Below are 71,214 nucleotides of genomic sequence, written 5' to 3'. Positions count from 1 at the left end.
TGTGGGTCAAGAGCTGAAAGAGCTGAAATCACTGGGTCTGGTGCTGTCTTCATTGCAGGTGTGGGATGGGGGCTGAACATGGCATAAGAACCATAGGGCTGGCACGGAGACGGTAAAATAAAGCTTGTGGGTCAAGAGCTGAAAGAGCTGAAATCACTGGGTCTGGTGCTGTCTTCATTGCAGGTGGGGAATCAGGGCTGAACACAGCATAAGAACTATAGGTCCGGCACGGAGACCTTAGTGTTCTTGCGTCGAAATCCCTGTAGGCCTGTGACATGGCTGCAGGGGCTGGGGATTGTGACTGAAACTAGAACAGAACGTGTGGAGTGGGAAATGGGACTGCAGCCTTGCGCCTGAAAACCCCGTCGATGGTAGAATATTGTTTGCGCCTGGGATGGAACCTCTAGAGGTGGAACTGAAATCAATGTGGGGCTGGGAAGTGGACTGTACGGCTGTGATTTGAATGAAAACAGAAAAGGTCCTAGACCTGTGAATGGGACTGGGGGAATGAGATGAACTTATGCAGGAGCTGGCACAGTGACAAGGGATTGTTGGGCGGGAGGTAAAATCACTGCAGGGCTGGAATATTGCTGGTGGGGGGGTTGTGAGAGGCTCGTGTGGGAGCTGAATTGTTGCCGAGCTGGAGCCAAGATCAAGATGCTGCCCTTAGAAGCTGGAGAAACACAGAGCTGGAGCTGCAAGAAGAGAGCTGGCAGTAAAATAAAGCTTGTGGGTCAAGAGCTGAAAGAGATGAAATCACTGGGTCTGGTGCTGTCACCATTGCAGGTGTGGGATGGGGGCTGAACATGGCATAAGAACCATAGGGCTGGCACAGAGACGGTAAAATAAAGCTTGTGGGTCAAGAGCTGAAAGAGCTGAAATCACTGGGTCTGGTGCTGTCTTCATTGCAGGTGTGGGATGGGGGCTGAACATGGCATAAGGACCATAGGGCTGGCACGGAGACCTTAGTGTTCTTGCGTCAAAATCCCTGTAGGCCTGTGACATGGCTGCAGGGGCTGGGGATTGTGACTGAAACTAGAACAGAATGTGTGGAGCGGGAAAGGGGGCTGGAGCCTTGCGCCTGAAAACCCCGTCGATGGTAGAATATTGTTTGCGCCTGGGATGGAACCTCTAGAGGTGGAACTGAAATCAATGTGGGGCTGGGAAGTGGACTGTACGGCTGTGATTTGAATGAAAACAGAAAAGGTCCTAGACCTGTGAATGGGGCGGTGGGCAATGAGATGAACTTATGCAGGAGCTGGCACAGTGACAAGGGATTGTTGGGCGGGAGGTAAAATCACTGCAGGGCTGGAATATTGCAGGCGGGGGGGTTGTGAGAGGCTTGTGCCGGGGCTGAATTGTTGCCGAGCTGGAGCCAAGATCAAGATGCTGCCCTTAGAAGCTGGAGAAACACAGAGCTGGAGCTGCAAGAAGAGAGCTGGCAGTAAAATAAAGCTTGTGGGTCAAGAGCTGAAAGAGCTGAAATCACTGGGCCTGGTGCTGTCATGATTGCGGATCTGGGATGGGGGCTGAACATGGCATAAGAACCATAGGGCTGGCACGGAGACGGTAAAATAAAGCTTGTGGGTCAAGAGCTGAAAGAGCTGAAATCACTGGGTCTGGTGCTGTCTTCATTGCAGGTGGGGAATCAGGGCTGAACATGGCATAAGAACCATAGGGCTGGCACGGAGACGGTAAAATAAAGCTTGTGGGTCAAGAGCTGAAAGAGCTGAAATCACTGGGTCTGGTGCTGTCTTCATTGCAGGTGGGGAATCAGGGCTGAACACAGCATAAGAACTATAGGTCCGGCACGGAGACCTTAGTGTTCTTGCGTCGAAATCCCTGTAGGCCTGTGACATGGCTGCAGGGGCTGGGGATTGTGACTGAAACTAGAACAGAACGTGTGGAGTGGGAAAGGGGGCTGCAGCCTTGCGCCTGAAAACCCCGTCGATGGTAGAATATTGTTTGCGCCTGGGATGGAACCTCTAGAGGTGGAACTGAAATCAATGTGGGGCTGGGAAGTGGACTGTACGGCTGTGATTTGAATGAAAACAGAAAAGGTCCTAGACCTGTGAATGGGGCGGTGGGCAATGAGATGAACTTATGCAGGAGCTGGCACAGTGACAAGGGATTGTTGGGCGGGAGGTAAAATCACTGCAGGGCTGGAATATTGCTGGTGGGGGGGTTGTGAGAGGCTCGTGCAGGAGCTGAATTGTTGCCGAGTTGGAGCCAAGATCAAGATGCTGCCCTTAGAAGCTGGAGAAACACAGAGCTGGAGCTGCAAGAAGAGAGCTGGCAGTAAAATAAAGCTTGTGGGTCAAGAGCTGAAAGAGCTGAAATCACTGGGTCTGGTGCTGTCATCATTGCAGGTGTGGGATGGGGGCTGAACATGGCATAAGAACCATAGGGCTGGCACGGAGACTGTAAAATAAAGCTTGTGGGTCAAGAGCTGAAAGAGCTGAAATCACTGGGTCTGGTGCTGTCTTCATTGCAGGTGTGGGATGGGTAGCTGAACATGGCATAAGAACCAAAGGGCTGGCACGGAGACGATAAAATAAAGCTTGTGGGTCAAGAGCTGAACGAGCTGAAATCACTGGGCTGGTGCTGTCTTCATTGCAGGTGGGGAATCAGGGCTGAACACAGCATAAGAACTATAGGTCCGGCACGGAGACCTTAGTGTTCTTGCGTCGAAATCCCTGTAGGCCTGTGACATGGCTGCAGGGGCTGGGGATTGTGACTGAAACTAGAACAGAACGTGTGGAGTGGGAAAGGGGACTGCAGCCTTGCGCCTGAAAACCCCGTCGATGGTAGAATATTGTTTGCGCCTGGGATGGAACCTCTAGAGGTGGAACTGAAATCAATGTGGGGCTGGGAAGTGGACTGTACGGCTGTGATTTGAATGAAAACAGAAAAGGTCCTAGACCTGTGAATGGGGCGGTGGGCAATGAGATGAACTTATGCAGGAGCTGGCACAGTGACAAGGGATTGTTGGGCGGGAGGTAAAATCACTGCAGGGCTGGAATATTGCAGGCGGGGGGGTTGTGAGAGGCTCGTGCAGGAGCTGAATTGTTGCCGAGCTGGAGCCAAGATCAAGATGCTGCCCTTAGAAGCTGGAGAAACACAGAGCTGGAGCTGCAAGAAGAGAGCTGGCAGTAAAATAAAGCTTGTGGGTCAAGAGCTGAAAGAGCTGAAATCACTGGGCCTGGTGCTGTCACCATTGCAGGTGTGGGATGGGGGCTGAACATGGCATAAGAACCATAGGGCTGGCACGGAGACGGTAAAATAAAGCTTGTGGGTCAAGAGCTGAAAGAGCTGAAATCACTGGGTCTGGTGCTGTCTTCATTGCAGGTGTGGGATGGGGGCTGAACATGGCATAAGGACCATAGGGCTGGCACGGAGACGATAAAATAAAGCTTGTGGGTCAAGAGCTGAAAGAGCTGAAATCACTGGGCTGGTGCTGTTTTCATTGCAGGTGGGGAATCAGGGCTGAACACAGCATAAGAACTATAGGTCCGGCACGGAGACCTTAGTGTTCTTCGTCAAAATCCCTGTAGGCCTGTGACATGGCTGCAGGGGCTGGGGATTGTGACTGAAACTAGAACAGAACGTGTGGAGTGGGAAATGGGACTGCAGCCTTGCGCCTGAAAACCCCGTCGATGGTAGAATATTGTTTGCGCCTGGGATGGAACCTCTAGAGGTGGAACTGAAATCAATGTGGGGCTGGGAAGTGGACTGTACGGCTGTGATTTGAATGAAAACAGAAAAGGTCCTAGACCTGTGAATGGGACTGGGGGAATGAGATGAACTTATGCAGGAGCTGGCACAGTGACAAGGGATTGTTGGGCGGGAGGTAAAATCACTGCAGGGCTGGAATATTGCTGGCGGGGGGGTTGTGAGAGGCTCGTGCAGGAGCTGAATTGTTGCCGAGCTGGAGCCAAGATCAAGATGCTGCCCTTAGAAGCTGGAGAAACACAGAGCTGGAGCTGCAAGAAGAGAGCTGGCAGTAAAATAAAGCTTGTGGGTCAAGAGCTGAAAGAGCTGAAATCACTGGGTCTGGTGCTGTCATCATTGCAGGTGTGGGATGGGGGCTGAACATGGCATAAGAACCATAGGGCTGGCACGGAGACTGTAAAATAAAGCTTGTGGGTCAAGAGCTGAAAGAGCTGAAATCACTGGGTCTGGTGCTGTCTTCATTGCAGGTGTGGGATGGGGGCTGAACATGGCATAAGAACCATAGGGCTGGCACGGAGACGGTAAAATAAAGCTTGTGGGTCAAGAGCTGAAAGAGCTGAAATCACTGGGTCTGGTGCTGTCTTCATTGCAGGTGGGGAATCAGGGCTGAACACAGCATAAGAATTTTGGTCCGGCACGGAGACCTTAGTGTTCTTGCGTCGAAATCCCTGTAGGCCTGTGACATGGCTGCAGGGGCTGGGGATTGTGACTGAAACTAGAACAGAACGTGTGGAGTGGGAAATGGGACTGCAGCCTTGCGCCTGAAAACCCCGTCGATGGTAGAATATTGTTTGTGCCTGGGATGGAACCTCTAGAGGTGGAACTGAAATCAATGTGGGGCTGGGAAGTGGACTGTACGGCTGTGATTTGAATGAAAACAGAAAAGGTCCTAGACCTGTGAATGGGACTGGGGGAATGAGATGAACTTATGCAGGAGCTGGCACAGTGACAAGGGATTGTTGGGCGGGAGGTAAAATCACTGCAGGGCTGGAATATTGCTGGTGGGGGGGTTGTGAGAGGCTCGTGCGGGAGCTGAATTGTTGCCGAGCTGGAGCCAAGATCAAGATGCTGCCCTTAGAAGCTGGAGAAACACAGAGCTGGAGCTGCAAGAAGAGAGCTGGCAGTAAAATAAAGCTTGTGGGTCAAGAGCTGAAATCACTGGGCTTGGTGCTGTCATCATTGCAGGTGTGGGATGGGGGCTGAACATGGCATAGAAACCATAGGGCTGGCACAGAGACGGTAAAATAAAGCTTGTGGGTCAAGAGCTGAAAGAGCTGAAATCACTGGGCTGGTTCTGTCATCATTGCAGGTCAGGGATGGGGGCTGAACATGGCATAAGAACCATAGGGCTGGCACGGAGACTTTAGTGTTCTTGCGTCGAAATCCCTGTAGGCCTGTGACATGGCTGCAGGGGCTGGGGATTGTGACTGAAACTAGAACAGAATGTGTGGAGCGGGAAAGGGGGCTGGAGCCTTGCGCCTGAAAACCCCGTCGATGGTAGAATATTGTTTGCGCCTGGGATGGAACCTCTAGAGGTGGAACTGAAATCAATGTGGGGCTGGGAAGTGGACTGTACGGCTGTGATTTGAATGAAAACAGAAAAGGTCCTAGACCTGTGAATGGGACTGGGGGAATGAGATGAACTTATGCAGGAGCTGGCACAGTGACAAGGGATTGTTGGGCGGGAGGTAAAATCACTGCAGGGCTGGAATATTGCAGGCGGGGGGGTTGTGAGAGGCTTGTGCCGGGGCTGAATTGTTGCCGAGCTGGAGCCAAGATCAAGATGCTGCCCTTAGAAGCTGGAGAAACACAGAGCTGGAGCTGCAAGAAGAGAGCTGGCAGTAAAATAAAGCTTGTGGGTCAAGAGCTGAAAGAGCTGAAATCACTGGGCCTGGTGCTGTCACCATTGCAGGTGTGGGATGGGGGCTGAACATGGCATAAGAACCATAGGGCTGGCACGGAGACTGTGAAATAAAGCTTGTGGGTCAAGAGCTGAAAGAGCTGAAATCACTGGGTCTGGTGCTGTCTTCATTGCAGGTGTGGGATGGGGGCTGAACATGGCATAAGGACCATAGGGCTGGCACGGAGACGATAAAATAAAGCTTGTGGGTCAAGAGCTGAAAGAGCTGAAATCACTGGGCTGGTGCTGTCTTCATTGCAGGTGGGGAATCAGGGCTGAACACAGCATAAGAACTATAGGTCCGGCACGGAGACCTTAGTGTTCTTGCGTCGAAATCCCTGTAGGCCTGTGACATGGCTGCAGGGGCTGGGGATTGTGACTGAAACTAGAACAGAACGTGTGGAGTGGGAAAGGGGGCTGCAGACTTGCGCCTGAAAACCCCGTCGATGGTAGAATATTGTTTGCGCCTGGGATGGAACCTCTAGAGGTGGAACTGAAATCAATGTGGGGCTGGGAAGTGGACTGTACGGCTGTGATTTGAATGAAAACAGAAAAGGTCCTAGACCTGTGAATGGGGCGGTGGGCAATGAGATGAACTTATGCAGGAGCTGGCACAGTGACAAGGGATTGTTGGGCGGGAGGTAAAATCACTGCAGGGCTGGAATATTGCTGGTAGGGGGGTTGTGAGAGGCTCGTGCAGGAGCTGAATTGTTGCCGAGCTGGAGCCAAGATCAAGATGCTGCCCTTAGAAGCTGGAGAAACACAGAGCTGGAGCTGCAAGAAGAGAGCTGGCAGTAAAATAAAGCTTGTGGGTCAAGAGCTGAAATCACTGGGCTTGGTGCTGTCATCATTGCAGGTGTGGGATGGGGGCTGAACATGGCATAAGAACCATAGGGCTGGCACGGAGACGGTAAAATAAAGCTTGTGGGTCAAGAGCTGAAAGAGCTGAAATCACTGGGTCTGGTGCTGTCTTCATTGCAGGTGTGGGATGGGGGCTGAACATGGCATAAGGACCATAGGGCTGGCACGGAGACGGTAAAATAAAGCTTGTGGGTCAAGAGCTGAAAGAGCTGAAATCACTGGGTCTGGTGCTGTCTTCATTGCAGGTGTGGGATGGGGGCTGAACATGGCATAAGGACCATAGGGCTGGCACGGAGACGATAAAATAAAGCTTGTGGGTCAAGAGCTGAAAGAGCTGAAATCACTGGGCTGGTGCTGTTTTCATTGCAGGTGGGGAATCAGGGCTGAACACAGCATAAGAACTATAGGTCCGGCACGGAGACCTTAGTGTTCTTCGTCAAAATCCCTGTAGGCCTGTGACATGGCTGCAGGGGCTGGGGATTGTGACTGAAACTAGAACAGAACGTGTGGAGCGGGAAATGGGACTGCAGCCTTGCGCCTGAAAACCCCGTCGATGGTAGAATATTGTTTGCGCCTGGGATGGAACCTCTAGAGGTGGAACTGAAATCAATGTGGGGCTGGGAAGTGGACTGTACGGCTGTGATTTGAATGAAAACAGAAAAGGTCCTAGACCTGTGAATGGGACTGGGGGAATGAGATGAACTTATGCAGGAGCTGGCACAGTGACAAGGGATTGTTGGGCGGGAGGTAAAATCACTGCAGGGCTGGAATATTGCTGGCGGGGGGGTTGTGAGAGGCTCGTGCAGGAGCTGAATTGTTGCCGAGCTGGAGCCAAGATCAAGATGCTGCCCTTAGAAGCTGGAGAAACACAGAGCTGGAGCTGCAAGAAGAGAGCTGGCAGTAAAATAAAGCTTGTGGGTCAAGAGCTGAAAGAGCTGAAATCACTGGGTCTGGTGCTGTCATCATTGCAGGTGTGGGATGGGGGCTGAACATGGCATAAGAACCATAGGGCTGGCACGGAGACTGTAAAATAAAGCTTGTGGGTCAAGAGCTGAAAGAGCTGAAATCACTGGGTCTGGTGCTGTCTTCATTGCAGGTGTGGGATGGGGGCTGAACATGGCATAAGAACCATAGGGCTGGCACGGAGACGGTAAAATAAAGCTTGTGGGTCAAGAGCTGAAAGAGCTGAAATCACTGGGTCTGGTGCTGTCTTCATTGCAGGTGGGGAATCAGGGCTGAACACAGCATAAGAACTATAGGTCCGGCACGGAGACCTTAGTGTTCTTGCGTCAAAATCCCTGTAGGCCTGTGACATGGCTGCAGGGGCTGGGGATTGTGACTGAAACTAGAACAGAACGTGTGGAGTGGGAAAGGGGGCTGCAGCCTTGCGCCTGAAAACCCCGTCGATGGTAGAATATTGTTTGCGCCTGGGATGGAACCTCTAGAGGTGGAACTGAAATCAATGTGGGGCTGGGAAGTGGACTGTACGGCTGTGATTTGAATGAAAACAGAAAAGGTCCTAGACCAGTGAATGGGACTGGGGGAATGAGATGAACTTATGCAGGAGCTGGCACAGTGACAAGGGATTGTTGGGCGGGAGGTAAAATCACTGCAGGGCTGGAATATTGCTGGTAGGGGGGTTGTGAGAGGCTCGTGCAGGAGCTGAATTGTTGCCGAGCTGGAGCCAAGATCAAGATGCTGCCCTTAGAAGCTGGAGAAACACAGAGATGGAGCTGCAAGAAGAGAGCTGGCAGTAAAATAAAGCTTGTGGGTCAAGAGCTGAAAGAGCTGAAATCACTGGGCCTGGTGCTGTCACCATTGCAGGTGTGGGATGGGGGCTGAACATGGCATAAGAACCATAGGGCTGGCACGGAGACGGTAAAATAAAGCTTGTGGGTCAAGAGCTGAAAGAGCTGAAATCACTGGGTCTGGTGCTGTCTTCATTGCAGGTGTGGGATGGGGGCTGAACATGGCATAAGGACCATAGGGCTGGCACGGAGACGATAAAATAAAGCTTGTGGGTCAAGAGCTGAAAGAGCTGAAATCACTGGGCTGGTGCTGTTTTCATTGCAGGTGGGGAATCAGGGCTGAACACAGCATAAGAACTATAGGTCCGGCACGGAGACCTTAGTGTTCTTGCGTCGAAATCCCTGTAGGCCTGTGACATGGCTGCAGGGGCTGGGGATTGTGACTGAAACTAGAACAGAACGTGTGGAGTGGGAAATGGGACTGCAGCCTTGCGCCTGAAAACCCCGTCGATGGTAGAATATTGTTTGCGCCTGGGATGGAACCTCTAGAGGTGGAACTGAAATCAATGTGGGGCTGGGAAGTGGACTGTACGGCTGTGATTTGAATGAAAACAGAAAAGGTCCTAGACCTGTGAATGGGACTGGGGGAATGAGATGAACTTATGCAGGAGCTGGCACAGTGACAAGGGATTGTTGGGCGGGAGGTAAAATCACTGCAGGGCTGGAATATTGCTGGTGGGGGGGTTGTGAGAGGCTCGTGCGGGAGCTGAATTGTTGCCGAGCTGGAGCCAAGATCAAGATGCTGCCCTTAGAAGCTGGAGAAACACAGAGCTGGAGCTGCAAGAAGAGAGCTGGCAGTAAAATAAAGCTTGTGGGTCAAGAGCTGAAATCACTGGGCTTGGTGCTGTCATCATTGCAGGTGTGGGATGGGGGCTGAACATGGCATAAGAACCATAGGGCTGGCACGGAGACGGTAAAATAAAGCTTGTGGGTCAAGAGCTGAAAGAGCTGAAATCACTGGGTCTGGTGCTGTCTTCATTGCAGGTGTGGGATGGGGGCTGAACATGGCATAAGGACCATAGGGCTGGCACGGAGACGGTAAAATAAAGCTTGTGGGTCAAGAGCTGAAAGAGCTGAAATCACTGGGTCTGGTGCTGTCTTCATTGCAGGTGTGGGATGGGGGCTGAACATGGCATAAGGACCATAGGGCTGGCACGGAGACGATAAAATAAAGCTTGTGGGTCAAGAGCTGAAAGAGCTGAAATCACTGGGCTGGTGCTGTTTTCATTGCAGGTGGGGAATCAGGGCTGAACACAGCATAAGAACTATAGGTCCGGCACGGAGACCTTAGTGTTCTTCGTCAAAATCCCTGTAGGCCTGTGACATGGCTGCAGGGGCTGGGGATTGTGACTGAAACTAGAACAGAACGTGTGGAGCGGGAAATGGGACTGCAGCCTTGCGCCTGAAAACCCCGTCGATGGTAGAATATTGTTTGCGCCTGGGATGGAACCTCTAGAGGTGGAACTGAAATCAATGTGGGGCTGGGAAGTGGACTGTACGGCTGTGATTTGAATGAAAACAGAAAAGGTCCTAGACCTGTGAATGGGACTGGGGGAATGAGATGAACTTATGCAGGAGCTGGCACAGTGACAAGGGATTGTTGGGCGGGAGGTAAAATCACTGCAGGGCTGGAATATTGCTGGCGGGGGGGTTGTGAGAGGCTCGTGCAGGAGCTGAATTGTTGCCGAGCTGGAGCCAAGATCAAGATGCTGCCCTTAGAAGCTGGAGAAACACAGAGCTGGAGCTGCAAGAAGAGAGCTGGCAGTAAAATAAAGCTTGTGGGTCAAGAGCTGAAAGAGCTGAAATCACTGGGTCTGGTGCTGTCATCATTGCAGGTGTGGGATGGGGGCTGAACATGGCATAAGGACCATAGGGCTGGCACGGAGACTGTAAAATAAAGCTTGTGGGTCAAGAGCTGAAAGAGCTGAAATCACTGGGTCTGGTGCTGTCTTCATTGCAGGTGTGGGATGGGGGCTGAACATGGCATAAGAACCATAGGGCTGGCACGGAGACGGTAAAATAAAGCTTGTGGGTCAAGAGCTGAAAGAGCTGAAATCACTGGGTCTGGTGCTGTCTTCATTGCAGGTGGGGAATCAGGGCTGAACACAGCATAAGAACTATAGGTCCGGCACGGAGACCTTAGTGTTCTTGCGTCGAAATCCCTGTAGGCCTGTGACATGGCTGCAGGGGCTGGGGATTGTGACTGAAACTAGAACAGAACGTGTGGAGTGGGAAAGGGGGCTGCAGCCTTGCGCCTGAAAACCCCGTCGATGGTAGAATATTGTTTGCGCCTGGGATGGAACCTCTAGAGGTGGAACTGAAATCAATGTGGGGCTGGGAAGTGGACTGTACGGCTGTGATTTGAATGAAAACAGAAAAGGTCCTAGACCAGTGAATGGGACTGGGGGAATGAGATGAACTTATGCAGGAGCTGGCACAGTGACAAGGGATTGTTGGGCGGGAGGTAAAATCACTGCAGGGCTGGAATATTGCTGGTAGGGGGGTTGTGAGAGGCTCGTGCAGGAGCTGAATTGTTGCCGAGCTGGAGCCAAGATCAAGATGCTGCCCTTAGAAGCTGGAGAAACACAGAGATGGAGCTGCAAGAAGAGAGCTGGCAGTAAAATAAAGCTTGTGGGTCAAGAGCTGAAAGAGCTGAAATCACTGGGCCTGGTGCTGTCACCATTGCAGGTGTGGGATGGGGGCTGAACATGGCATAAGAACCATAGGGCTGGCACGGAGACGGTAAAATAAAGCTTGTGGGTCAAGAGCTGAAAGAGCTGAAATCACTGGGTCTGGTGCTGTCTTCATTGCAGGTGTGGGATGGGGGCTGAACATGGCATAAGGACCATAGGGCTGGCACGGAGACGATAAAATAAAGCTTGTGGGTCAAGAGCTGAAAGAGCTGAAATCACTGGGCTGGTGCTGTTTTCATTGCAGGTGGGGAATCAGGGCTGAACACAGCATAAGAACTATAGGTCCGGCACGGAGACCTTAGTGTTCTTGCGTCGAAATCCCTGTAGGCCTGTGACATGGCTGCAGGGGCTGGGGATTGTGACTGAAACTAGAACAGAACGTGTGGAGTGGGAAATGGGACTGCAGCCTTGCGCCTGAAAACCCCGTCGATGGTAGAATATTGTTTGCGCCTGGGATGGAACCTCTAGAGGTGGAACTGAAATCAATGTGGGGCTGGGAAGTGGACTGTACGGCTGTGATTTGAATGAAAACAGAAAAGGTCCTAGACCTGTGAATGGGACTGGGGGAATGAGATGAACTTATGCAGGAGCTGGCACAGTGACAAGGGATTGTTGGGCGGGAGGTAAAATCACTGCAGGGCTGGAATATTGCTGGTGGGGGGGTTGTGAGAGGCTCGTGCGGGAGCTGAATTGTTGCCGAGCTGGAGCCAAGATCAAGATGCTGCCCTTAGAAGCTGGAGAAACACAGAGCTGGAGCTGCAAGAAGAGAGCTGGCAGTAAAATAAAGCTTGTGGGTCAAGAGCTGAAATCACTGGGCTTGGTGCTGTCATCATTGCAGGTGTGGGATGGGGGCTGAACATGGCATAGAAACCATAGGGCTGGCACAGAGACGGTAAAATAAAGCTTGTGGGTCAAGAGCTGAAAGAGCTGAAATCACTGGGCTGGTTCTGTCATCATTGCAGGTCAGGGATGGGGGCTGAACATGGCATAAGAACCATAGGGCTGGCACGGAGACTTTAGTGTTCTTGCGTCGAAATCCCTGTAGGCCTGTGACATGGCTGCAGGGGCTGGGGATTGTGACTGAAACTAGAACAGAATGTGTGGAGCAGGAAAGGGGGCTGGAGCCTTGCGCCTGAAAACCCCGTCGATGGTAGAATATTGTTTGCGCCTGGGATGGAACCTCTAGAGGTGGAACTGAAATCAATGTGGGGCTGGGAAGTGGACTGTACGGCTGTGATTTGAATGAAAACAGAAAATGTCCTAGACCTGTGAATGGGGCGGTGGGCAATGAGATGAACTTATGCAGGAGCTGGCACAGTGACAAGGGATTGTTGGGCAGGAGGTAAAATCACTGCAGGGCTGGAATATTGCTGGTGGGGGGGTTGTGAGAGGCTCGTGCGGGAGCTGAATTGTTGCCGAGTTGGAGCCAAGATCAAGATGCTGCCCTTAGAAGCTGGAGAAACACAGAGCTGGAGCTGCAAGAAGAGAGCTGGCAGTAAAATAAAGCTTGTGGGTCAAGAGCTGAAAGAGCTGAAATCACTGGGCCTGGTGCTGTCATGATTGCGGATCTGGGATGGGGGCTGAACATGGCATAAGAACCATAGGGCTGGCACGGAGACGGTAAAATAAAGCTTGTGGGTCAAGAGCTGAAAGAGCTGAAATCACTGGGTCTGGTGCTGTCTTCATTGCAGGTGGGGAATCAGGGCTGAACATGGCATAAGAACCATAGGGCTGGCATGGAGACGGTAAAATAAAGCTTGTGGGTCAAGAGCTGAAAGAGCTGAAATCACTGGGTCTGGTGCTGTCTTCATTGCAGGTGGGGAATCAGGGCTGAACACAGCATAAGAACTATAGGTCCGGCACGGAGACCTTAGTGTTCTTGCGTCGAAATCCCTGTAGGCCTGTGACATGGCTGCAGGGGCTGGGGATTGTGACTGAAACTAGAACAGAACGTGTGGAGTGGGAAAGGGGGCTGCAGCCTTGCGCCTGAAAACCCCGTCGATGGTAGAATATTGTTTGCGCCTGGGATGGAACCTCTAGAGGTGGAACTGAAATCAATGTGGGGCTGGGAAGTGGACTGTACGGCTGTGATTTGAATGAAAACAGAAAAGGTCCTAGACCTGTGAATGGGACTGGGGGAATGAGATGAACTTATGCAGGAGCTGGCACAGTGACAAGGGATTGTTGGGCGGGAGGTAAAATCACTGCAGGGCTGGAATATTGCTGGTAGGGGGGTTGTGAGAGGCTCGTGCAGGAGCTGAATTGTTGCCGAGCTGGAGCCAAGATCAAGATGCTGCCCTTAGAAGCTGGAGAAACACAGAGATGGAGCTGCAAGAAGAGAGCTGGCAGTAAAATAAAGCTTGTGGGTCAAGAGCTGAAAGAGCTGAAATCACTGGGCCTGGTGCTGTCACCATTGCAGGTGTGGGATGGGGGCTGAACATGGCATAAGAACCATAGGGCTGGCACGGAGACGGTAAAATAAAGCTTGTGGGTCAAGAGCTGAAAGAGCTGAAATCACTGGGTCTGGTGCTGTCTTCATTGCAGGTGTGGGATGGGGGCTGAACATGGCATAAGGACCATAGGGCTGGCACGGAGACGATAAAATAAAGCTTGTGGGTCAAGAGCTGAAAGAGCTGAAATCACTGGGCTGGTGCTGTTTTCATTGCAGGTGGGGAATCAGGGCTGAACACAGCATAAGAACTATAGGTCCGGCACGGAGACCTTAGTGTTCTTGCGTCGAAATCCCTGTAGGCCTGTGACATGGCTGCAGGGGCTGGGGATTGTGACTGAAACTAGAACAGAACGTGTGGAGCGGGAAATGGGACTGCAGCCTTGCGCCTGAAAACCCCGTCGATGGTAGAATATTGTTTGCGCCTGGGATGGAACCTCTAGAGGTGGAACTGAAATCAATGTGGGGCTGGGAAGTGGACTGTACGGCTGTGATTTGAATGAAAACAGAAAATGTCCTAGACCTGTGAATGGGGCGGTGGGCAATGAGATGAACTTATGCAGGAGCTGGCACAGTGACAAGGGATTGTTGGGCAGGAGGTAAAATCACTGCAGGGCTGGAATATTGCTGGTGGGGGGGTTGTGAGAGGCTCGTGCGGGAGCTGAATTGTTGCCGAGTTGGAGCCAAGATCAAGATGCTGCCCTTAGAAGCTGGAGAAACACAGAGCTGGAGCTGCAAGAAGAGAGCTGGCAGTAAAATAAAGCTTGTGGGTCAAGAGCTGAAAGAGCTGAAATCACTGGGCCTGGTGCTGTCATGATTGCGGATCTGGGATGGGGGCTGAACATGGCATAAGAACCATAGGGCTGGCACGGAGACGGTAAAATAAAGCTTGTGGGTCAAGAGCTGAAAGAGCTGAAATCACTGGGTCTGGTGCTGTCTTCATTGCAGGTGGGGAATCAGGGCTGAACATGGCATAAGAACCATAGGGCTGGCATGGAGACGGTAAAATAAAGCTTGTGGGTCAAGAGCTGAAAGAGCTGAAATCACTGGGTCTGGTGCTGTCTTCATTGCAGGTGGGGAATCAGGGCTGAACACAGCATAAGAACTATAGGTCCGGCACGGAGACCTTAGTGTTCTTGCGTCGAAATCCCTGTAGGCCTGTGACATGGCTGCAGGGGCTGGGGATTGTGACTGAAACTAGAACAGAACGTGTGGAGTGGGAAAGGGGGCTGCAGCCTTGCGCCTGAAAACCCCGTCGATGGTAGAATATTGTTTGCGCCTGGGATGGAACCTCTAGAGGTGGAACTGAAATCAATGTGGGGCTGGGAAGTGGACTGTACGGCTGTGATTTGAATGAAAACAGAAAAGGTCCTAGACCTGTGAATGGGACTGGGGGAATGAGATGAACTTATGCAGGAGCTGGCACAGTGACAAGGGATTGTTGGGCGGGAGGTAAAATCACTGCAGGGCTGGAATATTGCAGGCGGGGGGGTTGTGAGAGGCTTGTGCCGGGGCTGAATTGTTGCCGAGCTGGAGCCAAGATCAAGATGCTGCCCTTAGAAGCTGGAGAAACACAGAGCTGGAGCTGCAAGAAGAGAGCTGGCAGTAAAATAAAGCTTGTGGGTCAAGAGCTGAAAGAGCTGAAATCACTGGGCCTGGTGCTGTCACCATTGCAGGTGTGGGATGGGGGCTGAACATGGCATAAGAACCATAGGGCTGGCACGGAGACTGTGAAATAAAGCTTGTGGGTCAAGAGCTGAAAGAGCTGAAATCACTGGGTCTGGTGCTGTCTTCATTGCAGGTGTGGGATGGGGGCTGAACATGGCATAAGGACCATAGGGCTGGCACGGAGACGATAAAATAAAGCTTGTGGGTCAAGAGCTGAAAGAGCTGAAATCACTGGGCTGGTGCTGTCTTCATTGCAGGTGGGGAATCAGGGCTGAACACAGCATAAGAACTATAGGTCCGGCACGGAGACCTTAGTGTTCTTGCGTCAAAATCCCTGTAGGCCTGTGACATGGCTGCAGGGGCTGGGGATTGTGACTGAAACTAGAACAGAACGTGTGGAGTGGGAAAGGGGGCTGCAGACTTGCGCCTGAAAACCCCGTCGATGGTAGAATATTGTTTGCGCCTGGGATGGAACCTCTAGAGGTGGAACTGAAATCAATGTGGGGCTGGGAAGTGGACTGTACGGCTGTGATTTGAATGAAAACAGAAAAGGTCCTAGACCTGTGAATGGGGCGGTGGGCAATGAGATGAACTTATGCAGGAGCTGGCACAGTGACAAGGGATTGTTGGGCGGGAGGTAAAATCACTGCAGGGCTGGAATATTGCTGGTAGGGGGGTTGTGAGAGGCTCGTGCAGGAGCTGAATTGTTGCCGAGCTGGAGCCAAGATCAAGATGCTGCCCTTAGAAGCTGGAGAAACACAGAGATGGAGCTGCAAGAAGAGAGCTGGCAGTAAAATAAAGCTTGTGGGTCAAGAGCTGAAAGAGCTGAAATCACTGGGCCTGGTGCTGTCACCATTGCAGGTGTGGGATGGGGGCTGAACATGGCATAAGAACCATAGGGCTGGCACGGAGACGGTAAAATAAAGCTTGTGGGTCAAGAGCTGAAAGAGCTGAAATCACTGGGTCTGGTGCTGTCTTCATTGCAGGTGTGGGATGGGGGCTGAACATGGCATAAGGACCATAGGGCTGGCACGGAGACGATAAAATAAAGCTTGTGGGTCAAGAGCTGAAAGAGCTGAAATCACTGGGCTGGTGCTGTTTTCATTGCAGGTGGGGAATCAGGGCTGAACACAGCATAAGAACTATAGGTCCGGCACGGAGACCTTAGTGTTCTTGCGTCGAAATCCCTGTAGGCCTGTGACATGGCTGCAGGGGCTGGGGATTGTGACTGAAACTAGAACAGAACGTGTGGAGTGGGAAATGGGACTGCAGCCTTGCGCCTGAAAACCCCGTCGATGGTAGAATATTGTTTGCGCCTGGGATGGAACCTCTAGAGGTGGAACTGAAATCAATGTGGGGCTGGGAAGTGGACTGTACGGCTGTGATTTGAATGAAAACAGAAAAGGTCCTAGACCTGTGAATGGGACTGGGGGAATGAGATGAACTTATGCAGGAGCTGGCACAGTGACAAGGGATTGTTGGGCGGGAGGTAAAATCACTGCAGGGCTGGAATATTGCTGGTGGGGGGGTTGTGAGAGGCTCGTGCGGGAGCTGAATTGTTGCCGAGCTGGAGCCAAGATCAAGATGCTGCCCTTAGAAGCTGGAGAAACACAGAGCTGGAGCTGCAAGAAGAGAGCTGGCAGTAAAATAAAGCTTGTGGGTCAAGAGCTGAAATCACTGGGCTTGGTGCTGTCATCATTGCAGGTGTGGGATGGGGGCTGAACATGGCATAAGAACCATAGGGCTGGCACGGAGACGGTAAAATAAAGCTTGTGGGTCAAGAGCTGAAAGAGCTGAAATCACTGGGTCTGGTGCTGTCTTCATTGCAGGTGTGGGATGGGGGCTGAACATGGCATAAGGACCATAGGGCTGGCACGGAGACGGTAAAATAAAGCTTGTGGGTCAAGAGCTGAAAGAGCTGAAATCACTGGGTCTGGTGCTGTCTTCATTGCAGGTGTGGGATGGGGGCTGAACATGGCATAAGGACCATAGGGCTGGCACGGAGACGATAAAATAAAGCTTGTGGGTCAAGAGCTGAAAGAGCTGAAATCACTGGGCTGGTGCTGTTTTCATTGCAGGTGGGGAATCAGGGCTGAACACAGCATAAGAACTATAGGTCCGGCACGGAGACCTTAGTGTTCTTCGTCAAAATCCCTGTAGGCCTGTGACATGGCTGCAGGGGCTGGGGATTGTGACTGAAACTAGAACAGAACGTGTGGAGCGGGAAATGGGACTGCAGCCTTGCGCCTGAAAACCCCGTCGATGGTAGAATATTGTTTGCGCCTGGGATGGAACCTCTAGAGGTGGAACTGAAATCAATGTGGGGCTGGGAAGTGGACTGTACGGCTGTGATTTGAATGAAAACAGAAAAGGTCCTAGACCTGTGAATGGGACTGGGGGAATGAGATGAACTTATGCAGGAGCTGGCACAGTGACAAGGGATTGTTGGGCGGGAGGTAAAATCACTGCAGGGCTGGAATATTGCTGGCGGGGGGGTTGTGAGAGGCTCGTGCAGGAGCTGAATTGTTGCCGAGCTGGAGCCAAGATCAAGATGCTGCCCTTAGAAGCTGGAGAAACACAGAGCTGGAGCTGCAAGAAGAGAGCTGGCAGTAAAATAAAGCTTGTGGGTCAAGAGCTGAAAGAGCTGAAATCACTGGGTCTGGTGCTGTCATCATTGCAGGTGTGGGATGGGGGCTGAACATGGCATAAGAACCATAGGGCTGGCACGGAGACTGTAAAATAAAGCTTGTGGGTCAAGAGCTGAAAGAGCTGAAATCACTGGGTCTGGTGCTGTCTTCATTGCAGGTGTGGGATGGGGGCTGAACATGGCATAAGAACCATAGGGCTGGCACGGAGACGGTAAAATAAAGCTTGTGGGTCAAGAGCTGAAAGAGCTGAAATCACTGGGTCTGGTGCTGTCTTCATTGCAGGTGGGGAATCAGGGCTGAACACAGCATAAGAACTATAGGTCCGGCACGGAGACCTTAGTGTTCTTGCGTCGAAATCCCTGTAGGCCTGTGACATGGCTGCAGGGGCTGGGGATTGTGACTGAAACTAGAACAGAACGTGTGGAGTGGGAAAGGGGGCTGCAGCCTTGCGCCTGAAAACCCCGTCGATGGTAGAATATTGTTTGCGCCTGGGATGGAACCTCTAGAGGTGGAACTGAAATCAATGTGGGGCTGGGAAGTGGACTGTACGGCTGTGATTTGAATGAAAACAGAAAAGGTCCTAGACCTGTGAATGGGACTGGGGGAATGAGATGAACTTATGCAGGAGCTGGCACAGTGACAAGGGATTGTTGGGCGGGAGGTAAAATCACTGCAGGGCTGGAATATTGCTGGTAGGGGGGTTGTGAGAGGCTCGTGCAGGAGCTGAATTGTTGCCGAGCTGGAGCCAAGATCAAGATGCTGCCCTTAGAAGCTGGAGAAACACAGAGCTGGAGCTGCAAGAAGAGAGCTGGCAGTAAAATAAAGCTTGTGGGTCAAGAGCTGAAATCACTGGGCTTCGTGCTGTCATCATTGCAGGTGTGGGATGGGGGCTGAACATGGCATAGAAACCATAGGGCTGGCACAGAGACGGTAAAATAAAGCTTGTGGGTCAAGAGCTGAAAGAGCTGAAATCACTGGGCTGGTTCTGTCATCATTGCAGGTCAGGGATGGGGGCTGAACATGGCATAAGAACCATAGGGCTGGCACGGAGACTTTAGTGTTCTTGCGTCGAAATCCCTGTAGGCCTGTGACATGGCTGCAGGGGCTGGGGATTGTGACTGAAACTAGAACAGAATGTGTGGAGCGGGAAAGGGGGCTGGAGCCTTGCGCCTGAAAACCCCGTCGATGGTAGAATATTGTTTGCGCCTGGGATGGAACCTCTAGAGGTGGAACTGAAATCAATGTGGGGCTGGGAAGTGGACTGTACGGCTGTGATTTGAATGAAAACAGAAAATGTCCTAGACCTGTGAATGGGGCGGTGGGCAATGAGATGAACTTATGCAGGAGCTGGCACAGTGACAAGGGATTGTTGGGCAGGAGGTAAAATCACTGCAGGGCTGGAATATTGCTGGTGGGGGGGTTGTGAGAGGCTCGTGCGGGAGCTGAATTGTTGCCGAGTTGGAGCCAAGATCAAGATGCTGCCCTTAGAAGCTGGAGAAACACAGAGCTGGAGCTGCAAGAAGAGAGCTGGCAGTAAAATAAAGCTTGTGGGTCAAGAGCTGAAAGAGCTGAAATCACTGGGCCTGGTGCTGTCATGATTGCGGATCTGGGATGGGGGCTGAACATGGCATAAGAACCATAGGGCTGGCACGGAGACGGTAAAATAAAGCTTGTGGGTCAAGAGCTGAAAGAGCTGAAATCACTGGGTCTGGTGCTGTCTTCATTGCAGGTGGGGAATCAGGGCTGAACATGGCATAAGAACCATAGGGCTGGCATGGAGACGGTAAAATAAAGCTTGTGGGTCAAGAGCTGAAAGAGCTGAAATCACTGGGTCTGGTGCTGTCTTCATTGCAGGTGGGGAATCAGGGCTGAACACAGCATAAGAACTATAGGTCCGGCACGGAGACCTTAGTGTTCTTGCGTCGAAATCCCTGTAGGCCTGTGACATGGCTGCAGGGGCTGGGGATTGTGACTGAAACTAGAACAGAACGTGTGGAGTGGGAAAGGGGGCTGCAGCCTTGCGCCTGAAAACCCCGTCGATGGTAGAATATTGTTTGCGCCTGGGATGGAACCTCTAGAGGTGGAACTGAAATCAATGTGGGGCTGGGAAGTGGACTGTACGGCTGTGATTTGAATGAAAACAGAAAAGGTCCTAGACCTGTGAATGGGACTGGGGGAATGAGATGAACTTATGCAGGAGCTGGCACAGTGACAAGGGATTGTTGGGCGGGAGGTAAAATCACTGCAGGGCTGGAATATTGCAGGCGGGGGGGTTGTGAGAGGCTTGTGCCGGGGCTGAATTGTTGCCGAGCTGGAGCCAAGATCAAGATGCTGCCCTTAGAAGCTGGAGAAACACAGAGCTGGAGCTGCAAGAAGAGAGCTGGCAGTAAAATAAAGCTTGTGGGTCAAGAGCTGAAAGAGCTGAAATCACTGGGCCTGGTGCTGTCACCATTGCAGGTGTGGGATGGGGGCTGAACATGGCATAAGAACCATAGGGCTGGCACGGAGACTGTGAAATAAAGCTTGTGGGTCAAGAGCTGAAAGAGCTGAAATCACTGGGTCTGGTGCTGTCTTCATTGCAGGTGTGGGATGGGGGCTGAACATGGCATAAGGACCATAGGGCTGGCACGGAGACGATAAAATAAAGCTTGTGGGTCAAGAGCTGAAAGAGCTGAAATCACTGGGCTGGTGCTGTCTTCATTGCAGGTGGGGAATCAGGGCTGAACACAGCATAAGAACTATAGGTCCGGCACGGAGACCTTAGTGTTCTTGCGTCAAAATCCCTGTAGGCCTGTGACATGGCTGCAGGGGCTGGGGATTGTGACTGAAACTAGAACAGAACGTGTGGAGTGGGAAAGGGGGCTGCAGACTTGCGCCTGAAAACCCCGTCGATGGTAGAATATTGTTTGCGCCTGGGATGGAACCTCTAGAGGTGGAACTGAAATCAATGTGGGGCTGGGAAGTGGACTGTACGGCTGTGATTTGAATGAAAACAGAAAAGGTCCTAGACCTGTGAATGGGGCGGTGGGCAATGAGATGAACTTATGCAGGAGCTGGCACAGTGACAAGGGATTGTTGGGCGGGAGGTAAAATCACTGCAGGGCTGGAATATTGCTGGTAGGGGGGTTGTGAGAGGCTCGTGCAGGAGCTGAATTGTTGCCGAGCTGGAGCCAAGATCAAGATGCTGCCCTTAGAAGCTGGAGAAACACAGAGATGGAGCTGCAAGAAGAGAGCTGGCAGTAAAATAAAGCTTGTGGGTCAAGAGCTGAAAGAGCTGAAATCACTGGGCCTGGTGCTGTCACCATTGCAGGTGTGGGATGGGGGCTGAACATGGCATAAGAACCATAGGGCTGGCACGGAGACGGTAAAATAAAGCTTGTGGGTCAAGAGCTGAAAGAGCTGAAATCACTGGGTCTGGTGCTGTCTTCATTGCAGGTGTGGGATGGGGGCTGAACATGGCATAAGGACCATAGGGCTGGCACGGAGACGATAAAATAAAGCTTGTGGGTCAAGAGCTGAAAGAGCTGAAATCACTGGGCTGGTGCTGTTTTCATTGCAGGTGGGGAATCAGGGCTGAACACAGCATAAGAACTATAGGTCCGGCACGGAGACCTTAGTGTTCTTGCGTCGAAATCCCTGTAGGCCTGTGACATGGCTGCAGGGGCTGGGGATTGTGACTGAAACTAGAACAGAACGTGTGGAGCGGGAAATGGGACTGCAGCCTTGCGCCTGAAAACCCCGTCGATGGTAGAATATTGTTTGCGCCTGGGATGGAACCTCTAGAGGTGGAACTGAAATCAATGTGGGGCTGGGAAGTGGACTGTACGGCTGTGATTTGAATGAAAACAGAAAAGGTCCTAGACCTGTGAATGGGACTGGGGGAATGAGATGAACTTATGCAGGAGCTGGCACAGTGACAAGGGATTGTTGGGCGGGAGGTAAAATCACTGCAGGGCTGGAATATTGCTGGTGGGGGGGTTGTGAGAGGCTCGTGCGGGAGCTGAATTGTTGCCGAGCTGGAGCCAAGATCAAGATGCTGCCCTTAGAAGCTGGAGAAACACAGAGCTGGAGCTGCAAGAAGAGAGCTGGCAGTAAAATAAAGCTTGTGGGTCAAGAGCTGAAAGAGCTGAAATCACTGGGCCTGGTGCTGTCACCATTGCAGGTGTGGGATGGGGGCTGAACATGGCATAAGAACCATAGGGCTGGCACGGAGACGGTAAAATAAAGCTTGTGGGTCAAGAGCTGAAAGAGCTGAAATCACTGGGTCTGGTGCTGTCTTCATTGCAGGTGTGGGATGGGGGCTGAACATGGCATAAGGACCATAGGGCTGGCACGGAGACGATAAAATAAAGCTTGTGGGTCAAGAGCTGAAAGAGCTGAAATCACTGGGCTGGTGCTGTTTTCATTGCAGGTGGGGAATCAGGGCTGAACACAGCATAAGAACTATAGGTCCGGCACGGAGACCTTAGTGTTCTTGCGTCGAAATCCCTGTAGGCCTGTGACATGGCTGCAGGGGCTGGGGATTGTGACTGAAACTAGAACAGAACGTGTGGAGTGGGAAATGGGACTGCAGCCTTGCGCCTGAAAACCCCGTCGATGGTAGAATATTGTTTGCGCCTGGGATGGAACCTCTAGAGGTGGAACTGAAATCAATGTGGGGCTGGGAAGTGGACTGTACGGCTGTGATTTGAATGAAAACAGAAAAGGTCCTAGACCTGTGAATGGGACTGGGGGAATGAGATGAACTTATGCAGGAGCTGGCACAGTGACAAGGGATTGTTGGGCGGGAGGTAAAATCACTGCAGGGCTGGAATATTGCTGGTGGGGGGGTTGTGAGAGGCTCGTGCGGGAGCTGAATTGTTGCCGAGCTGGAGCCAAGATCAAGATGCTGCCCTTAGAAGCTGGAGAAACACAGAGCTGGAGCTGCAAGAAGAGAGCTGGCAGTAAAATAAAGCTTGTGGGTCAAGAGCTGAAATCACTGGGCTTGGTGCTGTCATCATTGCAGGTGTGGGATGGGGGCTGAACATGGCATAGAAACCATAGGGCTGGCACAGAGACGGTAAAATAAAGCTTGTGGGTCAAGAGCTGAAAGAGCTGAAATCACTGGGCTGGTTCTGTCATCATTGCAGGTCAGGGATGGGGGCTGAACATGGCATAAGAACCATAGGGCTGGCACGGAGACTTTAGTGTTCTTGCGTCGAAATCCCTGTAGGCCTGTGACATGGCTGCAGGGGCTGGGGATTGTGACTGAAACTAGAACAGAATGTGTGGAGCGGGAAAGGGGGCTGGAGCCTTGCGCCTGAAAACCCCGTCGATGGTAGAATATTGTTTGCGCCTGGGATGGAACCTCTAGAGGTGGAACTGAAATCAATGTGGGGCTGGGAAGTGGACTGTACGGCTGTGATTTGAATGAAAACAGAAAATGTCCTAGACCTGTGAATGGGGCGGTGGGCAATGAGATGAACTTATGCAGGAGCTGGCACAGTGACAAGGGATTGTTGGGCGGGAGGTAAAATCACTGCAGGGCTGGAATATTGCTGGTGGGGGGGTTGTGAGAGGCTCGTGCGGGAGCTGAATTGTTGCCGAGTTGGAGCCAAGATCAAGATGCTGCCCTTAGAAGCTGGAGAAACACAGAGCTGGAGCTGCAAGAAGAGAGCTGGCAGTAAAATAAAGCTTGTGGGTCAAGAGCTGAAAGAGCTGAAATCACTGGGCCTGGTGCTGTCATGATTGCGGATCTGGGATGGGGGCTGAACATGGCATAAGAACCATAGGGCTGGCACGGAGACGGTAAAATAAAGCTTGTGGGTCAAGAGCTGAAAGAGCTGAAATCACTGGGTCTGGTGCTGTCTTCATTGCAGGTGGGGAATCAGGGCTGAACATGGCATAAGAACCATAGGGCTGGCATGGAGACGGTAAAATAAAGCTTGTGGGTCAAGAGCTGAAAGAGCTGAAATCACTGGGTCTGGTGCTGTCTTCATTGCAGGTGGGGAATCAGGGCTGAACACAGCATAAGAACTATAGGTCCGGCACGGAGACCTTAGTGTTCTTGCGTCGAAATCCCTGTAGGCCTGTGACATGGCTGCAGGGGCTGGGGATTGTGACTGAAACTAGAACAGAACGTGTGGAGTGGGAAAGGGGGCTGCAGCCTTGCGCCTGAAAGCCCCGTCGATGGTAGAATATTGTTTGCGCCTGGGATGGAACCTCTAGAGGTGGAACTGAAATCAATGTGGGGCTGGGAAGTGGACTGTACGGCTGTGATTTGAATGAAAACAGAAAAGGTCCTAGACCTGTGAATGGGACTGGGGGAATGAGATGAACTTATGCAGGAGCTGGCACAGTGACAAGGGATTGTTGGGCGGGAGGTAAAATCACTGCAGGGCTGGAATATTGCAGGCGGGGGGGTTGTGAGAGGCTTGTGCCGGGGCTGAATTGTTGCCGAGCTGGAGCCAAGATCAAGATGCTGCCCTTAGAAGCTGGAGAAACACAGAGCTGGAGCTGCAAGAAGAGAGCTGGCAGTAAAATAAAGCTTGTGGGTCAAGAGCTGAAAGAGCTGAAATCACTGGGCCTGGTGCTGTCACCATTGCAGGTGTGGGATGGGGGCTGAACATGGCATAAGAACCATAGGGCTGGCACGGAGACTGTGAAATAAAGCTTGTGGGTCAAGAGCTGAAAGAGCTGAAATCACTGGGTCTGGTGCTGTCTTCATTGCAGGTGTGGGATGGGGGCTGAACATGGCATAAGGACCATAGGGCTGGCACGGAGACGATAAAATAAAGCTTGTGGGTCAAGAGCTGAAAGAGCTGAAATCACTGGGCTGGTGCTGTCTTCATTGCAGGTGGGGAATCAGGGCTGAACACAGCATAAGAACTATAGGTCCGGCACGGAGACCTTAGTGTTCTTGCGTCAAAATCCCTGTAGGCCTGTGACATGGCTGCAGGGGCTGGGGATTGTGACTGAAACTAGAACAGAACGTGTGGAGTGGGAAAGGGGGCTGCAGACTTGCGCCTGAAAACCCCGTCGATGGTAGAATATTGTTTGCGCCTGGGATGGAACCTCTAGAGGTGGAACTGAAATCAATGTGGGGCTGGGAAGTGGACTGTACGGCTGTGATTTGAATGAAAACAGAAAAGGTCCTAGACCTGTGAATGGGGCGGTGGGCAATGAGATGAACTTATGCAGGAGCTGGCACAGTGACAAGGGATTGTTGGGCGGGAGGTAAAATCACTGCAGGGCTGGAATATTGCTGGTAGGGGGGTTGTGAGAGGCTCGTGCAGGAGCTGAATTGTTGCCGAGCTGGAGCCAAGATCAAGATGCTGCCCTTAGAAGCTGGAGAAACACAGAGATGGAGCTGCAAGAAGAGAGCTGGCAGTAAAATAAAGCTTGTGGGTCAAGAGCTGAAAGAGCTGAAATCACTGGGCCTGGTGCTGTCACCATTGCAGGTGTGGGATGGGGGCTGAACATGGCATAAGAACCATAGGGCTGGCACGGAGACGGTAAAATAAAGCTTGTGGGTCAAGAGCTGAAAGAGCTGAAATCACTGGGTCTGGTGCTGTCTTCATTGCAGGTGTGGGATGGGGGCTGAACATGGCATAAGGACCATAGGGCTGGCACGGAGACGATAAAATAAAGCTTGTGGGTCAAGAGCTGAAAGAGCTGAAATCACTGGGCTGGTGCTGTTTTCATTGCAGGTGGGGAATCAGGGCTGAACACAGCATAAGAACTATAGGTCCGGCACGGAGACCTTAGTGTTCTTGCGTCGAAATCCCTGTAGGCCTGTGACATGGCTGCAGGGGCTGGGGATTGTGACTGAAACTAGAACAGAACGTGTGGAGTGGGAAATGGGACTGCAGCCTTGCGCCTGAAAACCCCGTCGATGGTAGAATATTGTTTGCGCCTGGGATGGAACCTCTAGAGGTGGAACTGAAATCAATGTGGGGCTGGGAAGTGGACTGTACGGCTGTGATTTGAATGAAAACAGAAAAGGTCCTAGACCTGTGAATGGGACTGGGGGAATGAGATGAACTTATGCAGGAGCTGGCACAGTGACAAGGGATTGTTGGGCGGGAGGTAAAATCACTGCAGGGCTGGAATATTGCTGGTAGGGGGGTTGTGAGAGGCTCGTGCGGGAGCTGAATTGTTGCCGAGCTGGAGCCAAGATCAAGATGCTGCCCTTAGAAGCTGGAGAAACACAGAGCTGGAGCTGCAAGAAGAGAGCTGGCAGTAAAATAAAGCTTGTGGGTCAAGAGCTGAAATCACTGGGCTTGGTGCTGTCATCATTGCAGGTGTGGGATGGGGGCTGAACATGGCATAGAAACCATAGGGCTGGCACAGAGACGGTAAAATAAAGCTTGTGGGTCAAGAGCTGAAAGAGCTGAAATCACTGGGCTGGTGCTGTCATCATTGCAGGTCAGGGATGGGGGCTGAACATGGCATAAGAACCATAGGGCTGGCACGGAGACTTTAGTGTTCTTGCGTCGAAATCCCTGTAGGCCTGTGACATGGCTGCAGGGGCTGGGGATTGTGACTGAAACTAGAACAGAATGTGTGGAGCGGGAAAGGGGGCTGGAGCCTTGCGCCTGAAAACCCCGTCGATGGTAGAATATTGTTTGCGCCTGGGATGGAACCTCTAGAGGTGGAACTGAAATCAATGTGGGGCTGGGAAGTGGACTGTACGGCTGTGATTTGAATGAAAACAGAAAAGGTCCTAGACCTGTGAATGGGGCGGTGGGCAATGAGATGAACTTATGCAGGAGCTGGCACAGTGACAAGGGATTGTTGGGCGGGAGGTAAAATCACTGCAGGGCTGGAATATTGCTGGTGGGGGGGTTGTGAGAGGCTCGTGCGGGAGCTGAATTGTTGCCGAGTTGGAGCCAAGATCAAGATGCTGCCCTTAGAAGCTGGAGAAACACAGAGCTGGAGCTGCAAGAAGAGAGCTGGCAGTAAAATAAAGCTTGTGGGTCAAGAGCTGAAAGAGCTGAAATCACTGGGCCTGGTGCTGTCATGATTGCGGATCTGGGATGGGGGCTGAACATGGCATAAGAACCATAGGGCTGGCACGGAGACGGTAAAATAAAGCTTGTGGGTCAAGAGCTGAAAGAGCTGAAATCACTGGGCTTGGTGCTGTCATCATTGCAGGTGTGGGATGGGGGCTGAACATGGCATAGAAACCATAGGGCTGGCACAGAGACGGTAAAATAAAGCTTGTGGGTCAAGAGCTGAAAGAGCTGAAATCACTGGGCTGGTTCTGTCATCATTGCAGGTCTGGGATGGGGGCTGAACATGGCATAAGAACCATAGGGCTGGCACGGAGACTTTAGTGTTCTTGCGTCGAAATCCCTGTAGGCCTGTGACATGGCTGCAGGGGCTGGGGATTGTGACTGAAACTAGAACAGAATGTGTGGAGTGGGAAAGGGGGCTGGAGCCTTGTGCCTGAAAACCCCGTCGATGGTAGAATATTGTTTGCGCCTGGGATGGAACCTCTAGAGGTGGAACTGAAATCAATGTGGGGCTGGGAAGTGGACTGTACGGCTGTGATTTGAATGAAAACAGAAAAGGTCCTAGACCTGTGAATGGGGCGGTGGGCAATGAGATGAACTTATGCAGGAGCTGGCACAGTGACAAGGGATTGTTGGGCGGGAGGTAAAATCACTGCAGGGCTGGAATATTGCTGGTGGGGGGGTTGTGAGAGGCTCGTGCGGGAGCTGAATTGTTGCCGAGGTGGAGCCAAGATCCAGATGCTGCCCTTAGAAGCTGGAGAAACACAGAGCTGGAGCTGCAAGAAGAGAGCTGGCAGTAAAATAAAGCTTGTGGGTCAAGAGCTGAAAGAGCTGAAATTACTGTAGGCCTGGTGCTGTCATGATTGCGGATCTGGGATGGGGGCTGAACATGGCATAGAAACCATAGGGCTGGCATAGAGACGGTAAAATAAAGCTTGTGGGTCAAGAGCTGAAAGAGCTGAAATCACTGGGTCTGGTGCTGTCTTCATTGCAGGTGTGGGATGGGGGCTGAACATGGCATAAGAACCATAGGGCTGGCACGGAGACGATAAAATAAAGCTTGTGGGTCAAGAGCTGAAAGAGCTGAAATCACTGGGCTGGTGCTGTCTTCATTGCAGGTGGGGAATCAGGGATGAACACAGCATAAGAACTATAGGTCTGGCACGGAGACCTTAGTGTTCTTGCGTCGAAATCCCTGTAGGCCTGTGACATGGCTGCAGGGGCTGGGGATTGTGACTGAAACTAGAACAGAACGTGTGGAGTGGGAAAGGGGACTGCAGCCTTGCGCCTGAAAACCCCGTCGATGGTAGAATATTGTTTGCGCCTGGGATGGAACCTCTAGAGGTGGAACTGAAATCAATGTGGGGCTGGGAAGTGGACTGTACGGCTGTGATTTGAATGAAAACAGAAAAGGTCCTAGACCTGTGAATGGGACTGGGGGAATGAGATGAACTTATGCAGGAGCTGGCACAGTGACAAGGGATTGTTGGGCGGGAGGTAAAATCACTGCAGGGCTGGAATATTGCTGGTGGGGGGGGTTGTGAGAGGCTCGTGCGGGAGCTGAATTGTTGCCGAGTTGGAGCCAAGATCAAGATGCTGCCCTTAGAAGCTGGAGAAACACAGAGCTGGAGCTGCAAGAAGAGAGCTGGCAGTAAAATAAAGCTTGTGGGTCAAGAGCTGAAAGAGCTGAATTCACTGGGCCTGGTGCTGTCGTCATTGCAGGTCTGGGATGGTGGCTGAACATGGCATAGAAACCATAGTGCTGGCACGGAGACTTTAGTGTTCTTGCGTCGAAATCACTGTGGGCCTGTGACATGGCTGCAGGGTCTAGGGCTTGTGAGCAGAAGTAGAACAGTATGTGTGGAGTGGGAAAGGGAGCTTCTTTCTTGTTATTGAAAACCCTGTCGATGGTCGAATATTGTTTGCGCCTGGGATGGAACTTCTTTGGGTTGGAGCTGAAATCTCTGTGGGGCTGGGAAGTGGACTGTGGCGCTGTGATTTGAACGAAAACGGAAATGGTCCCAGACCTGTGAATGGGGCTGTGGGCAATGAGAAGAACTTCTTCTATTTTATAATTTTATTTTTTATTTAATTTTTAGTTTTAACTTTTCTATTTTTAAAGCATTTTTAATTTTTTAAATTTTATTTTTATCTCTAATTTTTAGTTTTAATATTTTTACTTTCTTTTAATTTTATTTTTTATTTAATTTTTAGTCGTGATTTTTCTATTTTTAAAGCTTTTTATTTTATTTTTAATTTTATTTTTTATTTAATTTTTATTTGTATTTTTTTATTTTTAAAGCTTTTTTTATTTTTAAAATTTTTTTATCTTTAATTTTTAGTTTTAATTTTTTATTTCTTTTTTTAATTTTATTTTTTATTTAATTTTTAGTTTTGATTTTTCTATTTTTAAAGCTTTTTATTTTATTTTTTAATTTTATCTTTATTTTTTCGTTTTAATTTTTCTATTTCTAAAGAAGTTATTTTATTTTTCATTTTTATTTTTTATTTAATTTTTATTTTTGATTTTTCTATTTTTAAAGCTCTTGTTCTTATTTGTAATTTTTAATTTTTTATTTAATTTTTAGTTTTTATTTTTCTATTTTTAAAGCATTTATTTTAATTTTTTAATTTTATTTTTTATTTTATTTTTATTTTTTATTTTTCTATTTTTAAAGCTTTTTTTGTTATTTTTTAATTTTATTTTTTTTTTAAATTTTTAAATTTTTTTAATTTTATTTTTTAATTTTTAGTTTAATTTCTTTTTAATGCATTTATTTTATTTTTTATTTTTTATTTAATTTTTATTTTTGATTTTTCTATTTTTAAAGCGTTTTTTGTTATTTTTTAATTTTATTTTTTATTTAATTTTTTTAAAATTTTTCCATTTTTAAAGCTTTTTTTAAAATTTTTTTATTTATAGAGCTTTTTATTTTATTTTATTTGGTGCTGTCCAGACCAACTCAAGCTGGTGATTGTGGTGGTGTTTGAGGGTCTTGCAGTTACCCCGATTAATAGGTAGAGATGATGTTTGGAGGCCACAGTATTACAGGCAGGGGTTCAACAGTTCTTTAGGGTCTTTCAGGTGATTTTTCAGGGATTTTTAGGGATATTTTAGGGGTTTTTTTGCAGGAGTTTTTTAGGAATTCTCTGGAAATGTTTAGGATACCTTTAGGGCTTTTTCAGGGCTTTTAAAATAATTTTTAGAGTGTTTTAATGACTGTCTTACCGGGGCGCCCCAGCCACCCAAGGCACCCCATGCCGGCGCCGCGGCGCTCCAGCCCAGGCTCCCGTCAGCGCCGCCCGTGGTCGCTTCCCCTCTCCTGCCGCCGCCGCTGCATGGCGGGCCGAGCCGCGCCTTCCCCACCGCACCCTCCCGCTTCAGAGCTGCTGGATGGCGCGGCTCCGCCGCCTCCTGCAACCATGGGCGTCCCGGCATTCCCTTCCATGGCCACAGCCGCAGCCCCATTCCCGTTCCCGCAGCTCCGCCGCCTCCCGCATCCCCGGCCCACCCGGCGCCATGTGACTGCCCGCGCTGCAGTAGTGACGGAACCCAAGCATGCGCAGTTGCTACAACCCCAGCACCAGTGATATCACTCCGCGCCGACTCATGGAACCACAGCGCTGCTTACGGGATCAGCCGCACGCATGCGCAGGTCTATCTCCACGGCCCCGCCGCCACCCCCCACTGCTTTCGCCGCAGCTTTGGTACAGCGCGGTCCCGGTTCCGAGCCGCTGCGTGCCGCTGTCCGGCCACAGCCGGCATCCCTGTGCCCTGTCACGCCACTTCTGCCGCCACTGCGTCTGTACACGGCACCACAGCAGGCGAAAATTGCAGCGCCTTGCACGTATCCTTCCGCGTCTCTCCTTCTGCCGGGCACCGAGAGATCCCTCCGCAGCGCAGCGCGTAACCGTGCACAACCGATACCTGGTGTGCCTCCGCGTTTTCGCCTTCCACACTCCTAGCACCCAGTGGGACTACTTTGTGTCACGATTCGTCTGCACAGCCACATCCATGCACACAAACCGTGCGACGAGGAGGAGGAGGAGGAGGAGGAGGTTGGAATATGACAGCTGCTTTAATAAATACAGGACAGAGAGAGAATTATTGTGCCCTTGCAAATGCCAACCCTTTGATCCCAACACAAAAGAATTTCAAAAAAGAACTGTTCCCAAATAGCTCCAGAGTCCCTTCAGTGTTTGGGACAGATTTCTCGACCCAAAATTAGACAGTAAACCCTGAAAATTCGCCAGCATTAATACCAAAATTAGAAAATAGATACATATCACAAAAATCTTTTGATAATTTTCAACTAACAGACTGGTGTGAAAAACGCCAATCACTTGCTTTTAAAATTTTTGAAAGTTTAATAGTAATAAAATGGTTATAAAAATAGTAATACAATTAGAATAATAATAATTTGGACAATTTTAATTAGGACAATATGAGACAACAAAACAAAGAGTTACGGACATCCGGGTACCTTTTTCTGGGCAGCATGAGCCCGAAAAAAGGACCCCCGTTAACAAAGGATTAACCCTTAAAAGCAATAGCCTGTTGCATAGTCATACACTTCATACATGATGCATAAATTCCATTCAAATACAGCATTCTGTCTGGTCATCATCCACTTCTTCCTTCTAATCCTAATGGTGCCTTGGAGACAGGAAGAAGTTTGTTTCTTCTGATAAGAGGGCAATATATAAAAATTCTTTTTCTCTGAAAGATCCAGGTGTCCTGTGGCCGCTATCTTGCTGCAAGTCCTTTCTTTAAAAAAAGTATCTTACATAGCATTGTTTCTATTTTAACAGTTTTTATAACCTAAAACTATATTTAACACACTACTTAAGAGAATTAATACAGCATTCCTTTCTAACACAACACATATAATATTCATTTTAATATTTCAAAAAAGCCAATCATAAAATACCTGCATTTGTCACAATCCCCACTCTTATTCTTTGTAAATCCTTTGGCTTGAGCAATATTTCTTATCTACTTGCATCTTCTGGACTATGCGGGCAAAATAAAACAGGGGATTACACAAGGAAGAAATATAAAAATAGTTGCAACACATAAAATGAAAGATCTTAATTTCTTCTAATACATTACCCTGCCAGCTAGGTTTTAACATTGTTTTCTAATTTTTGGGCCGGTACCTGGGTTATTATATGCATATATATTTTTTTCTTCTTTGATTTCTTTTGCTTTTTCTAGAATGACTTTTCTGTGGTCATCAATTTTCAACAATTTGATATATTAAACTTTCCACAAACACCCCCTTCTTTGGCCAATAAATAGTGTAAAGCCAACCTATTCTGATACACTACAGTTTTTGTTTGGCTTAGCTGACTTGATATTAACTCCAATGCCTGGGCAGCTCCATTTGCTATCATTTCTATAACTGCTTGGAGTCTTGTAATACGACTCAATAGATAATTTGGGGTCAATACAGAGTTAAGTTGCTGTGCTGGTTTTACCTTTTCGTTTATTATTTGTTTTTTTACCAAATCTCGAACCGTCAAGATTAAATGTAAAACAAATCCCTCTCTCTCCTTTTGGACATTCAATTCCAAATCTATTACCACTTTTTCCTAAGTTTCTTGTAATCCAATAATTTACTCCATTTTGACTACAGGTTCTTAATTTGGATGGGTTATAACAGTGGCTGTTGACATAGGTGTGTGTAATTAAAGAGGAACTTTGGTTTCTTTCCACGTGATGCTTTCTGCAGCATTTGTGACACGATCTTGCTCGTATCCCGAAAGGGAAAAGAGAACAAATGAGTGCCAGAAACAGGAATAACAGAGCTCCAGTATGCCTTATACTCCCACCTCCCAGGCCTGTGAGGTTGCAACCCACAGCAGGTGTATTTGATCTTCTCGGTGGCAAAATACAGAGGCCAATCTGATCGTGCCCTCTATTTCCTTGTCACTTTCTCTTAAATAATTTCCAGGCAAATTGGTTTGGACACCCTTTAACTGTGGTCTCTTACCGTTCTTCAGGTATCTCTCATTCACCAGGCACTAGTAATTCCCATCCACAAAACTAAGTTATTACTTTAACACTTTTTGCAATAAGAGCATAAATGTTGTGAACTACAATACTAATTATTCTCACAATTCAAGCATTTACTTATAACCCAGCTAGCATGTCCAGTCTTGGAATGAATCAAATAAAGTTTACTGATGGAAATGGTAATTCTCCTTCTCCCCTGTACAATTCTCAGGCTAAGGTCAGAACACAAAAACAGTCTTGATCCTTCTATCTGGAGTATTCCTCCCCTAAGGAGATGTTTTATTCAGGCAAGACCAGAATAAAACCAGGCAGTGTTTGAAATCAGTGGTACAAGCGTTGTCTTAATTCTTAATTCTGTGTTGTTCTTTGTACATTTCTTGGATCATTTGCCTTTTTTGAAACTATTACCACTCAGTCCCCTTTGAGAAAACGCCAAGGGAAGAGCCCTTTTGCCAAGGGGCAGCATCTGAGCAGGCCAGGCAGCATGTGGGGTTCCAGGAGAGGGCTTTCAACTTTCCCCTTTTACTGTGCCAGTCCCTCCTCAGAGCCCCCAGACCCTCCACAGCACTCCCAGAAAGGAGAGGGGTTATTAGGAGAAAAAGGGTTTAGAAAAAAAGGGAAAAAGCTTCCTTTTCCTTTATTTTTTGTGTTCAAACTGGGAGGGACTCTGCTTCCCCTGCAATTTTAATGGTCTCAGTTGAAAGAATCCCTGCCTTTTCTATGCTGTTCGGGGTGTTAATTGACAGCGAGTCCTCATTTTCGATTATTCCCCAGTTTAAATAGAAGGGGAAAATCTTGACAAGGTTTCTTATGGGTTTGAATTAAGGGTAGCCGCCCCCTTTTTATTGTCCTGAGGCCTAAACTGAGGGAGAAGCCCAGCTGTCCCTCCATCTTAAGAGTTGAACTGAGGGAAAAATCCCTCTTTTTTCATCCCTGGAGAGATTTAAAGAGAGAAGAAAACCCTTCTTTTCCCAATAATTAAGGAGAGTAAATTAAAGGGCAGAAGCTATTTATTTGCTATTGTATTCGTTTCAGTAGAGGTAACTGCCCCATTTCCTCTTTTTAAGGGGTGCACTGGAAGGAAGCTCTGCTTTTTTCAGCATTTTAAGGGTTTAAAAATACATTTCAGGGCCCTTCTTTCTGTGCCATAGGACCAAGTATCTCAGAGCAGGGTGAGCCTGGCATGCACTTAACCCTTACACTGCCTGGGAAGCTTTTATTTTTCTTATTTTTACTTATAATGTAGATAGGCCTAATTAGAGGTCCCAAGGAGACTTAGACGATTCATATCATAAGCATTCTTCTCCACCAGGCTCAGTCACACATGAAGTACTACTTAATAGCCACTAAGGAATAATTATGTAAGTTCACAGCAAATTAGCCAATTTATCTAGTTATGCTGCCTAAACAGAAAGTTTTATTTCTTACCAGTTTCCTGCCCATTTACTCCAAGTAGTTGTTGCAAAAAACAAAGCACTGTTATTTTTCAGAAGAGTTTTCTTCTATAACAAGCCCTTTGCTCCCCTTGAATTTGAGTCAGAGGAGCCAAACAGCTGCAACTGCTCTGAGGGCTTTCATACCAGGTGGGATTCACCCCCCTCCCTTTTCCTGGGTGCCATGGGAACGAGAGGCGGGCACCATCAGGGGTATATTAACCCCAGCCTTTGCTCAGGGCCTTCATTCCCTCTCTGGGATGTGCTAGGATCAGAGCTCTCCTCTCATTTCACTCTCATCTCAGGTAAGAGGCTCTTTCAGCTTATCTCAGCTTGTTTTCAGCAGGTGTTTCTGGGCATCTAAAGCAACAGAGGCTTTGAAGATACTGTGAAGAAAACAGCATAGAATACAGGGAGTATTTAAGTTCACAGTTTTGGGTTTTGTGTTTAGGGGTGGTAAAGTGCATTTGTAATTTCCTGTTTTGTTCTTATTTTGTTTTGTATTTTTTTTTAGGAGGAGCGCAGCTTCCAGAGACTCCAGGTTGTGTCAACTACAACACTTTTTTCAGCAGATTCATTGTGTCACAAGAGGAATCTGCCCAGTGTCCAAGATGATGTTTGAGATTGAGGCTTCAGGTAAGCTGAGGATTGTGACTAGGAGAGGGAGGGTGAGCAGGTATCCGGTTAGGAGTTATTGTTGGGGAGGTGGTTTTGAAGGCAGCAGGGTGTTTATTTGAGGGCCCCCCCACCCAAGGCCTTTTAGAAGCCTAGCAGAGGCATTCACACGTCTTGCAGCACACAAGGTCATCCACTGCACTCACAGGAATGCTATTTAACTTTGCCTTTCCATTACCCAGGTGCTACTCATAATAACGGCCACAGCCTTGGAATCAGGATGAAGCTGGAGCCTGAAGGAGCCAGGCACACTCAGGAGAGGGCAAGTAGCTGACTTGCTGGGATTTGGCCCACATAACTCTGTACTCATACTTTGGTTTTGTTTTTCTTTATTGTAGCTGACCGAGAGGCTAACAGGCCATCACGGGGCCCTCCGAGGCAGACTCATTTCAGGTGCAACGTGGATCCTCATCACCGATCATCCAAAAGATAAGTCAGGGCCACGGCCTGGAGATGGGACAATGGGAGAGCAGCGGGTTGGGAGTTCCTGGGACAGATTTAAAAATTAGCAGAGGGAAAAGCAATCTTCTCCAAGGGGCCTCTTAGGACAGCTGAAGGGAGAGGCTCTAATTTTGACGGCAGCTTTCAGGCGGGCAGCGCAGAGCAGTTCCGGTCCACGTCGTGTTGTCCGGTGTACTGTGTTACCTAGTGTGTCTTTGGGGTCCCTTTTGCCTTTTCCCCTCGAGACCCTCACCACAAGCATGATGTGTTGTGTTTGTTGTCCCCCTGTTTGTCACGTTCCGTGTCACGGGTGTCCGCACATATTTGTGCCGGAGCCGCTCTGCCCTGCCCTGCCGCATAGCCTGCTGCAACAGGACAAGTCCCAGGGAGTTGCAGTTTGTGGGGTGTTGCCAGACTCTAGATGATATTCATAGATAGACACAAGATGTTTGGAGCTGTGAAGTTATCCCGCAGCCCTTTGACTTTTGTCCTCGCTTTCTTTCAGATGCCGAAGGATAAAATCCAGGGCAAAATCCATCCACCCATCCCAGGTGAGGAGGTTCCCCCGAGCAGGTCAGTCACCGTTTGTCTCTGCAGGGAGAGTGTAAAGTGTGACTCTGTTACAGCTCTGTTCTTTTTCTTTTTAGGAAGTAAAGCTGGATATCGGCAGTCAAGATGAGGTGGGCAAGGTGAGCATTGAGTAGGGTACAGAAGCAGTTGTTAATGCTCCAGTCTCGCTTTCCAGTGCAACTCTAAGCATCTGTTCCTGTTTCTGTGCTTTAGGCAATCCACTCGGAGTACGCTGAGCCCCAGTCGCCGACACGCCGAGCACGCCGCTCTCCCGAGCCCTGCGGAAGAATCACGGGACTCGGTGATGGAGCTGAGCGTTCTTAGGAGCACGGTGAGTAGCAGACTTGTGGGGTTTTGGCCGAGGGGCTGCCAAGATCAGGCACTGATGTTTGGTTTTCTTTAATACAGCTGTCTGAGAGACACCAGCCCGGTGCCAGCAGGACCTTCCTGGCTGACGAGGTGGCCTTTCTTTGCAGCCGAGACTGGCATCCCCAGATGTGCAAGAGATAAGTAGAGGGCCATGACCCACAGAGGGGATGCAAGCGGGGGGCTGGTTTGGGAATTACTGGGAGGGGTTTTTGAGTCCCCTTTGGAGATGGGGGGGTGTCCATGAAGCGGCCCCTTAGGCCCCATAAAATCAAAGCCTGACTTTGGATCACAGTGCTGAGGCGCGCAGGGCAGAGCAGTCCCGGTGTGTATCGTGTCACTTGTCTTTTGTGTATTTTGTGTTGTTTGGATATGTCATGTCCTTTACCTTAGGCCTTGGAGGGGCCTGTCAGAAACCCTGGCATCATTGTTAGCACCTGCGATCTCTGCATTCCTCGGCCTGGCACCCAGGCCATGGAACTTTGGACTCAGGAGCTCAGACAGGCATCAGCCTCTCTTGTCTCTTTAGAAGCATCCGGTCGGATGTCTTTTCAGGTCTTGTTCTGAGCTGTATGGGCAGCTCTGCCCCGCCAGGATCCATTATGGCGGACTAGGACTTGTGAGAAGGTGAGGGCAGGTAGAGGCTTCTGGCTGTAGGATTCTCAGGCATCCATCTTTGCAGTTTTTGGAATAAATAATTCGGTTAGCATCTTCTTCCTCCAGGTTTCTCTGAGCCTCATCAGCTCGCCATCCATCTTACCTCAGTCATCTAATTTTCTGTCCTTGTGCTCCTTGCAGTCATGGTTCTTGTCTCGAGATTTCTGTCGGTGTTGTGTCCCCGTTGTCTGTCACGTCCTGTCTGTCCTGTGTCACGGGTGTGTGCACACATTTGTGCCGGAGCTGCTCTGCCCTGCCGCATAGCCTGGTGTAATAGGACAAGACCTGGGGAGTTGAAATTTGTAATGTGGGGTGCAGTTGGACTCTAGATGCCATTCCTAGGTTGACCTAAGGTGTTTGCAGCTTTTGAGTTATCCTGCAGGTGTTTGACATATGTTCTAACTCTCTTTCAGGTGCAGATGCATTGCATCCATGGCAGAGCCCCCCATCCTGGGTGAGGGGGTTCCCACAAGCAGGTCAGTCACCATTTGTCTGTGCAGGGGGAGTGTCAAGGGTGACCCTGTTACAGCACTGTTTTTTGTCTTTCTTTTTAGGAAGTAAATCTGGATCTCAGCAGTCAAGTTCAGGAGAGCAAGGTGATCAGTAGCAGTTTTTGTTGCTGAGCTCTCAATTCCTGGGGCAAGTCTAAGCTTCCATTCTCTTTTTTGTGCTTTAGGCAATCCACTCGGAGCCTGCCAAGCCCCCGTCACCAGCCGGCCGATGCACCGGCTTCCCTGCACGTGCGAGCCCTGTGGACGCATTACAGGATCTGGTGATGAAACCCTGAACTCTTCTATTTAAAGGTGCCATCCAGGTGACCTTGGGCACCTGCCAAGGAGTTGCGGTGAGTAGGGGAAGCAGGGAGGAGGCGCGAGGGTCCGCTCAGGTTTCAGCAATGGCAAATCACCTCGTCTCCTTTAACCCAGGCTTATCCCGTGACAATGGCATCAGCCTCGGAGCGCGGCTGAAGGGTGCGGCCCCAGGAGCCGGGCATTCTTAGGAGAACGGTGAGTCGCAGAATTGTTGGGTTTTGGCCAGTGTGCTGCAGAGATCATGCATTGATATTTGGATTTCTTTCACGTAGCTGACTAAGAAACAACAGGGAGTTGTTGAACAACAGTGCCAGCAGGAACTTCCCAGATGTTGAGGCTGCCTTCTTTTGCACCTGATATGGATCTGCATCCCCAGCAGTGCGAGAGATAAGTAGAGGGCTACAACCCACAGAGGGGATGAAAGCGGGGCGCAGGGTAGGGACCCACCGTGAGGGATTTTTGAGTCTCCTTTGGACATGGGGGTGTCCATGAAGTGCACACCCTTAGGCCCCATAAAAGCAAAGCCTGACTTTGGATCACAGTGCTGAGGTGCGCAGGGCAGAGCAGTCCCGGTGTGTATCGTGTCACTTGTCTTTTGTGTATTATGTGTGGTTTGGATATGTCATGTCTTTTACCTTAGGTTGTTGTGGGGCCTGTCAGAAACCCTGGCATCATTGTTAGCATCTGTGATCTCTGCATTCCTCGGCCTGGCACCCAGGCCATAGAACTTTTGCCTCAGGAGCTCAGACAGGCATCAGACTCTCTTGTCTCTTTAGAAGCATCCGGTCGGATGTCTTTTCAGGTCTTGTTCTGAGCTGTATGGGCAGCTGTGCCCCGCCAGGATCCATTATGGTGGACTAGGACTTGTGAGAAGGTGAGGGCAGGTAGAGGCTTCTGGCCGTAGGATTCTCGGGCATCCATCTTTGCAGCTCTTGGACTAAATCATTCAGTTTAGCATCTTCTTCCTCCAGGTTTCTCTGAGCCTCGTCAGCTCACCATCCATCTTACCTCAGTCATCTAATTTTCTGTCCTTGTGCTCCTTGCAGTCATCCTTCTTGCCCAGAGATTTCTGTCCGTGTTGTGTCTCTGTTGTCTGTCACGTCCTGTCTGTCCCGTGTCACGGGTGTGTGCACATATTTGTGCCGGAGCTGCTCTGCCCTGCCGCATAGCCTGGTGTAATAGGACAAGTCCCGGGAAGTTGAAATTTGTGATGTGGGGTGTAGTTGGACTCTAGATGCCATTCCTAGGTTGACCTAAGGTGTTTGCCGCTTTTGAGTTATCCTGCAGGTGTTTGACATGTGTTCTGACTTTCTTTCAGGTGCAGATGCATTGCACCCGTGGCAGAGCCCCCCATCCTGGGTGAGGGGGTTCCCACAAGCAGGTCAGTCACCATTTGTTTCTGCAGGGGGAGTGTCAAATGTGGCCCTGTTACAGCTTTTTTTTTTTGTCTTTATTTTTAGGAAGTATAGCGGGATCCCAGAAATCAAGTTCAGGAGAGCAAGGTGACCAGTAGCATTTCTTGTTGCTGAGCTCTCAATTCCTGGGGCACGTCTCAGTCTCCATTCTTGTTTTTGTGCCTTAGGCCATCCGCTCGGAGCACGCCAAGCTCCCATCCCCAGCGGCCGATGGACCGGGTTTGCCGCTCTCGCCAGCCCTGAGTTCCGGGTCAGGAACCGCCGAGGAGCTGCGGTGAGTCGGGGAAGTAGGGAGGAGGAGCGAGGGTCCCCTCAGGTTTCAGCCATGCCAAATCACCTCATCTACTCTTAACCCAGGCACCCCCTGTGACGACGGCCTCGGTCTCCAAGCGTGCCCGAAGCGTGCGACCCGAGCAGCTGAGTGTTCTTAGGAGAACGGTGAGTAGCAGACTTGTGGGGTTTTGGCCGAGGGGCTGCCAAGATCGGGCACTGATGTTTGGTTTTCTTTAATACAGCTGTCTGAGAGACACCAGCCCGGTGCCAGCAGGACCTTCCTGGCTGACAAGGTGGCCTTTCTTTGCAGCCGAGACTGGCATCCCCAGATGTGCAAGAGATAAGTAGAGGGCCATGACCCACAGAGGGGATGCAAGCGGGGGGCTGGTTTGGGAATTACTGGGAGGGGTTTTTGAGTCCCCTTTGGAGATGGGGGGGTGTCCATGAAGCGGCCCCTTAGGCCCCATAAAATCAAAGCCTGACTTTGGATCACAGTGCTGAGGCGCGCAGGGCAGAGCAGTCCCGGTGTGTATCGTGTCACTTGTCTTTTGTGTATTATGTGTTGTTTGGATATGTCATGTCCTTTACCTTAGGCCTTGGAGGGGCCTGTCAGAAACCCTGGCATCATTGTTAGCACCTGCGATCTCTGCATTCCTCGGCCTGGCACCCAGGCCATGGAACTTTGGACTCAGGAGCTCAGACAGGCATCAGCCTCTCTTGTCTCTTTAGAAGCATCCGGTCAGATGTCTTTTCAGGTCTTGTTCTGAGCTGTATGGGCAGCTCTGCCCCGCCAGGATCCATTATGGCGGACTAGGACTTGTGAGAAGGTGAGGGCAGGTAGAGGCTTCTGGCTGTAGGATTCTCAGGCATCCATCTTTGCAGTTTTTGGAATAAATAATTCGGTTAGCATCTTCTTCCTCCAGGTTTCTCTGAGCCTCATCAGCTCGCCATCCATCTTACCTCAGTCATCTAATTTTCTGTCCTTGTGCTCCCTGCAGTCATGGTTCTTGTCTCGAGATTTCTGTCGGTGTTGTGTCCCCGTTGTCTGTCACGTCCTGTCTGTCCTGTGTCACGGGTGTGTGCACACATTTGTGCCGGAGCTGCTCTGCCCTGCCGCATAGCCTGGTGTAATAGGACAAGACCTGGGGAGTTGAAATTTGTAATGTGGGGTGCAGTTGGACTCTAGATGCCATTCCTAGGTTGACCTAAGGTGTTTGCAGCTTTTGAGTTATCCTGCAGGTGTTTGACATATGTTCTAACTCTCTTTCAGGTGCAGATGCATTGCATCCATGGCAGAGCCCCCCATCCTGGGTGAGGGGGTTCCCACAAGCAGGTCAGTCACCATTTGTCTGTGCAGGGGGAGTGTCAAGGGTGACCCTGTTACAGCACTGTTTTTTGTCTTTCTTTTTAGGAAGTAAATCTGGATCTCAGCAGTCAAGTTCAGGAGAGCAAGGTGATCAGTAGCAGTTTTTGTTGCTGAGCTCTCAATTCCTGGGGCAAGTCTAAGCTTCCATTCTCTTTTTTGTGCTTTAGGCAATCCACTCGGAGCCTGCCAAGCCCCCGTCACCAGCCGGCCGATGCACCGGCTTCCCTGCACGTGCGAGCCCTGTGGACGCATTACAGGATCTGGTGATGAAACCCTGAACTCTTCTATTTAAAGGTGCCATCCAGGTGACCTTGGGCACCTGCCAAGGAGTTGCGGTGAGTAGGGGAAGCAGGGAGGAGGCGCGAGGGTCCGCTCAGGTTTCAGCAATGGCAAATCACCTCGTCTCCTTTAACCCAGGCTTATCCCGTGACAATGGCATCAGCCTCGGAGCGCGGCTGAAGGGTGCGGCCCCAGGAGCCGGGCATTCTTAGGAGAACGGTGAGTCGCAGAATTGTTGGGTTTTGGCCAGTGTGCTGCAGAGATCATGCATTGATATTTGGATTTCTTTCACGTAGCTGACTAAGAAACAACAGGGAGTTGTTGAACAACAGTGCCAGCAGGAACTTCCCAGATGTTGAGGCTGCCTTCTTTTGCACCTGATATGGATCTGCATCCCCAGCAGTGCGAGAGATAAGTAGAGGGCTACAACCCACAGAGGGGATGAAAGCGGGGCGCAGGGTAGGGACCCACCGTGAGGGATTTTTGAGTCTCCTTTGGACATGGGGGTGTCCATGAAGTGCACACCCTTAGGCCCCATAAAAGCAAAGCCTGACTTTGGATCACAGTGCTGAGGTGCGCAGGGCAGAGCAGTCCCGGTGTGTATCGTGTCACTTGTCTTTTGTGTATTATGTGTTGTTTGGATATGTCATGTCTTTTACCTTAGGTCGTTGTGGGGCCTGTCAGAAACCCTGGCATCATTGTTAGCATCTGTGATCTCTGCATTCCTCGGCCTGGCACCCAGGCCATAGAACTTTTGCCTCAGGAGCTCAGACAGGCATCAGACTCTCTTGTCTCTTTAGAAGCATCCGGTCGGATGTCTTTTCAGGTCTTGTTCTGAGCTGTATGGGCAGCTGTGCCCCGCCAGGATCCATTATGGTGGACTAGGACTTGTGAGAAGGTGAGGGCAGGTAGAGGCTTCTGGCCGTAGGATTCTCGGGCATCCATCTTTGCAGCTCTTGGACTAAATCATTCAGTTTAGCATCTTCTTCCTCCAGGTTTCTCTGAGCCTCATCAGCTCACCATCCATCTTACCTCAGTCATCTAATTTTCTGTCCTTGTGCTCCTTGCAGTCATCCTTCTTGCCCAGAGATTTCTGTCCGTGTTGTGTCTCTGTTGTCTGTCACGTCCTGTCTGTCCCGTGTCACGGGTGTGTGCACATATTTGTGCCGGAGCTGCTCTGCCCTGCCGCATAGCCTGGTGTAATAGGACAAGTCCCGGGAAGTTGAAATTTGTGATGTGGGGTGTAGTTGGACTCTAGATGCCATTCCTAGGTTGACCTAAGGTGTTTGCCGCTTTTGAGTTATCCTGCAGGTGTTTGACATATGTTCTGACTTTCTTTCAGGTGCAGATGCATTGCACCCGTGGCAGAGCCCCCCATCCTGGGTGAGGGGGTTCCCACAAGCAGGTCAGTCACCATTTGTTTCTTCAGGGGGAGTGTCAAATGTGGCCCTGTTACAGCTTTTTTTTTTGGTCTTTATTTTTAGGAAGTATAGCGGGATCCCAGAAATCAAGTTCAGGAGAGCAAGGTGATCAGTAGCATTTCTTGTTGCTGAGCTCTCAATTCCTGGGGCACGTCTCAGTCTCCATTCTCGTTTTTGTGCCTTAGGCCATCCGCTCGGAGCACGCCAAGCTCCCATCCCCAGCGGCCGATGGACCGGGTTTTCCGCTCTCGCCAGCCCTGAGTTCCGGGTCAGGAACCGCCGAGGAGCTGTGGTGAGTCGGGGAAGTAGGGAGGAGGAGCGAGGGTCCCCTCAGGTTTCAGCCATGCCAAATCACCTCATCTCCTCTTAGCCCAGGCACCCCCTGTGACGACGGCCTCAGTCTCCGAGCGTGCCCGAAGCGTGCGGCCCTAGCGGCTGAGCGTTCTTAGGAGCACGGTGAGTAGCAGACTTGTGGGGTTTTGGCCGATGGGCTGCCAAGATTGGGCACTGATGTTTGATTTTCTTTAATACAGCTGTCTGAGAGACACCAGCCTGGTGCCAGCAGGACCTTCCCGTCTGACGAGGTGGCCTTTCTTTGCAGCCGAGACCGGCATCCCCAGCAGTGCGAGAGATAAGTAGAGGGCCACGACCCACAGAGGGGATGCAAGCAGGGTGCTGGTTTGGGAATTACTGGGAGGGGTTTTTGAGTCTCCTTTGGACATGGGGGGGTGTCCATGAAGTGCACACCCTTAGGCCCCATAAAATCAAAGCCTGACTTTGGATCACAGTGCTGAGGTGCGCAGGGCAGAGCAGTCCCGGTGTGTATCGTGTCACTTGTCTTTTGTGTATTATGTGTTGTTTGGATATGTCATGTCCTTTACCTTAGGCCTTGGAGGGGCCTGTCAGAAACCCTGGCATCATTGTTAGCATCTGTGATCTCTGCATTCCTCGGCCTGGCAGCCAAGCCATGGAACTTTTGCCTCAGGAGCTCAGACAGGCCTCAGACTCTCTTGTCTCTTTAGAAGCATCCGGTCGGATGTCTTTTCAGGTCTTGTTCTGAGCTGTATGGACAGCTCTGCCCCACCAGTATCCATTATGGCGGACTAGGACTTGTGAGAAGGTGAGGGCAGGTAGAGGCTTCTGGCTGTAGGATTCTCGGGCATCCATCTTTGCAGTTTTTGGAATAAATCATTCGGTTAGCATCTTCTTCCTCCAGGTTTCTCTGAGCCTCATCAGCTCACCATCGGTCTCCCCTCGGTCATCTCCTTTTGCATTCTCTCAGTCCTCGCAGCCATTTTCCTTTCCAGGAGATTTCTGTCCATGTTGTGTCCCTGTTGTTTGTCACGTCCTGTCTGTCCCGTGTCATGGGTGTCTGCACACACATTTGTGCCGGAGCTGCTCTGCCCTGCCGCATAGCCTGGTGCAATAGGAGAAGTCCCGGGGACTTGAAGTTTGTAATGTGGGGTGTAGTTGGACTCTAGGTGGGATTTGTAGATGGACACAAGATATCTGGAGCTCTTAAGTTATCCTGCAACAGCTTGACTCTTGTCCTGACATTTTTTTCAGATTCAGATGGATTAAATGTGTGCCAGAGGCCCCCATCCCGGGTGAGTGGTTTCCCCCAAGCAGGTGAGGCACCATTTGTCTCTGCAGCAGAAGTGTATGTGGTGACTCTGTTACAGCTCTGTTCTTTGTCTTTCTTTTTAGGAAGTAAATCTGGATACCAGCAGTCAAGGTGAGCAGTGGAGAGAAGTAGCTGTTATTGCTCAGGTATCAGTTTCAGGTGCTGCTCTAAGCTTCCATTCTCTTTTTTGTGCTTTAGGCGTTCCACTCGGAGCCTGCCAAGCCCCTGTCACCAGCCGGCCGATGCACCGGCTTCCCTGCACGTGTGAGCCCTGTGGGCGCGTTACAGGACCTGGTGATGAAGCCCAGAACTTTTCTCTTTAAAGGTGCCATCCAGGTGGCCTTGGGCACCTGCCAAGGAGTTGCGGTGAGTAGGGGAAGCAGGGAGGAGGCGCGAGGGTCCGCTCAGGTTTCAGCAGTGCCACATGACCTCGTCTCCTTTTAACCCAGGCTTACCCCGTGACAATGGCATCAGCCTCGGAGCACGGCCGAAGGGTGCGGCCCCAGGAGCCGGGCATTCTTAGGAGAACGGTGAGTCGCAGAATTGTTGGGTTTTGGCCAGTGTGCTGCAGAGATCATGCACTGATATTTGGATTTCTTTCATGTAGCTGACTGAGAAACAACAGGGAGTTGTTGAACAACAGTGCCAGCAGGAACTTCCCAGATGTTGAGGCTGCCTTCTTTTGCACCTGATATGGATCTGCATCCCCAGCAGTGCGAGAGATAAGTAGAGGGCTACAACCCACAGAGGGGATGAAAGCGGGGCGCAGGGTAGGGACCCACCGGGAGGGATTTTTGAGTCTCCTTTGGACATGGGGGTGTCCATGAAGTGCACACCCTTAGGCCCCATAAAAGCAAAGCCTGACTTTGGATCACAGTGCTGAGGTGCGCAGGGCAGAGCAGTCCCGGTGTGTATCGTGTCACTTGTCTTTTGTGTATTATGTGTGTTTGGATATGTCATGTCTTTTATCTTAGGCCTTGGAGGGGCCTGTCAGAAACCCTGGCATCATTGTTAGCATCTGTGATCTCTGCATTCCTCGGCCTGGCACCAATGCCATAGAACTTTTGCCTCAGGAGCTCAGACAGGCATCAGCCTCTCTTGTCTCTTTAGAAGCATCCGGTCAGATGTCTCTTCAGGTCTTGTTCTGAGCTGTATGGGCAGCTCTGCCCCGCCAGGATCCATTATGGCGGACTAGGACTTGTGAGAAGGTGAGGGCAGGTAGAGGCTTCTGGCTGTAGGATTCTCAGGCATCCATCTTTGCAGTTTTTGGAATAAATAATTCGGTTAGCATCTTCTTCCTCCAGGTTTCTCTGAGCCTCGTCAGCTCACCATCGGTCTCCCCTCGGTCATCTCCTTTTGCATTCTCTCAGTCCTCTCAGCCATTTTCCTTGCCAGGGGATTTCTGTCCGTGTTGTGTCCCCGTTGTCTGTCACGTCCTGTCTGTCCTGTGTCACAGGTGTCTGCACACACATTTGTTCCGGAGCTGCTCTGCCCTGCCGCATAGCCTGGTGCAATAGGAGAAGTCCCGGGGACTTGAAGTTTGTAATGTGGGGTGTAGTTGGACACAAGATATCTGGAGCTATTAAGTTACCCTGCAACAGTTTGACTTTTGTCCTGACTTTCTTTCAGATGCAGAAGGATAAAATCCAGGGCAGAGCCCCCCATCCCGGGTGTGGGGATTGCCCCGAGCATGTGAGTCCATGTTTGTTTCTGCAGAGGAAGCATAAATGGTGGCCGTTACAGCATTGTTCGTTGTCTCTCTTCTTAGGAGGTCAAGGCCGAGAGCAGCAGTCAAGGCCGAGTGGGCAAGGTGAGCATTGAATACCGTACAGAAGCAGTTGTTATTGCTGAGGTCGCAGTTTTGGTGCAGCTCTAAGCTTCTCCTCTTGTTTTTTTATTTTAGGTGGTCCACTTGCCATCTCTCCTGGCCGAGCACGCCTATGCCAGGTGTGTGCAGCTTAAGGTATCGGTGTGGCATCCTTGTCAGATTAGGGAGGTTGTGTTTTCACAGTATCTCAGCATGCTTTTCCGATTTGTTTCATTGCAGGTGCTGTCGCTGCCCTAGGCATGCCAAGGAACAGAGGAGGGCAGGTGAGTTGGAGTTTAGGCAGGCTGACCCATAGGTGAGCGTTACACAGCAGCATGCTAAGCGTGTCCCTTTTCTCTTTGCATGTATCTCCCGGGCACCCTTCGGAGTCAAATCAAGATTTGAGGTGAGCTGGGGCAGTGGTGCAGAGGAGTCCCGGGAATTACTGTTTTTGAGGGCAATAGTCAGGTTTTCTGTTTTGTCTTAGGTACCCTGAGGAGGCTCGTAGCCCAAGCTTGGAAACGGCAGCACCGAAGCACACACGGAGAGCATTTCAACATCCACGTCTGACCGAGGATGGATTTTGTCCTCTCATCTTCCAAAAGCTAAGTGTTGGGGCCAGCGGTTGGGAGAAGGGGAATAGCCTTTACTATCACAGGAGGCAATTTGATGTCAGCTTAGCGGAGAGGTCTGTAGCGGGGCAGGCTCTCTGGAAGTAAAGGGAGAGGGTTTCCCCTCAGCCTTGCCAGAGCCTTTGCCGGGCAGGACAGTTCCGACCCATCTCCACATCTTCGCGTACTTTGCGTCGTCCGCCTCCCTCGCCTTGACGTCGTCACGGATCTTTCCCCCGAGGAGCTCGCCTTCACGTCCGGAGCTACGGCCACGGTCACCCGGCAGTCCGCTTCCTTCTCTAGGCTCGCCGCCCCTCTCGAGCATCCTCTTAACTGCTTCGGCACTAACTTCTTTCGACGAGTTCCGTTTCATCATCACGTGCTCTTGTCCTAGGGCTTCCTTTCCTTTGGCATCATCAGCCTCTGGCTCACCTTGCACTAGGAATCTCGGGTCCCTACGGGGACAGTGCCAGGCAGTTGTCACTCATCTCCGTGTTATGTCGTCCGTGTCCGTGTTATGTCGTCCGTGTCCGTGTTATGGTGTCCGTGTTATGTCGTCCGTGTCCGTGTTATGTCGTCCGTGTCCATCGTCTTACATGTCACAGGCCTTTGTTAAGTCTCAACGCTTTATCGGCACTATTCCGTGCCACGTAGGCCATATTCTACTCACGTTCCTTTCTGGATATCCCTTATTCCGGCATCTTTACATTTTTATTCTTTGAGACAGGAATGTCTCAAAGGGACAAGATGTTCTCATCCATCTTCCTTCTCACTACCAGCTTTGGTAGTGCCTTTTTTTCCACGCCATTCTCTTGGACTTCCCGAGGGAGTGTCTTACACCCTCCTCACGTGACTGCAGGAGTTCTATAGGTTCCATCTTCTCAAAGGGTACAGGGCTCAAGAATTAATCTGCCAGAGAGCTATCTCAAGTCCTGGCTTATACTGTATGTACTTACATTGTTTGTACCTATGCTGGTTTATACTGTATGTACTTATACTGTATGTACTTACATTGCGTTTACCTATGTTGGCTTACACTGTATGTACTTACATTGTGTGTACCTATGCTGGCTTATATTGTATGGACTTACACTCCATGCACACTTGCACTGTATGCGTCTGTTTTTATTGTGTGTACTCATGTTGTACCACTTATGGTCGGAGCTGCCCTGCCCTGGCATGTAGTCACAGTTAGGTAGCAGAGTTATAAAAACTTTACTGTTCATCTGTCTTTAGTGGGGTTTAGGGTAGAAAATTTATCGGTCAGAGCGGGGACAAGTCCTAGCTGTCAGCCACTCGTTGACCGCTTCCTGTCGTCTCACAGGTCCCCGAGGCTGCCGATTTCCCCCGAATCTACCATTTGACGTTGAGGAGCGGCAGCCAGAAGAAGCGTGGAAGCGCGTTCTTCAGCATCTCGAGTAAGAGCCACAGGGAACGTTTAAATGGGAGGAGTGCGTGAGCATGTGTCTGTGTCTGCTCATCTCTGAGTGTGTGAGCACATGCTGACTGGATTTAACCGTGTGAGTTTTGCTTTTCAGGTTTTTCAACTGATTTGTAAATTTAGAGTAAAAAATCCCTAGCCTGGTTCCCCACCGCCACCCCCGGCTGGGTTTTTTTTTCTTTTTTTTTTGCCCCCCGGCTGGGTTTTTTTTCCCCGGTCCCGGTCGGTCTGTGAGGCAACGTTCATCGCCAAAGTTTGGGCGCGCACCGTCCAGGGACTGGGTATTTCGTCAGGCAGGAGGAATTTTTGGAGGCTCCAGGGAACCACGTTCCCGAGGACCAATGATTGCTGGGGTGTAATTTAGCAGTTGTGATCAGAGGGATGGTGAGTTTGTGTGTCATTTGAAGGGGGTGTTAATGGTAGATGAATGCTGTTTTTTGTGTGCTTTTGTTGTTTTGGGTGTCCTGTAACAATAAATCCACAAGTAATGAAAATAGAAAAAGGTTATAATCTTGTGTTAATGTGTGTGTTGTGTTGTATTGCTCTGTATTGCAGTGTGAGCACAGGGTGAACTCTCTCCTCCTTGCTGTGACACCTGGGCTGGCAGGGATGACACAGTGACCTCTGCCAGCTGTTGCTGCCTGTGCCATCACCTGGCACTGATGTGTTTGATGAAAATCCTTTTGCTGGGTTTTTTCTCCTGAGAAGCCTCAGAACAGAAATGGAACCAATAACAATCTGCTGGCTGTGGAGTGTGGGCTGGAGATGGTTTAGCAACAGGGGCATCTTGGGTTGGTCTCCTGTGCATTGTTTCTACTTGATGACCAATCATGGTCCAGCGGTGTCGGGGCTGTGATCAGTCCCAGGTTTTTATTATTCATTCCTTTCCAGCTTTCTGATGTCTCCTTGCTCTTTTAGTGTAGTTCTAATATCTCATTTTCTTTTAATATAATAGAGATCATAAAATAATATTTCAGCCTTCTGAAAGGGGGAGTCAAGATTCTCATCTCCTCCCTTGTCCTGGAGGACCCTCAAACACCACCACAATCAGCGGCCGAGCGGGTTTGTGCGAGCCTCTCAGTAACCCTCGGCCGGTCCCGAGTTGGCAGACACCGGGGGGGCAGCCCCAACACGGCCAACAGCGGGGAGACACTGTCTGTGCCCCGAGGGTGCTGAGGGCACCTGGGCTGGGGGGAGACACTCTCTGTGTGTGCCCCGAGGGTACTGAGGGCACCTGGGCTGGGGGGAGACACTCTCTGTGCCCTGAGGGTACTGAGGGCACCTGGGCTGGGGGGAGACACTCTCTGTGTGTGCCCGGAGGGTACTGAGGGCACCTGGGCTGGCCGGGAGACACTCTCTGTGCCCCGAGGGTACTGAGGGCACCTGGGCTGGGGGGAGACACTCTCTGTGTGTGCCCCGAGGGTGCTGAGGGCACCTGGCCTGGTCGCCTTTGCAGCAGAAGAGACACCAGAGACAGCGGTAGAAGATAAAGTGCTGACTCTTAGCAGGGGTTAATCCAAAGTTTTATTAGGAGTCCCAAAGGAGCTCCTGCACCTCAGGGTGCCTCCTGCCAAGAGCCCTGGGAGATGTGCCAAGGTTACATTTAAAGGGAGGTGGAAACCGAAAGTAGATAACATCCTACCAACCATTAAGTGACCCTAAGGGATGGATGCTGGGGGATAGACATATAGGACAGCGTATGGGGCAAGGCTTGGGGGCTGACCCCCAGCCTCTGGCTAATCACTCGACAACTTGGACTGAAACTTCTGCATGGGGGGGGGATGGGAGGCTGAGTGATTGACAGAGAGCCAGGGTGGGGGTTTGGGGATGATCTCATCCCGGGAGAGGGATAACACAGGTAAAGGGAGGGGGGTACAGTTTGGGATAAACCATTTGGGAAAAATTACTTCAAAGTATTACAAAGTATAAAAATGCACTACAGCAGGTTTGGGCAGCACCAAATAAAATGCTTTAAAAATAGAAAAATTAAAAAAAAAAAAAACAAAATTAATTAAAAATAAATAATAAAAAAACCAAACTGTAAAGTGCTGTAAAGTGCGGTACAAGTTCCATAAAATGTACTGCCGTAATGCAAGACCCTCAAACACCACCACAATCACCAGCTTAAATTGGTCTGGGCAGCACCAAATAAAATAAAATAAAAACCTTTAAAAATAGAAAAATTAAAAAAAAATTAAATAAAAAACAAAATTAAAAAAATAAATGCTTTAAAAATAGAAAAATTAGAAATACAAAATAATAAGAAAATTAAAAAAAATAAAATGCTTTAAAAAGAGAAAAATTAAAAATAAAAATTAAATAAAAAAGAAAATTTAAAAAATGCTTTAAAAATAGAAAAATTAAAAATAACAATTAAATAAAAATAAAATTAAATAAATAAAATAAATGCTTTAAAAATAGAAAAATTAAAAATAAAAATTTAATACAAAACAAAATTAAAAAATATAATAAATGCTTTAAAAATATAAAAATTAAATATAAAAATTAATTTAAAAATTAATAAAATTAAAAGGTTAAAAAATAGAAAAATTAAAAATAGAAATAAAAAATTAAATTAAAAAATAAAAGGTTTCAAAATATAAAATTAAAAATAAAAATTAAATAAAAAACAAAATTAAACAATAAAAAAGCTTTGAAAATAGAAAAATTAAAAATAAAAATTAAATAAAAAATAAAATTAAAAAAAATAAATGCTTTAAAAATAAAAAAATTAAGAATGAAAATAAATAAAAAATAAAATTTAAAAATTCAAAAACTTTGAAAATAAAAAATTTAAAAAATAAAAATTAAATAAAAAACAAAATTAAAAAAGAAATGCTTTAAAATTAGAAAAAAATAAATATAAAAATTAGGAAAAAAACAAAATTAAAAAATAAATGCTTTAATAATACAAAAATTAAAAATAGAAAAATAAATTAAAAACAAAATTAAAAAAATAAATGCTTTAAAAATAGAAAACTTAAAAATAAAAAAATTAAGAATAAAAATAAATAAAAAATACAATTTAAAAATTCAAAAACTTTGAAAATAGAAAATTTAAAAAATAAAAATTAAATAAAAACCAAAAAAAAAAAGCTTTAAAAATAGAAAAAATAAATTTAAAATTAGAAAAAAAACAAAATTAAAAAATAAATGCTTTAATAATACAAAATTTAAAAATAGAAAAATAAAAAACAAAATTAAAAAAAATGCTTTAAAAATAGAAAACTTAAAAATAAAAAAATTAAAAATAAAATTAAAAAATAAAAAGCTTTAAAAATAGAAAAATTAAAAATAAACATTCAATAAAAAACAAGATTAAAAAATATAATAAATGCTTTAAAAATAATAAAATTAAATATAAAAATTAAATAAAAAATTAATAAAATATAAAGCTTTTAAAATAGAAAAATTAAAAATAAAAACGAATTTAACAAATTTTAAAAAGGCTTTAAAAATAGAAAAATTAAAAATTAAATAAAAAAATTTACAAATCAAATAAATGCTTTTAAAATAGAAAAATAAACCATCAATAAAAAACAAAATTAAAAAATATAATAAATGCTTTAAAAATAAAAAAATGAAATATAAAAATTAAATAAAAATTAAAAAAATAAAAAGCTTTAAAAATAGAAAAATTTAAAAAAAAATTTAAAAAATACTTTAAAAAGAGAAAAATTAAAAAATTAAAAATAAAATTTAAAAAATAAAAACCTTTAATAATAGAAAAATTAAAAAGAAAGATAAATATTTAAAAAATAAAATAAATGCTTTAAAAATAAAAAAATAATAAAAAAATTTTAAAAATAAAAAGGTTTAAAACTAAAAATAAATAAAAAAATAAAATTAAAAAAATAAAAGCCTTAAAAATAGAAAAATAAAAATTAAATAAAAAACAAAATTTAAAAAAATGCTTTAAAAAAAGAAAAATTAAATTAAAAAATTAAATTTAAAAATATTTTAATAATAAAATAAAAAGCTTTAAAAACAGGAAAATTAAAAAAAAAAATAAAAAAATTTAAAAAATAAAATAAAAAGCTTTAAAATAGAAAAATTAAAAAAAACCAAAATTAATAAAATAAAATTAATTAAAAATACATGAAAAACAAAATAAAAACTCTAAAGTGCTGTAAAGTGCCGTAAAATTTTCATAAAACGTCGTAAAAGTTGCCGTAAAGCGCGACTGTCGTAAAAGGTGCCGTAAAGCGCGACTGTCGTAAAACTGTCGTAAAAGGTGCCGCAAAGCGCGACTGTCGTAAAAGGTGCCGTAAAGCGCGACTGTCGTAAAACTGTCGTAAAAGGTGCCGTAAAGTGCGACTGTCGCAAAAGCTACCGTAAAGCAAGACTGTCGCAAAACTGCCGTAAAGCGCGACTGTCGTAAAAGGTGCCGCAAAGCGCGACTGTCGTAAAAGGTGCCGTAAAGCGCGACTGTCGCAAAAGGTGCCGTAAAGCGCGACTGTCGTAAACGGTGCCGTAAAGCGCGACTGTCGCAAAACTGTCGTAAAAGGTGCCGTAAAGCGCGACTGTCGTAAAACTGTCGCAAAAGGTGCCGTAAAGTGCGACTGTCGTAAAGCCTGCCGTAAAGCGCGACTGTCGCAAAACTGTCGTAAAAGGTGCCGTAAAGCGCGACTGTCGCAAAACTGTCGTAAAAGGTGCCGTAAAGCGCGACTGTCGTAAACGGTGCCGTAAAGCGCGACTGTCGCAAAACTGTCGTAAAAGGTGCCGTAAAGCGCGACTGTCGTAAAACTGTCGCAAAAGGTGCCGTAAAGTGCGACTGTCGTAAAGCCTGCCGTAAAGCGCGACTGTCGCAAAACTGTCGTAAAAGGTGCCGTAAAGCGCGACTGTCGCAAAACTGTCGTAAAAGGTGCCGTAAAGCGCGACTGTCGCAAAACTGCCGTAAAGCGCGACTGTCGTAAAAGGTGCAGTAAAGCGCGACTGTCGCAAAAGCTGCCGTAAAGCGCGACTGTCTTAAAACTGTCGTAAAGCGCGACTGTCGTAAAAGGTGCCGTAAAGCGCGACTGTCGTAAAAGGTGCCGTAAAGCGCGACTGTCGCAAAAGCTGACGTAAAGCGCGACTGTCGTAAAGGGTGCCGTAAAGCGCGACTGTCGTAAAACTGTCGTAAAGCGCGACTGTCGCAAAAGCTGCCGTAAAGCGCGACTGTCGTAAAAGGTGCGTTTTTTCGACAGTCGCGCTTTACGACACTACCTTTTATGGAACTTTTACAGTACTTTACAGCACTTTACGGATTTTATTTTGTTTTTTAATTATTTTTAATTAATTCTATTTTTTAAATTTAATTTTTATTTCATATTTTTTTAATTTTCCGATTTTTAAAGCTTTTTTTTATCTTTTTTTTAGTTTTATTTTTCTATTTTAAAGCATTTATTTTATTTTTAAATTTTCCTTTTTATTTAATTTTTAGTTTTAATTTTTATATTTCTAAAGCATATTTTAAATTTTTTTATTTTTACTTTTTTCTTAATTTTTACTTTTGAGTTTTTGATTTTTAAAGCTTTTTTTATTATTTTTTATTTAATTTTATTTTTGATTTATCTATTTTTAAAGCTTTTTTATTTTATTTTAAATTTTTTTTGATTTAATTTTTTTGTTTTATTTTTTTTAAAGCATTTATTTCTTTAAATTTATTTTTTATTTTTTAGTTTTCATTTTTTATTTTTAAACTATTTATTTTATATTTTAAATTTTATTTTTTATTTCATATTTATTTTTGCTTTATTTTTTTAGTTTTTATTTAATTTTTAGTTTTTATTTTTTTATTTTTAAAGCATTTATTTTTTACTTTTTAGTTAATTTTTATTTTTTATTTTTCTATTTTTAAAGCTTTTTTTTTATTTTTTAATTTTATTTTTGATTTAATTTTTTGTTTTAATTTTTTTTATTTTTAAAGCATTTATTTTATTTTTTTAATTTTATTTTTTGCTTTTTCTATTTTTAAAGCTTTTTTTATTATTTAATTTTATTTTTATTTAATTTTTTGTTTTAATTTTTTATTTTTAAATCATTTATTTTTTTAACTTTATTTTTTATTTCTTTTTTTTTGCTTTTTCTATTTTTAATGCTTTTAAAAAAATTTATTATTTATTTAATTTTTACTTTTTATTTTTTTATTTTTAAAGCTTTTTTATTTTTTATTTAATTTTTATTTTTGATCTTTCTATTTTTAAAGCTTTTTTAATTTTTTTATTTAATTTTTTATTTCATTTTTATTTTTAATTTTTTATTTTTGAACTATTTATTTTATTTTTCAAATATTATATTTCATTTCATTTTTATTTTTTGCTTTTTCTATTTTTAAAGCATTTATTTTATTTTTTTACTTTTATTTTTTATTTAATTTTTAGTTTTGATTTTTTTATTTTTAAAGCATTTTTTAATGTTTTTTTAATTTAATTTTTATTTTTGATCTTTCTATTTTTAAAGCTTTTTTAATTTTATTAATTTTTCAGTTTTAATTTTTTTTATTTTTAAACATTTATTTTTTTTAATTTTATTTTTTATTTCATTTTTAGTTTTAAGTTTTTATTTTTGAACTATTTATTTTATTTTTCAAATATTATATTTCATTTCATTTTCATTTTTTGCTTTTTCTATTTTTAAAGCATTTATTTTATTTTTTTAATTTTCTTTTTTATTCAATTTTTAGTTGTGATCTTTCTATTTTTAAAGCTTTTTTTATTTTTTATTTAATTTTTAGTTTTAATTTTTTTATTTTTAAACATTTATTTTATTTATTTTTTTTAATTTTATTTTTTATTTATTTGTAGTTTTGATTTATATTTAAAGCATTTATTTTTAATTTTTTTATTTAATTTTTAGTTTTGATTTTTTTATTTTTATTTCATTTATTTTATTTTTTTAATTTCATTTTTATTTCATTTTTAGTTTTAATTTTTCTATTTTTAAAGCATTTCTTTTTTTTAAATTTTTTTTTAATTTTTAGTTTTAAGTTTTCTGTTTTTAAAGCTTTTTATTTTTTTAATTTTTTTTTTATTTTCCCATTTTTAAAGCATTTATTTTTTTATTTTTTTTTATTTAATTTTTATTTTTAATTTCTCTATTTATAAAGCTTTTTATTTTATTTTATTTGGTTCTGTCCAGACCAACTCAAGCTGGTGATTGTAGTGGTGTTTGAGGGTCTTGCAGTTACCCCGATTAATAGGTAGAGATGATGTTTGGAGGCCACAGTGTTACAGGTAGGGGTTAAACAGTTTTTTAGGGTCTTTCAGGTGATTTTTCAGGGATTTTTAGGGATATTTTAGGGGTTTTTTTACAGGAGTTTTTTAGGAATTCTCTGGAAATGTTTAGGATACCTTTAGGGCTTTTTCAGGGCTTTAAAAATAATTTTTAGGGTGTTTTAATGACTGTCTTACCGGGGCGCCCCAGCCACCCAAGGCACCCCGTGCCGGCGCCGCGGCGCTCCAGCCCAGCCTCCCGTCAGCGCCGCCCGTGGTCGCTTCCCCTCTCCAGCCACCCCCGCTGCATGGCGGGCCGAGCTGCGCCTTCCCCACCGCACCCTCCCGCTTCAGAGCTGCTGGATGGCGTGGCTCCGCCGCCTCCTGCAACCACGGACGTCCCGGCGTTCCCTTCCACGGCCTCAGCCGCAGCCCCGTTCCCGTTCCCGCAGCTCCGCCGCCTCCCGCACCCCCCGGCCCGCCCGCCGCCATGATGACTGCCCGCACTGCCCTAGTGACGTAACCCACGCATGCGCAGTTGCTACAACCCCAGCACCAGTGATATCACTCCGCGCCAACTCATCGAACCACAGCGCTGCTTACGGGATCAGCCGCACGCATGCGCAGGTCTATCTCCACGGCCCCGCCGCCACCCCCCACTGCTTTCGCCGCAGCTTTGATACAGCCTGGTCCCGGTTCCGAGCCGCTGCGTGCCGCTGTCCGGCCACAGCCGGCATCCCTGTGCCCTGTCACGCCACTTCTGCCGCCACTGCGTCTGTACACGGCACCACAGCAGGCGAAAACTGCAGCGCCTTGCACGTATCCTTCCGCGTCTCTCCTTCTGCCGGGCACCGAGAGATCCCTCCGCAGCGCAGCGCGTAACCGTGCACAACCGATACCTGGTGTGCCTCCGCGTTTTCGCCTTCCACACTCCTAGCACCCAGTGGGACTACTTTGTGTCACGATTCGTCTGCACAGCCACATCCATGCACACAAACCGTGCGACGAGGAGGAGGAGGAGGAGGTTGGAATATGACAGCTGCTTTAATAAATACAGGACAGAGAGAGAATTATTTTGCCCCTGCAAATGCCAACCCTTTGATCCCAACACAAAAGAATTTCGAAAAAGAACTGTTCCCAAATAGCTCCAGAGTCCCTTCAGTGTTTGGGACAGATTTCTTGACCCAAAATTAGACAGTAAACCCTGAAAATTCGCCAGCATTAATACCAAAATTAGAAAATAGATACATATCACAAAAATCTTTTGATAATTTTCAACTAACAGACTGGTGTGAAAAACGCCAATCACTTGCTTTTAAAATTTTTGAAAGTTTAATAGTAATAAAATGGTTATAAAAATAGTAATACAATTAGAATAATAATAATTTGGACAATTTTAATTAGGACAATATGAGACAACAAAACAAAGAGTTACGGACATCCGGGTACCTTTTTCTGGGCAGCATGAGCCCGAAAAAAGGACGCCCGTTAACAAAGGATTAACCTCTAAAAGCAATAGCCTGTTGCATAGTCATACACTTCATACATGATGCATAAATTCCATTCAAATACAGCATTCTGTCTGGTCATCATCCACTTCTTCCTTCTAATCCTAATGGTGCCTTGGAGGCAGGAAGAAGTTTGTTTCTTCTGATAAGATGGCAATAAATTCTTTTTCTCTGAAAGATTCAGGTGTCCAGTGGCTGCTGTCTCGCTGCAAGTCCTTTCTTTAAAAAAAGTATCTTACATAGTATCATTTGTATTTTAAGTTTTTGTAACCTAAAACTATATTTAACACACTACTTAAGAGAATTAATACAGCATTACTTTCTAACACAATACATATAATATTCATTTTAATATTTCCAAAAAGCCAATCAAAAAATACCTGCATTTTTCACAATCCCCACTCTTATTCTTTGTAAATCCTTTGGCTTGAGCAATATTTCTTATCTACTTGCATCTTCTGGACTATGCGGGCAAAATAAAACAGGGGATTACACAAGAAATATAAAAATAGTTGCAACACATAAAATGAAAGACCTTAATTTCTTCTAATACATTACCCTACCAGCTAGGTTTTACCACTGTTTTCTAATTTTTGGGCCGGTACCTGGGTTATTATATGCATATATATTTTTTTCTTCTTTGATTTCTTTTGCTTTTTCTAGAATCACTTTTCTGTGGTCATCAATTTTCAACAATTTGATATATTAAACTTTCTACAAACACCCCCTTCTTTGGCCAATAAATAGTGTAAAGCCACCCTATTCTGATACACTACAGTTTTTGTTTGGCTTAGCTGACTTGATATTAACTCCAATGCCTGGGCAGCTCCATTTGCTATCATTTCTATAGCTGCTTGGAGTTTTGTAATACGACTCAATAGATAATTTGGGGTCAATACAGAGTTGAGTTGCTGTGCTGGTTTTACCTTTTCCTTTATTATTTGTTTTTTACCAAATCTCGAACCGTATCTTCAAGATTAAATGTAAAACAAATCCATCTCTCTCCTTTTGGACATTCAATTCCAAATCTATTACCACTTTTTCCTAAGTTTCTTGTAATCCAATACTTTACTCCATTTTGCCTACAGGTTCTTAATTTGGATGGGTTATAACAGTGGCTGTTGACATAGGTGTGTGTAATTAAAGAGGAACTTTGGTTTCTTTCCACGTGATGCTTTCTGCAGCATTTGTGACACAATCTTGCTGGTATCCCGAAAGGGAGAAGAGAACAAATGAGTGCCAGAAACAGGAATAACAGAGCTCCAGTATGCCTTATACTCCCATCTCCCAGGCCTGTGAGCTTGCAACCCACAGCAGATGTATTTGATCTTCTCGGTGGCAAAATACAGAGGCCAATATGGTCGTGCCCTCTATTTCCTTGTCACTTTCTCTTAAATAATTTCCAGGCAAATTGGTTTGAACACCCTTTAACTGTGGTCTCCTACCGTTCTTCAGGTATCTCTCATTCACCAGGCACTAATAATTCCCATCCACAAAGCTAAGTTATTACTTTAACACTTTTTGCAATAAGAGCATAAATGTTGTGAACTTCAATACTAATTATTCTCACAATTCAAGCATTTACTTATAACCCAGCTAGCATGTCCAGTCTTGGAATGAATCAAATAAAGTTTACTGATGGAAATGGTAATTCCCCTTCTCCCCTGTACAATTCTCAGGCTAAGGTCAGAACACAAACACAGTCTTGATCCTTCTATCTGGAGTATTCCTCCCCTAAGGAGATGTTCTATTCAGGCATGACCAGAATAAAACCAGGCAGTGCTTGAAACCAGTGGTATAAGCGATGTCTTAATTCTTAATTCTGTGTTGTTCTTTGTACATTTCTTGGATCATTTGCATTTTTCGAAACTATTACCACTCAGTCCCCATTGGAAAGTCCGTTCGGTATCACCCGGTTTAAATGCGACAGTCCATTCCTCAGGTTTCTTCACAAGTCCTTTGATTCTGCTGGCATGAATTCACCCTCTTTCTGTGATTCTGATTGTTGCTTCAGTAGTACCTGGAAAGGACTTCTTAATAGCATAGTAATAAAAGAAAGATAATACTGCATTAACTTTTACCATTCACTTTTCTTCCAAACTTTCTGGGTTTAGCTAAAAACTTTTTCCACAGCAGCCTCTTCTTCTTCTATCCAGCTGTGCTAATAGCTGCAGAGGCAAATTCTTCTTTTTGTGAGTTACATTTAGTTAAATAAGAAAAGCTAGACCAATTTTAACACGAGATGTATCACATCTATTGCTTTTTACTTTTTGGGCAGCATTTAATTGTTTTAGCCTTACAAACCCATTCTTCAGGAAAAAAACCCAAAACCCAAAAAACTTCTTTTTAACAGCAAACAAAACACACAAAAGAAAAGACCAAAAACCTTCTTACTTAAGAAAAACAAACTACTTTGTGAGGTTTGGAGAGTCAGCAATCTCTGCTTTGATTTTATCTTTTAGTGCTACCACCCTCCCGCTCTTTTCACGGCCTTGCTGTCAATGCCGTGCTGCCACTTCGCTGCAGGGCCGGAGCAGGGGAGAGCAGCCACGGGCATGGGGACCCTGGGGGCAGCCTTGGGTCCCTTTTGCCCTCTCTTTCTCTCTCCTTCTCTGTCCCAGCCCACTTACCGGGGGTGACACTGCCATCCTCGACTCGGGACCCCGGCAGTCTGGGAGCCCCCCGGCAGTTCCGCCAAGGAGCCAGCCCGCTCCTGCCCGGCAAACCCGTGTGTCCTCTGCTGCCAGCACCGCCGCCGGGTCACCTCCATGGATCGGTCCCTGCCGCAGCCTGCGAGACCCTGCCGCTCGTAGGGAGCGGTCAGACACCTCCCAACCTTGACAACCCCAAACCTGGCGTCCCCAGGTGCTCCTGACATTCTTTTCCTTTCTCTAGTCAACTTCTCCTCTTTTCCCTTCAAGGTTCTGCTAAACCCTTTCTGGACCTCAGTTCAGCATTGAATAACCTCCTAACAACCGTGTGTTAAGACACTTCCCTGCCTTTCATGCAAAAAACCCACATTCACACTTCTGCTCTCTTCTAGCACCAAGATGTCATCACTTCACATTCTAACATCTCAGAGTTTGCTAACCACCTCCCTACTTCAACTTCTCTCTTTCTTCTCTTCTTACCTGTTTTTTTTTGTGTTGTTTTTTTTTTTTTTAATTCAACAGACCTCAGATGGTACAAGGTGAACCTAACTAAATTACTTCCAAAAGTAGGCTTACAACTTTCTTTTACTAGGATTGCAGTAGCTGTTAAATACCTACTGGCTAGCTGTGGCTTACTGAGTCTAACATCTTTGATATATAAGCTACTAGATATTTTTTTACTCTTCATTACTCTTGAATTAAAATTTTATGAGCTACTCCATTTTCTGTATTTATGTATAAATGATAAAGGATTTTTCTAACAAAGGTAAGCTTAAAGCTGGTACTTAGGCTAGTTTTAACTTAACTCTTTTAATTTAACAATATCTTCTTTGGTCTGTTTTACATCATCTCCTTCTGTCAATTTTTTTCCTACATGAATTTTGCTACTTGTGTGTACCCCTCAATCTATAATCTATAATATTTCAATAATCTAGGTAATTTTCTGATATCTCTTTGAAGAGGGAGGGAGAATGAATAAAATTCTTGCAATTTTCTCATGGTTGGTTTTCTAGCTACTTTTATTTATTAAGTGTCTAAGATATTTTACCACTGGGTAGTGAGTCTGAGTTCTTTTATTAACCTCCCTTTAATCTTATACTAGTCTATAACTCCCATCAGAGTTTACTGGGGGAAAAGGGATATTATGAGGAGACATACAAGGTTCTAATGCCCCATCCTTTATTAGTCCTTCTATTACCAGCTTAAACCTTCCCGTCCTTCTAAAGATACAGGATACTGACGTACACCTATGGGACAATCTTCTCTCTCAATTGTAACCCTTATAGGGTCAATATTTAATCCTCCCCTATTTCCTTCTCCAGCCCAAACTTCTTTGTTGATTTTTTTTTCTTCATCCTCTTGGCCTAATTTTAAAACTCTAGCTGTGATTTTCCCATTTTCTGATATAAATCCTATTCTTAATTGCACTTGTAATACTCTTCCCAATAAATTGCTACCTGCCCCTGGGACCAATAAGACATCTCCCATCCAAATTCTAGTTTCTTCCCTCAATTACTACATCTTTAATGAGCAGAAATGTAAAACTTTCTCTTTTTGCCTGTTACTTTCACTATATGTTTGCTCACACTTTTTGGAATATTTAACAGGCAGGTTCGCTCTGCCCCTGTGTCTATTACAAATTCCAATTCTTCTTCTTGGGGACCCACTTTTAAAGTTATCACAGGCTCCAGATGGTATTTGTCCCCCCCAAAAAATTAGAGCTTATGACCTCCCTATTCCTCCTCTGTGCCCATCTCTTTAACGATTTTTAGATCTTCCGCTTACTTAGGACCATTTTCCTATTTCTCTTAAGTTTGTTTATCTATTTAGCTGAAGTTTCTTCTTTCCCCTCTAAAAGCTGTCCCTTAAAAACTTTTTTTTTCCCTGCATTTCGCCTTTGATATGCTGTCTCATTTATTCCTTTGATTATGTAATTACGATAATTATTCACATGTTTACTCCCCTCCTTATTATTTTTACCCCACTCAGGAGGTACAGTTGGCATTTTGTCTTCTCTGGGGGTCCCCACAGATTATCTTTTTTCCTAAGCTTTTATTTCAGCTGCTCTGATTAATTGCCTTTCTTCCTGAGAAAAATATTATTTTCATTACAGACCTCATCTCTTCTCAAATATAAATGTTTGGACCTAAAAATTGGTCTAATTGTTCAGCTATGCCTATGGGATCCTCCAAATATCCCTTTTATTTATTTCTTAAAATTTCAGACCTCAGACGAAGTCAAAGGAGCATTTACAAATCCTGGTCCGCCGCCTCCTATGGGAACCCCTTTTAATGGAAATAGACCAATCCCTTTATCCCATTCTTTTTGGATTTTTATCTTCTATAGCTTTTCTCCCGTATTTTTAGGAAGAATCAGGAGAGGGCTTTCTTTTGCCTGAACTTTTAGTGTTTCGATAAGGTGATTCCTTTAGAGAGTTCCACTGAGCAGCCGGAGCTGTGGTTAACAAGGGAACGGAGCTCAGGGCAGGACGGGGAAACTCGGCTCAGCTCAGGGTCTGGATCCTCCAAAGGCGGGGTCTGCAGCCGGGATCGCCCGAGGGGCTCGGCACAGCTCAGAGTCTCGGTCCTCCAAAGGCGGGGTCTGCAGCCGGGATCGTCCGAGGGCATCGGCACAGCTCAGAGTCTGGGTCCTCCAAAGGCGGGGTCTGCAGCCGGGATCGTCCCAGGGGCTCGGCACAGCTCAGGGTCTCGGTCCTCCAAAGGCGGGGTCTGCAGCCGGGATCGTCCCAGGGGCTGTTCCGGTGCAGACCGAGCTGCAGCGTGGATCGGCCCCACATGGCTCACAGCGGCTGATCCGGCAGAGACCAAGCCGGGACTGACCCCGGCCGCAGCGGCGGGAGCCGAGCAGAGTCAGGGCAGCCGGGGATGGGACAGACGGGACCCCCCCTCGGTGCGGTCAGCGCGGTACTCACGGTGCACACGGCAGGACGGACCCCCCGCCCCTTCCGCCGGCACGGCCAGCGGAGCGGCCGCGGGCCAGGCGGCCGGGACTGGGCCAGACGGACCGGGCCAGACGGACTGTGCCGGAGCCGGCACAGGGGCTGGGGCAGCCGCGAACGAGTGGGGGAACAAACGGGAATGGATGAGGTAATATTTCTATAAGCAAGATTGAAATGAAAGCGAGCTTTGAGATCCCTCAGTTACTGAACAACAGGAAAACAATGGTGTGGCCAGCTGAAGGTAATCCCCTTTGATGAAACAACACCCTCTGCCTGCAGACAGCTCCAAGGGGCCGAGCAGACCCTTCCAGCTTGGCAGAAGGGGTCCAAAGAGGAGCTTTTAGGGTTTAAAATGTAACACAGCATGGTAATGTAGTGATTCTTAAAGGCCGTATGGAAATACTATAGGATTTGTGTATTGTACTAGATTGGTTAGTGAGAAGTAGAATGTTCAACACAGAAGATGATTTATTGTATTGTAATGGGAACTTCACTCTCTTGACCTTTTACTCGCTTATCCCTTTTTACTCTCTTATGCTTTTGCTCTCTTACCTTTTTATGCTCTTACCCTCTCATCCTCTCAACCCCTCTCTTCTCTCAGGCCTGCTCTGAGCTGTGGCTGGCAATAAACCTTTGCAATAAACCCCAAGTTCCAAAAGGCCCCTGCCCCCAGGCCCTTTGCAATAAACCCCAAGTTCCACGACCCGGCTTCAGAGATCTCTCGTCTCCGTCCGTCCCGACCGTGCTACCCCCCGATGCTCCTACAGCTAGAAACTCACTCACTAGCACGGAAAAATCCTTCCAAAGCATTTTTTCTATTTTTATCCTCCGAGTGTCCAACTTCTTTTGCTAAATTTCTACAGATTGGAGTTCAAATTACCATTTCTGACCAGTGCAGAGACAAATGATGAAACATTCCTGAGTTATTCTTACTCTTCAACTAATGGAAGTAGCCAGCACTCAATTTGCATGATCTAACCAAAGTAGACATTTCACAGAAAAGCACTTTCTATAGCAATATTGAAAAATAGATTGAGGTAAAACCATCAAGTTTCTGCCCTCACTGCTGCAAAGTCACATGTTTGAAGAGCATCCCACTGAATTTTCTAACGATGTGTAAATGTGTCATCTGGACCACAGGAGATAAAGCAGGGTTAAAACACTGAGCAAAACTGAAGTTAAACACAAGGTTCATCAACCTTGCAATAGAAGCTTGCAGAAACCTTTTGAAGGCTTATCCAATAAAGCCCCGTGGCACTTTGTTCTTCCCCCTCCTCCCAAATCTCCATCTGTCTGAGCCAGCATCAGCAGGAAATTTTGCACGGAAGCTTGCCAGATAAAATAGCTGTATCATCTGCCATTAGTTTAAGAGAGTTATTATTCAAAAATAGATTAAAAATTATATATTATTTTTTAGCTGTGTCCTAAGTTAGGGATGGGCCAAGTCTGGTGTCTTTCTCTCACAGAAAGATGGTTCATGTGTCCTTTAATATCATATGTGCAAATATTTCCAATCTGCATTCTGCCTTATCAGAAGGCTAATTACTTTATTATACTATATTACATTACATCTAAACTGAATCTGCCAAGTACTCAACCCTGCACACACCACACACTACTCGTTACTGTCACCCAACGGTCCTGACACACACACACACTTGGCCCCGACAGGCCAAGGAAACAAAACACCATCACTTTGGGTGAACAATCTCCACATCGCATTCTACTCCGGCACAAACACAGACACAGCAAATGAGATAAGAATTGGTTTTCCTTCCTCTGAGGTTCAGAGAATGTGAATCCCAGAAATATTCTTGGGAAGAATTGTGCCTTGCTTTTCTCTGTGAAGAGAAATGCGGTGACAGGTGCACCCTTGCCTCCAGGGCAAAGAATCACGGAATGGCTTGGGTGGGAAGGGACCTTGATAAACCTTGAGGTTTATCTTTGATTTATCCAACATTTCAGCAGGCAAGAGGGGGCTCATCTGCTTCACAGCTGCTTGCTTTTCTCCCACCTTTCACAAGCAAAGCCTGAAGCAAACCCTCCCAAGTTGCCCTATCGACCAGGGGACCCCTCAGCACTCGGCGACGGATGCCAGCAAAACCTCAAACTTTTACTCGCACAGGGACGAGGCCGTGCACTCAGTTGTAACCCAGATTCACTTTTTCCAACAGTAGCCTCGAACTTTCTTTGTTCTCTCTGCAGGCCTTTTTGCAAGCACACCAATTAACAGACTACACAAGTTTCACCAGCAGACTTCAACTAAATCCAAAATTGGTTTCTACCCCGAGTAAAATTTCCAACCCCCTGTCTCACCTGCGATGTTTGGAATTTTAGGAGGTGGCAGCCCACTCGAGATCAAAGGTCCTGGGCAGGGTGCAGGCCCACGGACACAAATACCACCCCTTTTCCACGGGAAACAAAACCCATAATCCCAGTTTCCTTACATCAGTTTGCCGAAGACGTTCACCGCTCCCAGGTCACTCAGAGTTCTCGTTGGCTGCAGACTCGGTCTTGGAGTTACGGAGTTACGCTTCCTTCTAACACTCACCTCCCCACCTCAGCCCCCTGCTGCTGCGTCCCCTTCTCTGCCCCTAACCCTACTCTGTTTTCCAGCCCGCCCTTGCTCCATCCCTCACTCTGCCCTTAACCCGTCCCACCACACTTCCCGCTCCATCGGTTACTTCACCCACCGCCCACCCGTGAGTCCCCTCCAGCAGCACGCAGGAGCCCGAACCCTCGGAGGACGGCGCAGCTCTCGCAGCAGGACAACACCCAGGCGAGACAGGCAGGGACAACGTCTGTGGGCTGCAGGGTGTCACAAGGGGCTGCGGGCTGAGGGGAGGGGGCTGGAGGGTGACACAGAGGATGGGGGGAGCTGAGAGGCAGAAGGGGGCGTTAGGAGCAACTGAGGGGCTTCAGGGTGGCACAGAGATGCTGAGAGGCTGAGAGTGGGGAACTTGAGGGTGAGGGGAAGCAGATGCCTTGAGGGGCAAAGTGGGGGCTGCTTGAGGGTGACAGGTGAACCACCCCTCACACCACCCCTAACCAGGTGGAGAGTGCACGGTGGAGGCCAGGGGGCCAAGGGACAATGTCAGAGGTCTCGGGGTGGCACACAGACATTGCGGGCTGAGGGGCAAGGAGGGGGAGGCTTGACAGATAAAGTGCTCACACTGAGGGTTAGGGGTACAAAGGACACAGGGTACCAGGTAGGGTTAGGGTACAGGTGCAGCAGCCCTCAACCCAACCCCAAGGTCACCCTAAAGAGCACCCCTAGGACCCCAGTTTTCCCCAACAGCAGCACAAGGCAATAACCCCAATGCTGGGACAGCCCCAGAACTCTCCCAGCAGCTGCAGGCAGCAACCCTAATAAAAAGGTAGCAATGATGTTTGTGGTCTAGAGAGTGACAGGTAGGAGTTGGGGGCTGAGCAGTTTTTAGGGGTTTTTTAGGGTTTTTCCTCATGGATTTCAAAGGATATTTTAGGGCTTTTTTGGAGGAGTTTTCCAGGAAATTTCTGGGAACATTTAGGATACTTTTAGGGCTTTTTCAGAGCTTTTAAAAGATTTTGTTAGGGTATTTTAAGGGCTTTCTTAGTACTTTTAAGAATTGTTTGGGGGGGGATTTGTGTGTTCTTGGGGGTTTTTTAGGACTATTGAGGGGATGTGGAGGACTTTTTAGGGCTTGGGTATTTTTAGGGTTTTTGAGGGAATTTTTAGGCTTTTTTAGGGTCTTATCAGGGCATTTTAAGGATTTTTGGGGTATTTTTTGAGCTCTTTTTGGACTATTTAGGGATTTCTAAAGGTTCTTTGGGGATTTTTAGGGTTTTTTTAAAAGTAGGGTATTTCCAGTGTATTCTAACAGCATTCTGAAGCTATTTTTAGGTTTTCATGGGGTTTTTAGGACATTTTGAAGATTAGGAGTTGTTCAGGGAATTTTTAGGTTTTTTTAGGGTTTTTCATGGCACAACACATGGAGGCTGAGGGGCAGCTCGAGGGGCACTGTGGGGGCTTGAGGGTGACAGAGGCTGGGAGCTGAGGGAGGAACAGGGAGAGGGGACAGCGGGTGACACACAGAGATGCTGAGGGTGGCAGGGGCAGCTGTAGGGTGACACAGAGAAGCTGGGGCCTGAGGGGCAAAGGAGAGGGGTCAAGGGTGACACACAGGAGCTGAGGGCTGGGGGGTAGAGGGACCGGTTGAGGGGTAAAGGGAGAGGGCTTGAGTGCTGGACAGTCCAGTGGAGATCAGGGGTACAGGGTACAGCTGTACCACCCCTCACCCCAGCCCTAACCTCAGCCTAAGCAGCCCCCCTAAAAACAGCCTTTTCCCCCAACAGCAGCACAACACAGCAACCCTAACAGCGAGACCAGACAGCAACCCTCACACAGCAGCACAATGACAGAACCCTCAGAGGACAACAGACCCACTGCAGTAAGGTAGGGATGACATCTGTGGGCTAGACAGCAAGAGGTAGAGTTCAGAGACTGAGCATGTCTTTGTGAGGCTTTTATTCCAGGACTTTTAAAGGTATTTAGGAGATTTTGGAAGGGACTTTTCTGGGACTTAGGGTATTGTTGGGGCTTTTTCAAAGCCATTTTATGAGTCTTTAGCATATTTTGAAGATTACGGTCAGGGTCACAGGAAACACCCTCTGAAAAGGCAGAGTTTTAGGACTGCAGTGGAATGCTCGAGCAAAGGGTCAGCGGCGGCACAGCGGGTAGGGTCCCACGCTGCCAGTCCGAAGGTTGTAAGCTTTAGACCCAGCTAAGTGTTTGTGGTTAGGGTTAGATGCTCTCAGCTTTGGTCTGGGAGAACTTCCGCACAGAAAAACTCATCCCCCGCGTTTCCCGACGCCAGTTTGCAGGAGGTGCTCGGCACTGCCAGGGCAGCCCGAGCTCTCGGCGGGGGCAGCTTTGCTCCCGGAGAAATCCTGCCCCGGCCCTCTTCCCCGTAAAGCCAAACTCACCCCCGCTGCGCGTCGACGTCCGTTCGCAGGAGGCACGCGGCACTCCAAGGGCGGCAAGAGTTCTCGGCGTCGGCAGCCGTGGTCCGTGAGAAATCGTTCTCTGCGGTTTTGGAGGAGGTTTCGGCCACGGGCACACAAAGAGGAAAGATGGTTAATTTCCTTAGAAAGGAAAGCCTAGCACCCCATGGTTTAAGGGGCAGACAAAGGGCTGTGCAGGGGAAGGAACTCCTCACAGGACCTTTCTTCACCTCAAGCCCACTCCAAGGTCTAGCAGCCCCCCGTGTGCCCAGCTGCTTTCAGAGGGTTACCTGGGCACACCTGCACAGGGAGCTGCTAGTCCAGAGGGGCTAACGGGGCATCCCAAGGGTCCCTCCAGGAACTACGGGCGGAGCATCCAGCACAGACTAGGGAGCAGCCGGACCCACCCGGGCACGGAGCAACACTTTGAGAAAACGCCAAGGGAAAAGCCCTTTTGCCAAGGGGCAGCATCTGAGCAGGCCGGGCAGCATGTGGGGTTCCAGGAGAGAGCTTTCAACTTTCCCCTTTTACTTTGTCAGTCCCTCCCCAGGGCCTCCAAACCCTCCACAGCACTCCCAGAAAGGAGAGGGGTTATTAGGAGAAAAAGGGTTTAGAAAAAAAGGGAAAAAGCTTCCTTTTCCTTTATTTTTTGTGTTCAAACTGGGAGGGACTCTGCTTCCCCTGCAATTTTAATGGTCTCAGTTGAAAGAATCCCTGCCTTTTCTATGCTGTTCGGGGTGTTAATTGATAGGGAGTCCTCATTTTCGATTATTTTCCAGTTTAAGTAGAAGGGGAAAATCTTGACAATGTTTCTTATGCGTTTGAATTAAGGGTAGCTGCCCCTGTTTTGTTGTCCTGAGGCCTAAATTGAGGGAGAAGCCCAGCTGTACCCTCCATCTTAAGAGTTTGAATCCCTCTTTTTCCATCACCGGAGAGATTTAAAGTGAGGAAAAACCGCTCTTTTCCCAGTACTTAACGAGAATAAATTAAAGGGCAGAAGCTATTTATTTGCCATTGTATTAGTTTCAGTAGAGGTAACTGCCCCATTTCCTCTGTTTAAGGGGTGCACTGGAAGGAAGCTCTGCCTTTTTCAGCATTTTAAGAGTTTAAAAATACATTTCAAGGCCCTTCTTTCTGTGCCATAGGACCAAGTATCTCAGAGCAGGGTAAGCCAGGCACGCACTTAACCCTTACACTGCCTGAGAAGCTTTTATTTTTCTTATTTTTACTTATAATGTAGATAGGCCTAATTAGAGGTCCCAAGGGGACTTAGACAATTCACATCATAAGCATTCTTCACCACTGGACTTAGTCACACGTGAAGTACTACTTAGTAGCGACTAAGGAATAATTATGTAAGTTAACAGCAAATTAGCCAGTTTATCTAGTTATGCTGCCTAAACCGAAAATTTTATTTCTTACCAGTTTTGTGCCCTCTTACTCCAAGTAGTTGCTGCAAAAAAGAAAGTGCTGTTATTTTTCTGAAGAATTTTCTTCGATAACAAGCCCTTTGCTCCCCTTGAATTTGAGTCAGAGGAGCCAAACAGCCTCAGCTGTTCTGAAAGCTTTTATACCCGGTGGGATTCACCCCCCCCCCCCCCCCCCGCCCCCCCCCCCTTTTCCCGGGTGCCATGGGAACGAGAGGCGGGCACCATCAGGGGTATATTAACCCCAGCCTTTGCTCAGGGCCTTCATTCCCCCTCTGGGAGGTGCTGGGATCAGAGCTCTCCTCTCATTTCAGGTAAGAGGCTCTTTCAGTTTACCTCAGCTTGTTTTCAGCAGGTGTTTCTGGGCATCTAAAGCAACAGAGGCTTTGAAGATACTGTGAAGAAAACAGCCTGGAATACAGGGAGTATTTAAGCTCGTGATTCTGGGTTTTGTGTTTAGGGGTGGTAAAGTGCATTTGTAATTTCCGGTTTTGTTCTTATTTTGCTTTGTATTTTTTTTAGGAGGAGTGCAGCTCCAGAGACTCCAGGTTGTGTCAGCTACAACACTTTTTTCAGCAGATTCATCATGTCACAAGAGGCATCTGCCCAGTGTCCAAGATGATGTTTGAGACTGAGGTTTCAGGTGAGTTGTGGATTGTGACTAGGAGAGGGAGGGTGAGCAGGTATCCGGTTAGGAGTTATTGTTGGGGAGGTGGTTTTGAAGGCAGCAGGGTGAGAAAGGGTGTTTATTTGAGGTCTCCCCCAAGACTTTTCAGAAGCCTAGCAGAGGCATTCACACGTCTTACAGCACACAAGGTCATCCACTGCACTCACAGGAATGCCATTTAACTTTGCCTTTCTCTAACCCAGGTGCCACTCACAATAACGGCCACAGCCTTGGAATCAGGATGAAGCTGGAGCCTGAAGGAGCCAGGCACACTCAGGAGAGGGCAAGTAGCTGACTCACTGGGATTTGGCCCACATACCTCTGTACTCATACTTTGGTTTTGTTTTTCTTTATTGTAGCTGACCGAGAGGCTAACAGGCAATCACGGGGCCCTCCGAGGCAGACTCATTTCAGGTGGATCCTCGTCACCGATCATCCAAAAGATAAGTCGGGGCCACGGCCTGGAGTTGGGACAATGGGAGAGTAGCGGGTTGGGAGTTCCTGGGGCAGATTTAAAAATTAGCAGAGGGAAAAGCAATCTCTTCCAAGGGGCCTCTTAGGACAGCTGAAGGGAGAGGTTCTACTTTTGACGGCAGCTTTCAGGCGGGCAGCGCAGAACAGTTCCGGTCCCTGTCGTGTTGTCCAGTGTACCGTGTTACCTAGTGTGTCTTTGGGGTCCCTTTTGCCTTTTCCCCTCGAGACCCTCACCACAAGCATGATGTGTTGTGTTTGTTGTCCCCTTGTTTGTCACGTTCCGTGTCACGGGTGTCCGCACATATTTGTGCCGGAGCCGCTCTGCCCTGCCGCATAGCCTGCTGCAAGAGGACAAGTCCCAGCGACTTGCAGTTTGTGGGGTGCTGCCAGACTCTAGATGATATTCCTAGATAGACACAAGATGTTTGGAGCTGTGAAGTTATCCCGCAGGCCTTTGACTTTTGTCCTCACTTTCTTTCAGACGCAGAAGCATAAAATCCAGGGCAAAATCCATCCACCCATCCCGAGTGAGGAGGTTCCCCCGAGCAGGTCAGTCACCGTTTGTCTCTGCAGGGAGAGTGTAAAGTGTGATTTTGTTACAGCTCTGTTCTTTTTCTTTTTAGGAAGTAAAGCTGGATATCAGCAGTCAAGATGAGGTGGGCAAGGTGAGCATTGAGTAGCGTCCAGAAGCAGTTGTTAATGCTCCAGTCTCACTTTCCAGTGCAACTCTAAGCATCCGTTCCTGTTTCTGCGCTTTAGGCAATCCACTCGGAGTACGCCGAGCCCCAGTCACCAACCGGCCGACGCACCGGGCGCGCCGCTCTCCCAAGCCCTGCGGAAGAATCACGGGACTCGGCGATGGAGATGAGTCTTCTTAGGAGGACGGTGAGTAGCAGACTTGTGGGGTTTTGGCCGAGGGGCTGCCAAGATCGGGCACTGATGTTTGGTTTTCTTTAATACAGCTGTCTGAGAGACACCAGCCCAGTGCCAGCAGGACCTTCCCGGCTGACGAGGTGGCCTTTCTTAGCACCCGAGACTGGCATCCCCAGCTGTGCGAGAGATAAGTAGAGGGCCATGACCCACAGAGGGGATGAAAGCAGGGGGCCGGTTTGGGAATTACTGGGAGGGGTTTTTGAGTCCACTTTGATGATAGGGGCTGTCCATGAAGCAGCCCCTTAGGCCCCATAAAAGCAAAGCCTGGCTTTGGATCACAGTGCTGAGGTGCGCAGGGCAGAGCAGTCCCGTGTGTGTATCGTGTCACTTGTCTTTTGTGTATTATGTGTGTTTGGATATGTCATGTCCTTTACCTTAGGCCTTGGAGGGGCCTGTCAGAAACCCTGGCATCATTGTTAGCATCTGTGATCTCTGCATTCCTCGGCCTGGCACC

General features: G+C 47.4%; 1 long non-coding RNA gene across 1 annotated transcript; it reads left to right on the top strand.

Annotated features, from left to right (window-relative positions):
• Positions 1-46,264: 46,264 nt before the first annotated feature.
• On the top strand, positions 46,265-48,952 carry LOC136560170 (uncharacterized). The gene is made up of 2 exons (XR_010784090.1): positions 46,265-46,319; positions 46,401-48,952. It is a non-coding gene; the product is annotated as an uncharacterized lncRNA (long non-coding RNA).
• The last annotated feature ends 22,262 nt before the right edge of the window (positions 48,953-71,214 follow it).

Source organism: Molothrus aeneus, chromosome 9 (assembly GCF_037042795.1).
Source record: "Molothrus aeneus isolate 106 chromosome 9, BPBGC_Maene_1.0, whole genome shotgun sequence".
Classification (NCBI taxonomy): domain Eukaryota; kingdom Metazoa; phylum Chordata; class Aves; order Passeriformes; family Icteridae; genus Molothrus; species Molothrus aeneus.
This window is presented reverse-complemented; position numbering and strand designations above follow the sequence as displayed.